Source organism: Anabrus simplex, chromosome 5 (assembly GCF_040414725.1).
Source record: "Anabrus simplex isolate iqAnaSimp1 chromosome 5, ASM4041472v1, whole genome shotgun sequence".
NCBI lineage: Eukaryota > Metazoa > Arthropoda > Insecta > Orthoptera > Tettigoniidae > Anabrus > Anabrus simplex.
In genome coordinates, this window is record NC_090269.1 from 42,534,244 (window position 1) to 42,605,281 (window position 71,038).

The following is a 71,038-nucleotide window of genomic DNA, read 5'->3' on the forward strand; positions in this document are numbered from 1 at the left end:
CTTCTTTCTTCCATAAGCCCCATTAATATTGATAGCTCCCCATCGAATTCCATTTTGTTCGCCAAGTTGTTTCCAAGGAGTCCCTCGCCTGTCAAATGGGAGTGGGACTCCATTACTCCCATAGGTCCGAGGCTTGCTTAAATTGTTCTGAGCTCGGTAAATTCATGAAGCAGGATGCTGCCCTACTTGCACATAGTCCAAGTGAGGATCTCTCCTCTAACGGGTTATGGACCACCGGTGAATTGTGTAGTCCTAGCCGCCTGAGCACAAGGAGGGCCACGACTCAGAATATGTCCGAGATGCCCACTCCCATTCCATAGCAACTGGTATCCCGACTCTCAGGACCACTTACTAGGCCACTCAGCCGTTGCCCATGGTTCACGAACTAGGACGTGACTGCAGTAACCCACAAACGTGAACCATGATCGTAAACTATCCGTCAAAATCGTAATAAATAACTCTATAAATATTCACTTCAAACAGGTAATACTAATCCTAAAATTAAACATTAAAAGAAGCACCTGAGCAGAGCTGGTTAATACAGCTGGCCTAGTAAGGAGGTAGAGTATATGCAACATAAACAACCTGTGCGAATAAAGTTTGGTGAATGAAGTCAGAACGGTCGATCCGGCAACACTGGCAACACACAACGCTGCACCTGCGTAGCAGCAGGTTTTGATCACCTGCTCCCAACGTTGTTCAGTTGAGCATCGTGCATGTGACGTGTAAGACCTGTTTGACACAGTGCGTGTTTAGTGCGTTGGTTCTCAGTTGCGAACAGGAACATGAACTACCAAAAGATCAATGTACAGTTCTGTTTTAAGCTTGGCAAGACACCGAAAGAATCGCATGCGATGCTGGTACGTGTTTATGGAGATCAAGCACTGTCCTTGAAGTGTGTGTACGAGTGGTTCGCCCGTTCTCCAGGAGACCGGGAAAGTGTTTCTGACAACCCCCGTAGCGGAAGACCGGCGACCGCTGTCAGTGATGGAAACCTTGAGTAAGTGAGGACATTAATCACGAACGATCGGCGATTAACTGTGCGCATGATAGCGGATGAACTGCAGATTAACCGTGAATCCGTACGGCAAATCGTTACCCAGAATTAGGGAAGAGGAAAACGTGTTCTCGTCTTGTGCTCACTTGACTGACGATCAGAAGCAGGCACGTTTAGAAGCTTCACGGGATTTTGTCGAAACGGCGGGTGCGACAACAAATTCCTTGAACTGTGTTGTCGCTGAGGATGAAACCTTGTATTTCAAGTACGACCCTGAAACGAAACGGCAAAGCATAGAATGGCGTTCTCCGAGATACCCTCGCCGGAAAAATGTCAGACCCAAAAAGTCACGCATCAAACTCGCTTTGAAAGGAAAGAGATTTGACGATATTCCTGATATCCAACGAAACGTGACGAGGCTTTTGAACACCATCCCAAAGTAAGCCTTCTTGCAAAGTTTCCAGGACATGTATCGCCGATCTCAGCAGTGCATAGTTATGGGAGGGGACTATTTCGAAGGACAGTAAGGCCACTGTGCTGCATGGTTCATCTATGTTGATAGTACAGGACTATTCGTCGAACTTTATTGTCACAGGGATGTGTCCTTTTTTTCTTTCTTTCCGTTGAGTCTTGGTGGTCATTTTTCATTCATCAGTCAAAAGAACTTTCGTTGCTGATTATGTAATTGCGAAGCGAATACCAGCTTGCGTGTGTACACGTTGGTTGTCATACGGGACACTTCTAAACATGGTTGTCGGGGAGTGGGAGAGACTGAAATTTATTTTTGAAAGACTTGTGTACAATCCTCAGTCAGACGAAAAACCATTCGTTAGTCAGAAAGGTTACGGTATTTAATAATCGACGTAGCCTCTAATTTACATTTTTATCAGCTGTTTTCAATATGTATAAGCTTGCTAACATATTACTTAGCATCCTCCAAATGAAGTCTGTTTAATTCTGCTTCTCGGTAAGAAGCACCACACGGCAATTGATACCAGTGTTTCTAGGTAAAATGAATGAAGAAACCTTTAAAACATACTTTCATCGAACTGAGAAGAAAACCAAAATTGAACTAAAAATATTTGAGTTTAAAAAATATTTTTTTATACGTATCAAGTGCTTTTATTTTGAGATATCGGACTTGGTCACCGCAGAAAGTGATATAAAATGTCAAGATATGCAGAAGCTGCGCTTTATTTGCTGAAGAAGTAACTCTCAGTTTCATGAATTTTAAAAATCCTTCTAAATGCTCTAGATAATAATCTCCTGCCCCACGGTATTTACACACACATACACAGGTTCAAAAAATGAACTTCAATAGATATTGTTCCAATTGTACAGATATATTCTGATCCTAGCTACAAAAACACCAGTTCGGAGGAAATATGTCCGTCACACAATGGAAATGAACTAAAAGACGTGTTCAAAGAAGCATATGACTTATTTTATTTAATGATTACCATACAGTCTACCACCTCCTCAGCAGAAAGAAGCTTTTCTTGCTTCAAGCTGAATAAAACATTCTTAAAGAATTCAACATCCCAGGGGAGGCTGACTGTGCTGGCAGGCATATCCCTGGAGAATTCAACGGCTTCAAGAATATAATTCTCTTTTACGACGATAGAGCTGTAATTGACAAGTTCGTTGCTTCAAAGGACCGAAGAATATGTTTAACATACAAACAATAGACATCACTGTACGTAAAATTTGATTTTTACTTAAATGTGTGTTCAAACATTGTTTCCTATTTTCTGTCTAATGTTCATTGTAGTTATGTTCAAGAGCTAGCTAATATTTGACTCATTTGACTAACGCTGTGTAAGTTTCATATGATGTTTAATGATGCCCGAGTCCCGATGTACACAACTGTGCACATTAATTATCTCTGAAATTATATTTTGAACAAAAATGAAATGGCGTATTGCTTTTAGTGATGGGAGTGTCCGAGGACATGTTCGGCTCGCCAGGCGCAGGTCTTTTTATTTGACTCCTGTAGGCGACCTGCGCGTCGTGATGAGGATGAAATGATGATGAAGACGACACATACACCCAGCCCCCGTGCCAGCGAAATTAACCAATTATGGTTAACAATTCCCGACCCTGCCGGGAATCGGACCCGGGACCCCTGTGACCAAAGGCCAGCACACTAACCATTTAGCCATGAAGCCGGACACGCTACTGGTATTCTAAACCTATTCAATCGGCTTTATGTTAGCGTTCAGGATGAGGAAATCTTTCTACCGTAACTTAGCCCCACGATACAAATTGTTCATAAATAAGTCTGAGGTAAATTGCGTGGAAGACATAATCAGTCTTGGTTGTGAATTCTAGTCGACACTTCACCTGAACAATCTATATCAACCTCCTCCTCCTCCTGCCGATTGCTCTTTTTCTGACACCGCTTGCCGTACCGTGTCGAAATCCGTCTCCTTCGCTAGGTCACCTACCCGTGTGCAATATGCTGATAGGTCTGTTGATCGCTTTGAATCACCTCGTTCCTCTGATCGCGAAGCCGGTGCCGTTCTAAATCAGAATGTATCTCGTCGTAACATGGCGAATTCGGTCAAGTGTTGGAATTGTAGGAACGATGGACATGTTTTTAGACATTGTAACTCAGTGGCGGCTCGCGACAAAAATTTTAGGGGGTTCACAACAACATTTTTGTTCATGTCTCAAATCAGCAAAAAAGTAACATAGGTACATAAATCATTTCACTAACAGATCCTTGTACGGTTCCTTCTTCACAAATAATTTGGTAGAACCCCTGTAACCGAGGATAAATTTTGTACGAAACTAATTTGTTAGTGTAGAACAAAAGTAAAATTCACAATAACTTTACTACACTGCGAATATTGAAGGATGCGAGCACTATTCTTGGTTTTTAAACAGCACGAAGTTCACCTGGGTGTTATTGTAGAACCAAACTAAACCCCATGGCCTACCAAGCGACTGCTGCTCAGCCCGGCGGTCTGCAGATTACGAGGTGTCGTGTGGTTAGCACGACGAATCCTCTCGGCCGTTATTCTTGGCTTTTTTGACCGCCATCTCACCGTCAGATAGCTTCTCAATTGTAATCACGTAGGCTGAGTGGACGTCGAACCAGCCCTCAGATCCAGGTTAAAATCACTGATCTGGCCGGGAATCGAACCCGGGGCCTCCGGGTAAGAGGCAGGCACGCTACCCCTACACCGCGGGCCGGCTGTATTAGTGTAGAACAATAGTAAATTTCATAATAGCTTTACTGCACTGCGAACACTGAAGGATACGAGCACTATTCCTGGTTTTTAAACAGCACGAAGTTCACCTGGATATGACGAGAAGCATAGAAGGAATGTGTACCGCATTTACCGGCAATTTTTTAAAAATAAATATTTCCGAATTGACCCCAATAGTCTCCACATTATCTCGGTTAGTAAGGGTTCTACTGTATCACATGGACATTATTCTCATTTTGCAAATTATAGCCACTACTCTAAAGAATTTATAGCATGCAGTACAACCAACAACACTAGATCATGCTTATTTAAATGATAGAATTTAGATTAGCAACTCACGTAAATGATGATTATTTGTACAGGAAAGCAGTCCTTCTGTCCTTCAATCGCACAAATTTCTCAATCACTTTACGATTGAAGTCACTGATGTTGTTGACAAATCTCTTCTCAATAGCAAGCATAGCCAGCGCTGACAGTCGTTCTCCAGTCATGGTGTTCCTCAGAAACGTTTTAATTCGTTTCAAAGCAGAAAAACACATATCGGGCTCCGCTGTCGTCATTGGGGTTGTGACAACAATTCGGAGTAACTCGCATACTTGTGGAAATGTGTCCCTATCTAGTTCATTGTCAAGCAGAAACTGCAACATGGAGATGGCCCCATCAGCTTTCTGAAAGTCATTTCTCATATACAATACTTCTAGTTCAGTCTTCAGCTGTGTCTTATTTAGGCAGGGATACATATGCGCCACTGTATTTAGTTCTCTTTCTGGAAAAGAGTCTGAATAGGCCCAAACGCACGCACATCAACCAGACTAGAAGCCAGTAAGTGAGAACGGAATGAAAATCGTTCTTTCATGTGAACAGTTATTACATCACATACTTCTTTAGCAGCTACTGAACGATCTGAGTTTTTTCGCCTCTTTTGAGCGAGTTGATCATTGGAGTATATATCAGCGTCCAAGTCCGTGGTGCAGTCCCTGACTCTCTCAACATGCCTTCGGAATTCTGAAATATTTTCTTTCAATTTAACTGCATCGATATTTCTAAGCTGTAGTAATTTGAAAATAATGTCTGCATGTGGCATCAAACGGTGAAAGAATTGTAGCCAAAACATAAATTCCGTATCTCTCAGACTGTACAGAAGCCCGGAGCTCTCCCGCCTCGAAACATCGTCAATATGAGATGAATTTCGAATTTCTTCGAGATATTCTATTAAATGGTCCGTGTTCTCATATACGATTTGGAGTAAACGAGCTGAGAAATTCCATCTGGTGGTTATAGTCTTCGGAAGCCTCTTCTCTACCAGCGAATCCAAAACTTTCGTTCTCTGCGCTGATCGAGAAAAGAATGCTGGAAAGGCCTTTAAGTTGGAAAAACAGATCCTACACGAACTATTTATAGATGCCGCTTTCCGTAAAATTAAATTGAACTGATGAGCATAACAATGGATGTAATACGCTTGAGGGTAAATCTCCCTTATTCTGGCCCGCACCCCGTTTCTATCCCCACTTAATACTGCCGCTCCGTCGTAGCATTGTCCAATAACCTTCTGTCTGTGACTCCCCACTTGGCGTTCTGTATGAACAATTCCAAAAATAGACTTCGCGTCTTGAGCTTTCGGGTTGACAAAACCCCAGTACCCTTCAACCGGAACCCCTCCAACTTCATATCTATAAACAATTACCATTTGTTGCAATGTAGAAACATCTGTCGTTTCATTAGCCATAACTGCCAAATATTGAGCGGCATGAATCTCATTAGATACACTGACAGACAGAGCAAATGCAACACCAAGAAGGAGTGGTTCGAAAGGGATGAAAGTTGGGGAAAAAACAGAGACGGCACGGACGAATAATTGATGTTTATTTCAAACCGATATGCAGGTTACACAATGCGCACGGCATCGACTCAGTAGGATGTAGGACCACCGCGAGCGGCGATGCACGCAGAAACGCGTCGAGGTACAGAGTCAATAAGAGTGCGGATGGTGTCCTGAGGGATGGTTCTCCATTCTCTGTCAACCATTTGCCACAGTTGGTCGTCCGTACGAGGCTGGGGCAGAGTTTGCAAACGGCGTCCAATGAGATCCCACACGTGTTCGATTGGTGAGAGATCCGGAGAGTACGCTGGCCACGGAAGCGTCTGTACACCTCGTAGAGCCTGTTGGGAGATGCGATCAATGTGTGGGCGGGCATTTTCCTGCTGAAACAGAGCATTGGGCAGCCCCTGAAGGTACGGGAGTGCCACCGGCCGCAGCACATGCTGCACGTAGCGGTGGGCATTTAACGTGCCTTGAATACGCACTAGAGGTGACGTGGAATCATACGCAATAGCGCCCCAAACCATGATGCCGCGTTGTCTAGCGGTAGGGCGCTCCACAGTTACTGCCCGATTTGACCTTTCTCCACGCCGACGCCACACTCGTCTGCGGTGACTATCACTGACAGAACAGAAGCGTGACTCATCGGAGAACACGACGTTCCGCCATTCCCTCATCCAAGTCGCTCTAGCCCGGCACCATGCCAGGCGTGCACGTCTATGCTGTGGAGTCAATGGTAGTCTTCTGAGCGGACGCCGGGAGTGCAGGCCTCCTTCAACCAATCGACGGGAAATTGTTCTGGTCGATATTGGAACAGCCAGGGTGTCTTGCACATGCTGAAGAATGGCGGTTGACGTGGCGTGCGGGGCTGCCACCGCTTGGCGGCGGATGCGCCGATCCTCGCGTGCTGACGTCACTCGGGCTGCGCCTGGACCCCTCGCACGTGCCACATGTCCCTGCGCCAACCATCTTCGCCACAGGCGCTGCACCGTGGACACATCCCTATGGGTATCGGCTGCGATTTGACGAAGCGACCAACCTGTCCTTCTCAGCCCGATCACCATACCCCTCGTAAAGTCGTCTGTCTGCTGGAAATGCCTCCGTTAACGGCGGCCTGGCATTCTTAGCTATACACGTGTCCTGTGGCACATGACAACACGTTCTACAATGACTGTCGGCTGAGAAATCACGGTACGAAGTGGGCCATTCGCCAACGCCGTGTCCCATTTATCGTTCGCTACGTGTGCAGCACAGCGGCGCATTTCACATCATGAGCATACCTCAGTGACGTCAGTCTACCCTGCAATTGGCATAAAGTTCTGACCACTCCTTCTTGGTGTTGCATTTGCTCTGTCAGTCAGTGTATTTCATCTCTGCACACGCTCAACATGCAATCAAGAAGTTCATTTTGAATAGTGTGAGAAGTACCTTTAAAAACGGTAGCACTTTCTAAATGCTCTTTCATTGCATTGTCAATAGAGCTTACAAAGTTTACTAGTCCCCTGAAAATCCCAGGATTATCAGAATTTTCGCTTTCGTCGTGGCCACGCAGTGACAGTTCGAAAGCTCCACAAAACTTAACACAGTCGATTAATCTAGATAGTATATACCTATTTGCATCGACTTGCTCATTATGTTTCTTAATCGATTCACGGTAAGCGGAAATCCAGTTGCGTGGTGATATTGACACGGCCTAGCATAGAGAATTCAATACCGGAACTCGCGTTTTTGTGTGCATGAGAATTTTAATGTTTATTTATTTTTCCACTCAAATGAGCAAGGTCTGTGCACCCAGCTGAATTCCATACACTTCTTTTTTTGCTGAACAATAAACAGGGCAAACAAAAAAGCGCATTCCTAGATCTATGTCCACAGAGCCACTTGCGCGTTTCGTACACTTCTCTCTTAAATTTACGCCTATATACTCGCGTTTGTCAGTTTTTGTAAATTTTTCCATAATCAAATCCGGTCTGTCCGGTCCAAGCCTTTTAATTTCTAACTTATCCTGATAGGTTAATATTTCATTGGTTAAAATTACCTGAACCGAATTCATTTCCTCTTACACAAAGAATACCACGGTCACAAACCGTACAAACACAGAAGCAAAACACAACACTTAAATTAGCTTCACTTGAAAAGATTTTCCAGTCACAAGGTAAAGCAAACTTCTTCCCGCGATTACACACACCTGTTCACAACGAGCTAGAAAATGTCTAGGGTATTAGCAAAATCTGCCGGTAATGTAATGCAATGGTAGCTACTGGGAGGCTGTGGCTAACCGTAATGGGGGAGGTGGCGGACCCTTGTGGTCAACTGCAATACTGCCACTGGGTTGAGGGTGGCTCTAGACGACAAGGCGCGTACCTTGCCGGGAATATCAGTGCAGAAAACCATGACGTCATCTGCTTTGCGAATGCGTATAGTCTTCAGCACCCAATAGCGCATTATCCAGTGTGCTCGCTGCACTTTCAGTCAAAACGAACAACTGTCGGTGTAACGGAGCTTCGATATAAGTCGAATGCTTTCGATCGATTGTTGAAATCAGGTCGAAAAAAAGGAAAGTTTTAAATTATCCATGAATGCGGAAATATGTATTAAAACTGGGTGTTCATGTGCTCCTGTGAACCCACCGCCACTGTTGTAACTGTCAACCGGCGGCCCCGGGTTCGATTCCTGGTGTAATGATTAATATCCCAGAGGCCTGGGTGTTTGTGTCGTCCTTAATGTTCCTTTCGTCACATTCAACACTCTACACTTCCGCAACTACACTTATACGCAGTTCCCTATCATATGGTGAAAGTAGTGGCAAAAGATCCTCAGAGGTCGACGCCACGAACAAATATTGTTTAAAAAAGAAACAGGCAAACAGACTTTGCACCAAATTAACGGCCCGACGTTGGTGCCCAAAAACTCTTTAAATTTGTGGACTTCCTTCAGCCTCACACTGCGCCAAAGATCTTTCTGGTTCACGCTCGGTATACGCCCTACTAGACGCTGGATCGTTTAGTTCCTTTGTAAATCAGTCTTTTGTCGAGGGAATGATCTTAAAGCACCTTCGATATTATGACTGCTCCGAAACTTACATGTCCGCCGATGGTCATCGCGTACATCCTATAAAGCCTTGACTTCGTCTGGGGAGCCGTGATGTGTGAAAGCTGTCACTTTCACCTCAGGATTCCAAATGGTCCTTAAGAAAGAAATACTTTGGATCGCATTTTTATTCCTACTGTCTGGTAATAAATAAGAATAATTATATCTCAGTTCATGATACCTCTGTTGCGACGATGTACGATTCTATAAGATTCAGATTAATGTCAAGCGATTTCATTGTGACTGGAGTATCTCTACAAACCATGTATGTATTTGACTTCGTGTATTATCCATTTATTTGTTCTATGCCCATAATCAAACCTTTTCTATCCATGTTTATGTTAATATACCTCATTAATTTAAATTGACCTCAGCTCTTCGTTATTGTCTCTCTGCTTTGGGGACATGCCTTTCACTCTTTGTTCTCTAGTCTAAGAGACCCGGATTCAGCTCCTGGCAGTTTTTAGCCAGTTCCGACCCATCCAGAATAGGTAGGTGGTAGACTGGTATGTTTATTATCTGGCAATACCTTGGGAGTCGCTGTAACATGAAATGCTATTCCTTCCGGCGTAACCTCAATTTGTTGTTTTTACCAAAGATGTGCTTTCTGCAAGTTTTTGGAAGAGTTCCCATGTCCTTCTGGTTGAATGCGTTAAGTCGATATTCTCTAACACTTCAATCCATCATTCCCTCCGTGTAGCATCCATATTAGACAGCAGTTCATCGGCAATATCTGGATCTCCACTCTGTACGTATTCATTATAGAGTGAATCACCCTGAGCATTCCATTTGGCCTTTGGGCATAGGCCTATTCTTCTTAGACACCATTTTATCTGCAACTACAAAACGTTTGTAACTGCTATGCTTAGGATAAATTCATCGTATTCATTTGTTCGGGTCAGCGGAGAACTTAGCACAATTTTCTTTCTTGAAGTTCTATCGAACATGTGGTAAAAAATGAAAATCCACAGCCTGTTTCCAGTAATTTGATCAGGTTAGGAATGGAATGAATGAAGCCACATCTAGCAGTGAAGATATGAAATGTGCCGGCTGCCGAAGCCTGTCGGACTCCTCTGGGGTAATGATTAATGAAATGAAATTGGAGAGTTTTGCTGGAATTAAAGGTGACAGGGAAAACTGGAGTACCCGGAGAAAAAACTGTCTGCCTCCACTTTGTCCAACACAAATCTCACATGGAGTGACCCTGATTTGAACTATGGTATACAGCAGTGAGTGGCCGGTGCCCTGCCGTCTCAGCCACGGGGGCAGCATGTGATATTGACCGTAAAATAGCAACTTTGATATCAATTCCAATATTATGGGTCGATGATGACTATTACTTTTCGATTATTATATAAGGCATATCCACTCTCATTGCTGGTAACAACAGACAAACCAGGATTAGAGCCTTGGTTCCATGCAACTGACTGAAAAACACCCCGATCTTTAGAGTAAAAAATCAGATTAAGATAGTTTAATTCAGTCCATTCCACATTTGTTGTTACTTGAGTACTTCCATAGTACACGATGGTGTTGAAGTCGTCTAATTAAACTGCAGTATGTTGAGCAATTGGAAGAACAGTCCTGGGCCATGGTACGATTGTAGATTTGTAAATAGTAAAAACAGCAACATCTGAAAAATCGTATTGCTACACAGTAGCCTCATTCGTTGTTTGCATTTTCGGTATTGCTACTATATCAATGTTGTTTTCCAGTAGAACTTTCAACAAATAATCACATTGCCCTCTGCTGATGCTTTCTATGTTAAACTGGAAGGCATTGAATGAAGGTCAAATGTTTCTTGTAGGACAGATCTGAAAAGAGCTATTTACTTGATACTGTGTTGTCATTGCTTGGAGTGCTTTCAGAAGATAAGTCCAGCTGCCAGAATTTGTTTCTGTCTTGGTAGCACCCATGGGTCACGTGTAGGGTACTTAAACCTACTGATGTGAAGTAACAATATACTCCTTAAGATGAACATCTTTGTAGTTAGGACAATTTCTGAAATGATGATGGGATTAATAGATATATTTATTTGGTGTAGTTTAGGTACGGCTATTGACTGTTGGTAATACACTCCAGCGTGTGGCAGTTTTAAGTGATTTGATACCAGTAACCGATTCTTGAATAAGTTGATACAAAATTGACTTACTTCACACATATTGACTTATATTAAGAGAGAAAGGTAAATAATCACTTAAAACCCAAGAACTCCCTGGATTTCTACAAATGTTATTTTAGGTTGACAAAAAGTTTTTAATAAGTTTTACACAATATTTTTGGTTCAACATATTCTACAAATTGCTTTGTGTTGCACTGACACAGCTACGTCTTATGGCGACAATAGGAGGGAAAGGTTTAGGTGCGGGAAGGAAGAGATTGCAGCCTTATTTAAGGTACGGGCCTGGCATTTGCCTTGTGTAAAAATGTAAAGGAACAGAAAAGCAATATTCAGGTCAGTGAATAGCCGGGTTCAAACTCACTGACAGCTACATGACTCAAACCACGCAGCTACACACTCAGTACATATTCTAGTGTATCACCATTATAATGAATAAAAGAACACTACCATTACCAAGAAAACTCCAGCCTAAATTACCTACAGCCAGGGACCTATTTAAAATACACCCACTAAACCCCTCATCAATTTCAGAAAGAGTTATAACTACAAAATTTCTCAGTTCATTCAAATATATTTTTAACATTATTTTCACAAACAAAACTTAAGTCAAGTATTCTGCAGATTTTTGTAATAGACCAAAGAGCATAAAATTACAACCTAACTATTCAATTCATTTTTACAACATAACAAATATGTATTCACATATTCCATTAAAAGCAATTTTTCAATTAAATAATAATATTCTAAATAAATAAAGCAAAGTTTGTAAAGTAGAACAAATAATATTTTTATTTACTGAAATATGTTTTGCAACAATATCATTTACTAATTAAACAATTTACCAATGGGCTCGCTTGCTTCAGGTGTTATGGCAGAAATTTACTTAGATGATCTTGAGTAACCGATTCTTGAATAAGTTGATACAAAATTGACTTACTTCACACATATTGACTTATATTAAGAGAGAAAGGTAAATAATCCCTTAAAACCCAAAATAATTTATAAACATAAAGACATTACCTGCAGGACAAGATATATTGATATTTTTCACTATAATAGATCCACTAATGGTGGCAATTTATTTCAACACTTAAACTCTTTAGACCGTCTGAATATTAAATTCATTTTGGAATGTGAGATTAAAAGACCCCTTGATTATTTAGATCTAAATATTACCAACAACAACAACCATTTTACAAATATTATTTTCAGGAAACCAACTCTAATTTCAAATACAATAAGATAGGACTCTCAACACCCAAGTGTCCATAAAAAAAGGCTGCTTTTATAGTTTAATTCACAGAGATTTAAAAATACCTTTATCCACTTGCAATTACAAAAAGAATAAATGAATAACCTTTACAACATTGCCTTTAACAATCGCTACAGCAGAATTTTTTTCAAAATATACTAAATAAATAAATAAATCATTCGCTAAATTAGTCAATGATTCAAAAGAAAACAAGTAATATTTTATAATTACTTCCAACAATAATGCAATTTTCCAAGTTACAAATATTTAAAAAAACAAAATTTTAACATAGTTTTCAAAAGAAATATTCTAAAATATTTTTCAACATGCACACTATTAACAATAACATACATTCAAAATGTATATATTTATAAACTCAAAGGCACATATTGTAACTCCAGCTGGATAGGCCAAAAAAGAAGGAATTTTCACATTCTTAATCAAGAGTATATAAACAAGAAAATACAACAGATTTTCAGTCATGAAAAAACATATGATTGGTTCGAATCCTGGTTGCACTTCCATCAATTAAGATTTAGTAATTCATCAAAGCATAAAGTGGTAATTTACTGAATATATACAAAACATTAATATATTTCAAATCAAAGAAATAACCCCAGTAGTAATTTCAATGAACTTCCCGAACGAACCAGTATCCTGTTTGAAGAACTAGTGAACATACTTAATAAACAAATAACTACTAAGTGTTATAATATTCAACAGAGCACCACTCCTACTTCATTCCTTCCTCACATGACACTTCCCCTCAATTAACAGTCGGTCAACCTTCTAACACCCAGACGGACTGCGCATTTTCATTGCATGGGAGTAGATGGTTAACAAGGAGCAACACCATCACCGTAGCCTTTTTGATAATATTTATCTTTTCATTTACACAATTTATTTCTTGTTAGACATCTTTCTGGAGTCACAAAAATTATTTTAACGACTATGTTCCATTAACAGATCAAGTTACACCAAGTAGTGCTTAGATAACAGATTTTTGAATAGTGATTGAACTGGAATTAGTTCACATCTGCTGCAGCCTCCGTGGCAGCGCGCCGGCTTCTCACTGCTGGGTTCCGTGGTTCAAATCCCGGTCACTCCATGTGAGATTTGTGCTGGATAAAGTAGAGGTGGGACAGGTTCTTTCTTCGAGTACTCCGGTTTTCCCTGTCATCATTGATTCCAGCAACACTCTCCAATATCATTTCATCTGTCGGGGCCGATAAGCTAGATGTTAGGCCCCTTAAAACAAGCATTATGATCATTTCATCTGTCAGTCATTAATCATTACCCCAGAGGAGTGCAACAGGCTTTGGCAGCCGACAGAATTCCTATCCACTCCGCTACATGGGGCTTCATTCATCCCATTCCTGACCTGGTCAATGACTAGAAAACAGGCTGTGGATTTTCGTTTTTAAATTTACACATGCTATTTTTTTATATCAAGAGAGAGGCCGATAATCCATTAACACCTAAGATTTACCTGGATGTCAACAAAGGTTATTTTAAATTGAAAATTAATTTTTAATGAGATTTAGACAACAATTTTTTGTACAACACATTCCAGTCTAACAGTGTTATAATGAATAAAAGCAAAGAAACATTACAAAAAAAAAGAAAAGATTTTAAATACTACAATAGGTTTAAATGCACAAGTCAGCCATATATTTTTAAGAGTGAAATAGTTAAGTTTAGGATGGATTTCCTAGAATTTATATTATACAAAATGACACCTTTAGAATGTATTTTACATTTATATAAATTTTCCAAATTTTATATGAATTTTGTGTATTTGTAGCTGAGGAAGGTCGCAAACAATTAAACGGGTTCTGTAAATAAATTGGAAAGTACTGAACGCTGCAAAAAATATATATAATTGCATTAAAGGAATACATTAGTTTGTATTAGATATTGTATAAACCCTGTGTTACAGTTTGAAAATAAAACATAAATGGCCATTCCTGAACTATTCCTTTCATAAAGTAAAGAATATTAGAGCTTCTACTGGAAGAACAGTTTAGGTCACAATTACTGATTTGTTATTCAATGGCGCATATTTTGCCAAATTTCAAGAATATTGGCTACGAAAATGGCATTGTCCTCCTCTGACACATACTTCAACAATTTTTAAATTAATCATGAGGTACTAGTAGATGGAATGGAACGCGTGTGTTTCATTGTGTGCAATTGAAGATCACGACGACGCTTGAAAGTCTTATCACAGTCGTTACAATAAAGGAGATCCTGTCCAGTGTGATCCTTCATATGTATCACTAGATTGCAACGATGTTGAAAGCATTTACCACACTCCGGGCAAGAAAATATGACATCTCTAGTGTGTGTTATCATATGTTCATCGAGATGAGCCCGGCGCCTAAAAGCCTTCCGACACACAGAACAAACATAAGGTCTGTAAAACGTATGCTTGTCCATTTGATGTCGGCTCAAATATGAAGAACGAGAAAATGACATATCACATTTTTTACACTGGAATGGACGTACCCCACTATGCACGACTTCGTGATTTTTCAGAATATCACGACGTTTGAAATCTTTCTTGCACACGTTACATACAAACGGCCTATCTTCCCCGTGTGTTGCCTTATGTATTTTCAAGGTATCTCGTCGAGAAAATGTTTTGTGACATATTGGACATCGGTTCTTTTTACCTGCATTACGGCGTCTAGAGTTAGAAACCTTGTTATTTAAGGGTTCACCTGCTTCAGGAAATACTCCACCATGCCTAGAAAAGAACATATTATTAATTATTATGATAGAAAGGCAATATGATTTAGCTGTAATAAATCACCAAATAGTGGTGTTTCAAAATATAAAAACTGGTGGTTTTATACAAACAGTTTAGTATTTTCAGAATACATCAAACATATAATTAATATATAGATCTTCTTCTACTGCTTTTACCACATCTGTGGGGTCCCACGTGCGAACAGTGTCACACAAGTGGATTTGGCCCTGCTTTATGGCCGGATATCCATCCTGACGCAAACTCTATATCGAGGGATGGTAATTATACCCCTTTCAGACCATGTATGCACAATTGTGCGGGTTCGTATTTTGTTTATCTCCGACCTTACTTGATGTTTTCTTGGCACTAGACCAAACTGCAGTGCTTGTACGGGACACATAGCATGTACTGCAGTTGTTTTTATTTAGCGCTTGACCACCAGGGGCCAGGAAGAAGAGTTTGAAAATACAGTTCATCGGGAAGATGGCGTGAAGCAGTAATGCCAAAAATAAGTATTTATTTATTTATTTATTTATTTATTGCATTCATATTAATCAAGAAGCTCTACTGAATATCAGAATATAATCAATGAAGTGTGTAAATTATTTAGCGAACGTAAATTGTGAACTTACAACATCGTACATGATACCATGAGGTTTTGAATGTTGATACGCACAAGTATGCGGGCTAGGTTTCCCTGCAGGCAATGCATGCAAGAGTGCTGGGTGCTGCCACCAAAAGACTGTGAAGGCAGAACTCGTACTCTACATGAGAAATGTAATGTATAAGATTTTATTTGTTTAAAATACATTGTTCCACACTGTAAAATAGAGCATTTGATCATGTACATGTGTATATTCACATGTACTGAGCTGAATTCTCTTATTTTTTTGTAAGTAGTGAATCAAGTCCTGATATGCACAATTGTGTGGGTTCTGTTTTTTAGCTGAAAGTTCTCATTTTGTTAAATAAACTGTAAAAACGTGTATCTGAGAGCATTTTAGTAAGTTTTTGATGTACAAACAAAAATTCACACCGCCAGTTCTTTTCAGGTCTGAAAGGGTTATACATAACCAGAAAGAGAGAGAGAGGGTTCCACTGCATTTATGAGCTGCTCCTTAGCAGCGAACATCAGAATTAAGTGGGCAGAAAACCAAACTGGTGCCAACTAAGGATTTCTGCATTACTGTACTACTGTACATATTGCTGTCGTTTATCATTCCCACTTTTTAAATATATATTGGATATCTCCTATGAATTATTAAAGTGTATACATTTTACTGGAACCCTATGTATATAGCAATGTAACAATAAGATATGGTCAAACATTCAGGGCACAATCCTCACATGCTGACAAATACTTATATAATAATTGCAAACCCTTTTAAAATCAAAGTTCAACACATTAGTTCTGTGAGGATTGACCATAAGAAAACTGGAAGTGAAAAATCAGTTGGTATGTTTTACGGATGCAATAACATTTTGTACCACTGATTCCCTATCTCTTCCACAAATAATATCACACATGTCATCTGCAAAGGATTTATTATTTATAAAGGATACAATGAAACTTATTGTATATAATATGGTGACCATGACAGGACTGGGTTCTACGGCCAAGAATTAGCGATATTTCTGAAAGTCTTGGATTGGAGCAAAAGTTAGAACATGTAACAACATTCTTAACAAGCTCAATGGTACAAGTTCGGATGCTACTGTCCTCTGAACAACAGGTCTTGACTTATTATACCCAATTCCAGAATATTGCAGTCCTGTATGAATCAACAATGCACACTCAGGAAAAGTTGATGCCAGCTGAATAATATTACGAGGGCAGTATGTGGCACTGTCAAACCTATGCTACATAAATGGTTGCCAGTAGTAACAAACATCCATCTTCCTCACCTTTGAAGCCTAATTGCATTGAAGAAGGAATGGTCCAAATGCACTGGGAGACCAAAATCTCATCATCCCTCATGGCAACTAGATAATTGGTTGAGTCTCAATGCAACATGAATGAAGTCTGGAAAAAATGGTGGGCTAAATAAAACCCTGACCAGCCAGGGTTGACCTCTGACCCTTGTAGAAAACATGCCAGCTCCAACTCATCAAGAAGGATTTCTTTAATGAACAGAGACCAGACCAGCCTAAGAAGATGTTACTTCTTGCTCCAGAAGTAGGGAAAAATTTCCAGCCCACAGTGCGACTGTGCTGATGCATTGCAGACAGTCCACCATGTTCTGGTGGCATGCACGCTTGAAAACTTCCAGGGAGAATAAAAGAGCTTCATGCAACAAGTAAAGGGGCAGTGAACTGGCTAAATTCTCTGGATATTACTTGGAATTTAATAGCCATTGATATTTATATCTCACTGATGTTTATTTGTATTTAGAGTATACAGTTTTATTATTCATTTTCCATTACTCATCACCATCATCATTTCCCCCTATCTAGCTCCTGCCGGGTCGGGGTACTTGTGGTACTTCTCCACTTGCCTCTTTCTTTCCACCATTCCTCTTCCACGTGGTACTTCTCCATTTGCCTCTTTCTTTCCACCATTCCTCTTCCACGATCTTGTCCCAGTCTAAATTTTGTCTTCTTCACTGATTCAATCAACCTTGTTCTACACCTTCCTCCTGCTCTCTTACCCTTGCACTTTGAATCCAGCATCTGTCTTGGAATTCTGTTCTCCTCCATTCTCTTTACATGTCCAAACCACCTTAGTTCATTCTTTTCAACTCTCTCATTTAGTTTTCCTATCCCAACTTCCTTTCTAACATCTTCATTTCTCACTCTGTCTTTTCTGCCATACTTCTTAGGAATTTCATCTCACTGGCTTGAATTCTACTTTCTTGCCTGCTAGTCAAAGTCCAAAGTCTCAGCTGCATAAGTCAGTATGGGTACATAGTATATTTTGTACATTATCTTTTTACTTTTCTTTGGTACTTCTTTGCACCAAACAAGTTTTCTCACACTTTGGTAGAATGCATTACCTTGCCATACCATCCTGCTAATCACCATGTCTACCCTAGCGTTTTGCATTGATTCACTTCCTAGGTACTTAAAGCTGTCCACAATTTCAAGACTCTGACTTCTAATTTTCACAGTGCCCTTTCCTTCCTCTTGACATCACCATAGTCTTCCTTTTCTCTGTACTGATTTTAATGTCATACTTCTCAATTTTCTTTGCTGTTCTTTCCCCAGATCACATCATCATTTGCAAATAGCAGTACCTTCATCTCTTTATCTCCAGAGGCTTCCTTTGTTTCCTTTACAATTTCGTCCATGACCATAATAAACAAAAGAGGTGACAACACACTCCCCTGTCTTAGTCCAGTCTTATTCCTAAACCATTCGTCTTTCCAACTGGGGTCAGTACTCTGCTATCATAGTTGTTGTACATTGCTTGCACCATTTCAACATCTCTCTTCCGAGTCTCTTTTTAACCATGGTTTCCCAAACCTTCTCTCTGGGGACGCTATCATATGCCTTTTCTATATCTATGAAAAGTCATGACTAGATCCTTTCCATATTCCCAGTTCTTTTCCATCAGCTGTTTCATGCTAAAGATTGGGTCCACAGTAGATCTTCCACTCCTGAAGCGGTATTGATCCTCTTGTAACTCCCCTTCAATCTTTCTTCTCATTCTCCCTTCTAATATCCTTTCCAGTATTTTAACTACCTGCAATATACATGTGATTCTTCTATAGTTACCACAAACTTTCTTGTCTGCTTTCTTAAACTCTGGTATAACTATCCTTTTTTGCAGTCTTCTGGTACACATCTGTGTTTCCACATACACTTTAGTAGTTGGTACAACCATTGCATACCAACAGGTCCAGCAGCCTTTATCATTTCCATACTGATTTCATCCATCCCTGTTACTTTTCCCATCTTCTTCTTTTGTACTGCTAACGCCACCTTCAGCATTGTTATATCATCCTCTATGGTCGAGACCTAGCACTGTATTGCTTCTATCTCCCCTGTACAGTTGTTCACATTCAATAGCTTATCAAAATACTCCTTCCATTTTCTCCTTGTCTTTTCTAGGTGTGTTAACAATTCCCCATTTTCCTTTTTCACTAGTTTTGTGGTAACACTTTCTGTCCTCTGACTTCTTGTAAGTCAATACATCATCCTTTTACTGCCACTTACATCCACTTCCACTTTTTGTGTAAATTCTTCCCAACTCTTCTCCTTTTCTTCTCCTACCACCTTCCTACATCTCCGTTTGCTGTTGAGATACTTCCTTTTCTTTCTTTCTTCTGTTTGATCTCGGTTCCATTCTCGCCAGGCTGTCTTCGTTTCTTTCACCACTTTCCTCAGTTCCTCGTTGCACCACGGTGTCTCCTTTTCTTTCATTCTTGTAGAGGGCCTGTCACAAGCACTCTTTGCTGCACTAACAAATGCCTTATTAAAATTGGACCACTCCTCTTCTACATTTTTCACTTCTGTAACTGAGACTTGTTGCTTCCATCTCTCCTGAAAATCTTCCTGTACATTTTTGCCTTTCAATTTCCATACTTTTATTTGGCTTTCTCTTATCTCTTTTAGTTTTCCCATTTTTCCCAACTGTAATTTTGCCACCACAACTCTATGGTCCCCATCAAATGCTTCTCTTGGTGAAGCTGACACATTCATCAACTTCCTGCAATTTGTCCTTTCCAACAATGAGTAACAATTACTGATTTTGTTCTGTCACCCCACCCATATCTTGTAATTTTCCTGCTGTTTTTCTTTCAAAACCATGTATTTCCCACTATAACTCCATTCCCTTCACAGAAGTCCACTAGTTTCTCTCCTTCACAATTCTTTTCCCCTTTTCCATATGGTCCAATGACGTCTTCCTTTCCTTGTCTCTCGTTTCCAACCTGTGCATTCTGATCTTCCAAAATAACCACTTCCACACCTGAAATTTCTCTTTCTACTTTCTCTAAGAATCCTCCAATATCTTCTTCCCTGTTTTCCATCTGTGGTGCATACACTTGTATGAAGTCCATCACTTCATTCTTCATCTTCAGTCTAATCTTCGTTATTCTGTCACTCACACATTCTACCACTACAACATACTCCTCCAATTGCTTCAAAATGATTAGTTCAACTCCATTTATTGCCTCCTGGCCACCACTCCAGTATAATGTGTATCCTTTCCTCAAATTCTTCCTTCCATTACCTTTCCATTTCACTTCACTCAGCTGCATCATTTCCACCTTCTCCTTCTCCATGAAATCTACTACTTCCTCCGCCTTTCCTGTCAGGATCATCTTAATGTTGGTTACTAGTTGCCCATTTCTTACACTTCCCCCAGTACCCTGAGAACTGTACGTCGCTTTAAGCAGGGGATGCCCTAACATTCTCCGAGGTTGATTCACAAGTACCATATCATATATGATGGGGTCGCCAATCCTAAAGGCATTTTATACCTACTGCCAGGTCTAGGCCTCTCTACTGGAGTACAGATACCTTCTGTAGCTGCAAACGCTACAAATATCCCTCTTCCGCCACCACTGCCGTACCGAAGTCCACCTTCTCCGCGACCGATGCCATTGGGGTCTTCATCCATACCCTGGGCTTGGGCCCTCCATATTTGTGACCCCTGGAGAGAGGGTGTCCCAGTATTTTAAAGCTCCCAGAAACTGAGCTGCCTGTTGGTCCATGGGTTGTATTGGGTATTTCAACCAGCCCTACTGAATTTTAGGGTCCCCTATCTACCACCTGAAGGCCTGTTAACCCCCATTCCTGTACACTCCATATGAGGACAGTCCTTCCATCTTACACAAGTTTTGTTTAGATCCCATAGGTGTTATTGTGGACATTAGAGGAACATTTTTGCTATCAGTTTGAAGGAGAAGGAAAGGGAATTTCTTCGTATTTTAAGGTAAGTTTCTGAGAGAAATGTGCAAATCTTTCAACATAATAGAGAATTTTTTCGGCGTTACCAGCAATTCATTTCTGCTTGGCCTGTCATTAATCACCATTTAAACAGAGAGATCCCTGTAACAGATAGTACACATCTTGTTGTTACAGAAACTGAAGGACAGTTTCTACATGGACAATTGCATTTCTAGTATGAGAAATGAAAGTGAGCATATTATTCATTGAGGAAGCTACTAATGCAATGAAACTGGGAATGTTTAATCTGCACAGGTGGAAGTTTACCATCACAGGTTTTTCAGAAGGCTAATCATTATGATCCACTGAGATTTAATTGTCCAGTGTTTTTAACCCCAAAATTCTTCTACATTCAACTAGGACGGATAAAACAGACTGGGATGAAGAACTAGGTGATGAAATCCAAGCAAACTCTTTAAATGGATGAAGGATTTATCTTATATATCACAAATAGTATTGTACAGATTTGTAGGAATAGAAGTTACGATGGTCTGTTTGCGTTTATTTTGTGATGACAGCATACTTGCGTGTGTAGCAGCTCTTTTTCTCAAATGTGAATCTAAAAGTAGTATTTTAGTACAGTTATTAGAAGCAAAGTTTAGAGTTGCCCCATTAAAGCAATAAACTGTTCCGCAGCAAACAATATTAGCTGTTCTTATTGGTGCTAGATTACACCTGACTGAGCTTAAAGCTCTTAAAATTAAAGGTGTTCGGTCCTGTTTGCAGATAGATTCCATTACCGTATTATCATGAATCAAAACGGAAGACCAATGGTCTGGGTTTCATGTCAGTGTTTTTCAGGCTTGTAGTCCGTGGTCCAGGAACATGCGATGATCCCGACGTTTCACCGAAGACTGCATTCGGCATTATCAAGGGTTCTGACTGACTTTGATAGCAGCGAATCTCACAATGGAATGAAGTGCTGTTGCAATTACACCTCATTATATTGTGCAGGCTATGGTGCGCTGCTTAACTATTGGTCATCCATGCTGGAGGGGCGGTCGCTGATTGGCTGTTCTTCAGTCAATGCTTGAAGCATTAAGGAGCCTGATGTAAATTGACCTGCCTTGGCTGAGACAGGCAACTGATCACCCATTGCTTTTCCTGGTCTGCCGCGGCCAATGTGTTTCCAGGATTTACGGCTTTGAGGACTGGAGACCAGGCTTTGTTTACCCATTCAGATTCCTCCTTACGGTTGAAGCTGTTGGTGTACTTCAGGGTTTCAATGGCTTCCTTCCATAGCCAGGCATGATAAGATGCCGTAGTTGACAGTACTTTGGTGTCACTGTACTGTATGTCATGCCCTGCTAGCAGCGAGTGTTCAGCAAGTGACGATCTTTCAGCTTGTCCCAGCCGGCTACGTCTGTTATGCTCCTTCAGTCTTGTGGTGATGCTGCGTTTTGTAGTGCCTATGTATACCTGGCCACAGCCTGGCTACAAAGGGAAGCCACTGAAATCCTAAAGCACAGCAACAGCTTCAACTATAAGGAAGAAGCTGAACGGGTAAATAAAGCCTGGTTTTCAGTCCTGAAAGCCTTAAATCCTGGAGGACACAATGGCCATGGCAGACCAGAAAAAGCGACGGGTAATCAGTTGCCTGTCTCCGCCAAGGCTCCTTAATGCTTCAATCACTGGCCGTAGAACAGCCAATCACCGACTGCCCCTCCTGCACGGCGGACCAATAGGCAAATAGCACACTGTAGCCTACACTAAATACAGTAAAACCTCATTAATTTGAAGTCGTTGGGACTCAAAAATCGGACTTCGAATTAACGTGATTTCGAATTAACCGCCAATTCGCAATTCAGAAGTGCCAACACTTGCCACGTTACTAAATATTCTAAGGCCCGTTACTGCATGCAGTTTACCTTGATTCACAGTTTATACCTTTCAAATGCCATGAAAAAAGAACTATTTCCAAAATCTATCCAAGAAGGTGCATTTACAGTATTCAAATAACACACTCGGATATCTCACTGGTAAACATAACCTCACGCAACAAAAGAAAGAAAAAGAAAAAAGCACGATTCAAAGACGAGGAGAAATCTATGCTGGCTCCCATGTGCAAGTGCTTTATTAATTGGATTACTATACTGTATGCATTTTAGATGCCTTGTATTTACACAGAAAGTACCCGATGCCCTTAAAATCGAACTTTCCTATGACTCAATCCGTGTATGATTTTCCGCCATGGTACTTCTCTCGTACTTCAGAAATATAAACACATGCCGCGTCACAAAGTATTCTAAGACCCATTAATACATGCAACCACCTCGATTCACAGTTTCCTTCCAAATGCCATGGAAAAAACTATTTCCGAAATGTATCCAACAAGGTGCATTTACAATGTTCGAATAATACACTTGGATAAATCACTGACAAACATCACAACGAAGAAAAAAAAATTGCACAATTCAAAGACGAGAATAAATTATGCCGGTTCCCCTGTGCAAATGCATTATCTTTTTGGATTTCTGTACTGTTTGCATTTTTATTATAGATGCTTTGTACTGGCATGGAAAGTGCCCCACGCTCTTGAAACATTGTGGCTTATCGAACTTTCCTATGACGAGGGGATAAAGTATCTCGCACCCATGTGCCTTGCAACGCACTACTATGACCCCCATCCTTCACCCTTGTACAATTTCCCGGCTGGCATTTTCTCCTTTAAAACCATAAGATTGTTTAGGCTCGCATTAAAATAAAGCAACGCAGTTTTACCGACAATGACAATATTGTGCGGTGCCTACGAATTTATTATATGAGCCACATTTTTCGTCAACTGTCGGCATCGCCAGTGTTCGCGCATTCTGTTTACCCGCACACTGCCTGTTGCGTGATATTACGGCGTTCCTTAAAAGGTTGAATACAAAAGAATTCCGATTTCATTCAACTTAGCAATCATGAAGCGCACTGTAGACCCACCGAAGTGAGTGTAAGTGCGGAATGCTAACACTCCACGTTCCGGAACGCGCATTCTATTATGAAGTGGAGCAGATAAATTTTGAGTTGAAATTACTCTGTAACATACTTAAAATGTAAAGGCAGTTTCGAATTAAAAGTCTGAATTTCGGTAATGGGGCCGACATTGTACTTCGAATTACGAATTATCCGTATTTCGAATTAAACAACTGAAATAACATGCAAAACTGTATCTCATGTTTCCGGGAACGAGAGCTTCTTCGAATTAGGCGGGATTTTGAATTAACCGATTTCGAATTATCGAGGTTCTACTGTAATGAGGAGGAATTGCAACACCACTTCATTCCACTGTGAGCTCCGCTGCTATCGAAGTCAGTCGGAACCCTTGATAATGCCGAATGTAGTCTTTGGTGAAATGTCAGGATCATGGTCTACTAGCCCGTAAACCACTTACATGATTTTTAATGCTGGCCGTGAAAGACTCAACTGCTAAATGGTCTGTGTTTATTAATAATAGGGTAAAGGAATTAAGAAATCTGACATGTTGAAAATTGGCACTTATGTATTAAGCATTCAAACCCAGCTGATCATCCATCATATGGTTGTACGGCTAAAGAGCTATTAGAGTCTGCGTGGTAGGAGGGACCTGCTCTGTTGGAGAGACCCCAGTGCACTTCAACCACTACCAATGTTACTGCAGATGAAGTAGAAATAGGTGTGAAAAGAAAGAAAGAAAGAAAGAAAGAAAGAAAGAAAGGAACAGCTGTGGCTTTGTTGTCATGCCTGAAGGAACCTCAAGTTAATAGTTCTTTAATGTGCCAGTAAATCTACCTTGAGCACCTTCAAATACCACTAACTGAGCCCCAAGTTGGGGTCAGAAGACCAGCGCTCTACCATCTGAGATACTCAGCCCAACAGGCATCCTTCAAACAAGGTAGCAGGGGGAGGTGTCTGCTGATGAACTTATTTCTGGTGAACAATTAATCATAAAACATGTTCAAAAAGATTCATTTTATGAAGATATGGATAATAAATTGAATACCATATTTGAATTGAAAGATGAGAAAGGCTTTTATGTTTATGCACTAAAAAGTGAAAGACAGGATGTGAAATATTTTAGATACCCCATGGTACTACCAGTGGTTCATTCTATTGTTAAATCTCTTATTATACATGGACATGAGAAGAAACATATTGGTATTCAGAGTGTAAAGGAAACCCTAAAGGAGATATTCAAGAATGAGCACCTCTGGCAGCTTGATATTTATCTTTCTTCTAGGAAGTGCCATGAGTTGATAGTAGAAGAATTAGTATTGATGGATGATGACAGAGGAAAATGTCAACAATGGACTTTGGCACGGGTTGAGGAATTATTTCATAGCCGTGACAGTAAAGTTAGATTATTGAAATAAAAGACAGACTCTAGAACATTACTGTACCCAGTGCAATGAGCCTTTTGATTTGAAATAGTTATTGTTCCCCAAACTCAACTGATTAGCTAGAAATTCAGAGGAAGGATGTAGACTGAAATATGAATAAAGATGTATGTTTATCACAGAAACCTATGTGCTCTAGATTCGCCAAGGAAATAAAAGAACCTAAGAAGCTTTATTTGTAAATATCTCAATAAAAGAATTGTAATTAATTAGAGTATTTTGTAAAAGAGGAAAGAAAATAAAGAAGAGATAGTGTAATTTACTAAATGTCTCACTATTATTTTATTGAAAAATTATTATATTTTTAAATGATTATACAATAACTTAAGATGGGAGTATGTTACAACTTAAAAAATAATGTCCTGAGCATAGGAGGCTTTGAATCCTACTCTCATAGTCTTTCTTTCTTTTCTGTTTTGTTTCTTGTCTTTTGTGTACAGTAGAACCTCGATAATTCGAAATCGGTTCATTCAAAATCCCGCCTAATTCAAAGAAGCTCTCGTTCCCGGAAACATGAGATACAGTTTTGCATATTATTTCAATTGTTTAATTCGAAATACGGATAATTCGTAATTCGAAGTACAATGTCGGCCCCATTACCGAAATTCAGACTTTTAATTCGAAAGGAACTGCCTTAACATTTTAAAACAATAGTATGTTACAGAGTAATTTCAACTCAAAATTTATCCGCTCCGCGTCATAATAGAACGCGCGTTCCGGAACGTGGAGGGGTAGCTTTCCGCACTTACACTCACTTCGGTGGGTCTATAGTGCACTTCATAATTGCTAAGTTGAATGAAATCGGAATTCTTTTGTATTTAACCTTTTAAGGAATGCTGTAATATCACGCAACAGGCAGTGTGCGGGAAAACAGAATCCGTGAACACTGGCGATGCCGACAGTTGACGAAAAAACGTGGGTCATATAATAAATTCATAGGCACCGAACAATATTGTCGTTGCCGGTGAAACTGCATTGCTTTATTTTAATGCAAGCCCAAACGGTCCTATAGTTTTAAAGGAGAAATTGCCAGCCGGGAAATCGTACAAGTGTGAGGGATGGGGGTCATAGTAGTGCATTGCAATGCACATGGAAGCCAGATACTTTATCCCCTCGTCATAGGAAAGTTTGATAAGCCACAATGTTTCAAGAGCGTGGGGCACTTTCCATGCCAGTACAAAGCATCTATAATAAAAATGCAAACAGTAAAGAAATCCAAAAAATAATGCATTTGCACAAGGCAACCGGCATAATATATCCTCGTCTTTGAATTGTGCGATTTTTTTTTTCCTTTCGTTGCGTGAGGTTATGTTTGTCAGTGCATTATTTGAACATTGTAAATGGACCTTGTTGGATACATTTCGGAAATAGTATTTCCCATGGCATTTGAAAGGTTTAAACTGTGAATTGAGGTGATTCCCTGTATTAATGGGTCTTAGAATACTTTGTGACGCGGCAAGTGTTTACATTTCTGAAGTACGAGAGAAGTGCCATGGCGGAAAATCGTACAAGGATAGAGTGATAGGAAAGTTCGATTTTAAGGGCATCGGGTACTTTCTGTGTAAATACAAGGCATCTAAAATGCATACAGTATAGTAATCCAATTAGTAAAGCACTTGCACATGGGAGCAAGCATAGATTTCTCCTCGTCTTTGAATCGTGCTTTTCTTTCTTTCTTTTATTGCGTGAGGTTATGTTTGCCAGTGAGATATCCGAGTGCATTATTTGAATACTGTAAATGCACCTTCTTGGATACATTTTGGAAATAGTTCTTTTTTCATGGCATTTGAAAGGTATAAACTGTGAATCAAGGTTAACTGCATGCAGTAACGGGCCTTAGAATATTTTGTAGCGCAGTAACGGTTGGTACTTCCGAATTGCGAATTGGCGGTTAATTCGAAATCACGTTAATTCGAAGTCCGATTTTTTAGTCCCAACGACTTTGAATTAACGAGGTTTTACTGTATATTGTTTTCATATCTTTGAGATCCATTCACCACAAGAGATGCGTGTCATTATCCTCATCTTAAAAATAAAGTTTTTTTGTAAGAAGTTCACTTGATTTATAAATCTATCGCTCATTTCATGAACTCAAAACAATGCATAAGGTATCTGAGGATCTGTAATTGTGCAGCCAGCTGTTGTGAGTGCATTAATTGCAGAGCGTCAATGTCAGGCTAACAACTAATGTAAAAGATGAACTCACTATGATTGTTGTGATACACACAAAGCATAGTGGTTTTGAAAATGCACATTTTTTTTACATTACCAAATAATATGTGTACAATTTCAGAAAGATTTTGGGGCCATCTGGCAGGAATGTGTCTCATGCAGTATGGCACAAAAAACATTTAGAGTGTCTGGACAGCATGAGAACACCAGTTCATACAGCAAGTGCAGAACATTACTGATGAGAACCCCAGGACATAGGTGAGGACCATTGCCAGAACTCTATGGGAGTTTGAGAGCATAATTCAGCATTAGCTTACATTACAGTTTAAAATTGTAAAATATATTTATATATAAATTGTCACTGGATTTTATCAGCAACTCAAGTTCATGCATTTTATTTCTCATACACTGTTTATGAGAATTTCAGCCATTGTTCTTATTATAAGACTACTGTAAAAGTGCTACCATCTATAGTTACATGCTAACTGCTTAGCAAATTGAGATTATAGACAAGTGATATTCCAAACTTACTTAGAGATGTGATTTGGTAGTGAACTTCCTTTGTCGGTGTTGGAATCACTTTCATTATTCTGTAACATAAGAATAAAATATTCCTCATTATTTCATTAGCAGATATACCCCAAAGAAGACACTGAGTTTGAGGTCTAGTATTCTGTGTGCATTATCATTATCAAGTTTCAACAAATCAAAAACATGGTAAATATTTTAGCAAATTATGGAGATTCAACACATTGCTGATATATGAATAGATTCTCTGCCTTTTCTCTAAAAGAAAAATACATAAGAAACAATAATTTATAATTAAAGATGAATCACACATCAGTAGTTAAATACCTGAGCAGTAAGTACCATGTAAACACCACAGACTTGATATATATTTCCTCAATACTACTCAACAGTAGAATTTTTATTGTACAAAGGCACACAGGTTCCAGCTTCTCAGTTGGTCTCACGAGACTCAGTGAACCCCATTCCAGCACTCAGTCTAGTATTAAAATCCCTGGAATGGCCATGAATTGAACCCAGGATCTTTGGATAAAAGGCATACTACTACTACTACTACTACTACTACTACTACTACTACTACTACTACAGGACTAGTACTACACCGGTGGCCAAAATTCTGAAAACCTTTTGTATTTGCACTGAGTTCTCACTTCATATGTGTTTCTGAGCAGGTGAACAAAATATAAAACCCCATTATTGACTAAAAAGGTAATTGTGATCGATAAATAATTAATCTGTACTGACATCCTTGGTATTTACAAATAATTACCACAGAAAAAGAGGGAAATGTTTGTTGGTGAATTTTGGTATCCACTAACATGCATGTTGTCACTGGTTCATTCATGTAATGTACACTTGCCTAATAGTTGAAACTGTTGGATGCTCATATTCTTGTATATATATTTAGTACATTGTTGACTTTTGGTAGCAATTCCAGCAGTGTTGAGAATTTCTTTTGTTATTCTGTGTTAGGCTGCCTTCACACACAACACTTCTCAACCACAAAACGGTGGTTCTTGAGTAGTTCAGCTGTGGCTACAATCGACCACTCTCAACCATAATTACTGTAAGTGGTTCTTTGTGGTTGGTTGAAGTTCGCATCGGCCACAATCTTTCCAACCGTTTTACACCCGTAGAAAGTACTGAAATGGATTTCGAAGAGGGAGCATTGCTATGGCTTTTGTTACGTCAACAAGGATGAAATAGAATTTACTGGATTCATCCTATTATAGAAAAGAGGAGCAAACGTCAGTTTCACTAACTGTATCATTGTTTGAGAATGTACGATGACAATATTTTTAATTATTTACAATGACCAAAGATACATTCGATTACATGTTATTCCAATTAAAAGACAATTTACAACGGCAGAACACACCTATGAGGGAAAGTCTCGCAATCACAATCACAGATGTGCGCCTAGCTACAGCGCTGTTACTGGCATGTGGTTGGCGTGTCGCATGTGTGAACAGCGTTTGATCACTGTCAGCAACATTTTTGTGGGTAACATCATCCACAGACTGTGACAGTGGTTGAACTTGACTGCAGCGTGTGGTACGTGTGAAGTGAAAGCAATACTGTGTTTCCATAAGAGCTAGAGGCTGCCCACAGCCAACCACTGTGGTGTGGTTGTGGTGTGGTTGCAAAGTGGTATGTGTGAAGGCAGCCTTAATCTTCCATCCAGGTTAACATTCATCAGTTAATTTTAGTTTAAAATATCTCAAAATTGTCTGATTGCAGTGGCTTCTTTTCCTGCAAACTTCATCAATTTATTCATTATCCCTCTTGCTTGTGCATGCAGTTTCCTGGATTTTTTAAACTTTTGAGGTCATAGGTGGCACTGTCTTAAATATAACTAATATCGCAGTCACTAAATCTATTTACTGAACCTACGCTAAATGACTGCACTTCTCATGCTTCATTGTTTGTCCAGGTTAGCTATACATACGTGCATTTAACATTGTTATGTAAATATTAAATACAGCCTACCTATTTTTCTTTCAGCTACAAATTAACAATTTATTAATATTATCAGGCAAGCAGGGTGAACTAATTTCACTTCTTCATTTCCTCGGGAAACTAACTGCTTCAACAAAGCTACAATTACCAGGCACAATGAAAGTTGTTTGCTTGTGAACAATCGCTGGTTCATTCTGGGATAGAGTTCTACTGTGAGATGAGAACAATGACTGAGACCAGCAAACTGATCACTCAGAGATGTACTGAAACAGAAAAGCGGAGGAGATTTGCTATTCCATGCATTCGCAGAATCTCTCTGTCTCTTTCTTTCCTCAGCTGTCTCTCCCGCACAATAATCGTCATGAGTTGCGCAGTTACCTTGACCCATCTCTACTCAATATTGATCAAAAAGCCGCAGACAAACATGTACAATACCAGTGTAAACTTGAGTTCCAGATTTATATCAGAAATTTTATACAAAATGTACATGTATTTGTGGAATATGCAACCTCCTCAGCAAGACTGAAGAGAATTCTCTGTATGAAGAACTATACCCATATTACAGAACAGCTCCCATACCAATGAACTGATCATCTCAGAAGTGGTCTTCTTCTATTCAAAGACAATGAAATGTTAACCAAGCTTACTTTACCTTCTGATGGATGGATTTCCAATGACAATGACAAATGCTCTCATTTGATATTCACTATGGAAACTGGTGAATAGAAGATTTTGATTGTAACTCAACTCTGTGATGTACATCAGGATGCAAGAGATCTCTTGAAGAGTAGAAATTATGTCCGGATGCAATTATGAACACAGCAGACTGTATTTATAATAGAAGGCGCTGCAAGAAATGAATTCGTTTTGCAATTATAGTACTGAATAGGTGGAAATTTTACACTATTTAGAGACTAGAATATGTTTCAAAATATTGGAAAGACCTTGATTCAAGATAAAGCTGACACCTTGTTCCTGTATAAATTTACACCAGTAAAGAACAGCATATACTGTATATCCCCAAATATTCCATGCCATCAAACAATCTGTGCACCCTAATTTTAGGAGACAAATTTAAAAAAAAAGGAATATTGGCTTTAATTTGTGTTTTATTCACAATATTCCTGCATAATGATGTACTCCGAAACTGATAAAATACAAATTAGTTTTAAGAAAAGTATTACCGTATAATCTTCATATTCTGTGGCATCCAGGACTCCACCAACAAAAGAAAAGAAGCGTATTACAATTTTTATCAGTTTTATAGTGTTGGAGCCTCCGTGGCTCAGGCGGCAGCATGACGGCCTCTCATTGCTGGGTTCTGTGGTTCAAATCCTGGTCACCCCATATGAGATTTGTGCTGGACAAGTGGACACAGGACAGGTTTTTCTCCAGGAATTCTGCTCTTCCCTGTCATTCATTCCAGCAACACACTCCAATATTATTTCATTTCATTGCATCCGGGAGATAGTGCGCTTGAACCCCACTGTTGGCAGCCCCGAAGATGGTTTTCCGTGGTTTCTCATTTTCACACCAGGAAAATGCTGCGGCTGTACCTTAATCAAGGCCATGGTCGTTTTCTTCCCACTCCTAGTCCTTTCTATCCCATCGTCCCCACAAGACCTATCTATGTTAGATGAGACGCAAAGCAAATTCTTAATTTCATTTCATCTCATCTCTCAAGCACTAATCATTGCATCTGTCAGTAATTAATCACTGCCCCAGAGAAGAGAAACAGGCTTCGCCAACCGGTACAATCCCTATCCTCACCTCTCGGTGACGGCTTCATTCAGTCCATCCCCGACCCGGTCAAACGTCTGGAAACATTAAAATCAACAACTGCATGCTTTCTTACCTCTTTTCACCATCACTTTCATTGTTATCACTAGCAGAAGAATCATATTTTGACATCGCCATCTTCTCATAGGGTGTCATCCACAGTTCTGTCAAGTGAATTTGCGATATACATTTTCTCAAAAGAATTTTTTCCACCAGTGGTAGCAGAATGAAGTTCCATGCACATTTTACCCACTTACAAATCAGAGTCACACCTAGCAGCTTGAGTTTCTTTTGCTAGTGGCTTTACGTCGCACCAACACAGATAGGTCTTATGGCAATGACGGGGTAGGAAAGGGCTAGAAGTTGGAAGGAAGCGGCCATGGCCTTAATTAGGGTACAGCCCCAGCATTTGCCTGGTGTGAAAATGGGAAACCACGGAAATCCATCTTCAGGGCTGCCGACAGTGGGATTCAAACCCACTATCTCCCGGATGCAAGCTCACAGCTGCGCGCCCCTAACAGCACGGCTTGATTTTTCCACTCTGGGTGAACTCTTGTTTTTCATGAGCCATCTATTATGTATATTGCTGTTTCAGTGCTGCTTTGAATGGTAAGTTTATACTCACATCTAGTGGTTGGAGGCCAGATGGTTAGACATCCAGGGATAATCAACAAATAATTTTTCCCTTGCTGCAACTTGTGTCGCAGTTCTTGAGTTGTGTATCTGTAGAAGCTGTCCAGGACAAATATGTTACATAAATTAAGCAGTATGAGTGAGCGACGCTGCCAAACATGTATCCCCCAGTCAACTATAAAGTCACTGTCCATCCAGCCTTTCAGATTCGCTCTCACCTATACGCCTTTCACTGATACATTCAGAATGTGTTTTCTTTTAAATATCATATAAGGTGGGAGCTTTCATCCATCACCAGTTATACACAACATGACCGTACGTATACTTTTACTTTTCACTGCCGTCAGTTCTCATTATATTGGAGTCCCCAGTCCTCTTGACAGTGTTGTTGAGTGGCATTTCAAAATATACTGATGTTTGATCTGTGTTACCAGTTTGTAGTAAAATATATGAATGTTCTCGGTGCCAGTTTGTTAAGTAGCAATGAAAAATCTCTACCTACTCTTCAAACGTGGAAGCTGTTGAACGACGCTAGTTTCTCTGGAAGACTAATCTACTGTAATTTTAAAATCTTGTTAGCCAGCCCCGGCCAACTCTGAACCACATGATGCCCAGGTCCTTAGCTATAGCTAAGTTGACACATTTCACTAGTAACTGCATATCCATAATGTCTCTTATCATCTACATAATCACACAGCCTCTTTCCAAAATTTGAATGATTCACTTTTTGGCAGCTAAATGTCCAGTGATTACTATTTGTTTCTTGGAGTCCCTACTTGTTTTTTTTTTTTCTAGTCACAAATACAACTTTCTCTGACATCGTACACCATACAGACTGAGGCCAGACAACACTATAGTATAACGGCATCAATTGTTTGAGGCGAAGTGGAACAACTTTATTTCAAATTATGCATGCACATGGGCGCCCACAGGATTTTTCCAGCGGGGGGGGGCATATTAACACTTTTCCAGATCAACTTTCCTGCTATAAAGAAGGTATATTATTCTGTTTCATTACCCACCTAGATGATGATGATGATGATGATAATGATATGCAACCCCCCCCCCCAAATTTGTTGCATTTCTTACTTGCTTCGTTAAATGCAGCGCTTTACTGTTCTGAAACTGTTGGCTGCTTTATGGCCAGAATGGATGGATATTTAGCCTTTAGTTCGGAGATTTTGACCACAAAAGTTTGTTTTTCCTCTTCTGTGATTCATTATCAAAAGGTTCAGTTCTTAAATTTGTTAAAAATAATAATTAAATGATCATGTCATATTTCCAAAAATTAGAAACAAAGCAGTTCATTAAAATCCTAATGTTAACACAGTTGGTCGGACGGTGCTTGGCTGCGAAGCGAGGGAGCATTGTTTCAAATCCAGTATTAGAAGCTGTGTCCTCAGCATCTACCATTATTCTTTGAAATTGGGTAATTGCATCTGACCGTTGCTTTTTAAAAAGGTCCAGAAGCTACAAGATATCTTCTCTAACTCTGAAGAGCTCTAGTCCGTCTGCTTGAAGGGAGTTTGTAACGGGTTCTAAAATGCCACTGTACTTTGCCATTACATGCATTGCAACAATAACAGCCAAGTTTGATGCTGAACAGTGAAGGTTATGTGCACGTTGTTGAGTCTTGGAATTGAAACTTCGGCAGTTAGAAATATTTTTGGGAGCCTTCATGATACTGGAAAAGTTTTCTGAAAAGAGCTTGATGGTTTTGTACTTTGAGTACCATCTTGTTTCACAGGAAAGAGGTAAGCTGCAGATCTGCTTCCTTCAGAATGGACTTTCACACAAAAAAGTGAATTCTTTCCTTGATGGTACCTGCCACATTATTCAAAACAGAAAGGTCAATGAGGCTGCTTATTACCAGGTTAAGTTCATGACTAGCACAATGACAGAAAATAGCCTTTTGGTACCTATCATGTATTAATTTTGCAACTCCATCTTCACGTCCTGCCATAGTAGCACAATCGCCGTATCCTTGACCACATAGTTTGGTTAAATCCAGACCAGAGCTTGTTAAAAAATTCAAAACTGAATTTGAGACCAATTTGGAAATCATTCCTTCCAAAGGCTCAAACCCAAGGAATTCTTCACATATTTTCAAATTATCAATAGATGTATTCTTAATGAACCAAATTCGAATAGACAGCTGCTTGATTCCAGATACGTCAGCAATAACAGAGAAGGCACTGCATGAATTTGCTTCCGTAAACAGTATGTATGTATGTATGTATGTATGTATGTATGTATGTAGGGTCCTCAACAGGTTCACCATTAGCTGTCATAGATGGCCTAGGTGTCACTGAAGAGGCGTACTAGGGAAATGAGGAGTGAGGTAGTTTCCCGCTGCTTTCCCCACCGAACCAGAAGTTGCTATTGCACATCAGTCTGCCAAGCCCACTGAAATGCCTGCACCAACCGACCCTATGAACAACATTTTCACACCATTCATAGCAGGGACTGGCTGCATCAGGAATGGTATTACTAAAATGATCAGTAGACTTCAGTGAATATTTTGGACAGGTTTCTCCTAATGGAATGTTCTCTCTTCTGTGAGAGTATATTTTAATGCATTATGGATAATAATGGAAAATATGGCATTCATTTGATGTATATAATAGAAGCTTGTGCATTGTAGAGTTTGGAAATTTTGGCAGAAAGTGGGATTTTGAAATGGAAAAATTGGTGTATTTAAATATTTTTGGTAGTTTAAAATGTAGCTCTCAAATTACATTTCTGAAGGAATGACACCTACCAGACAAAACACTATTGTAACATGAGAAAAAAACATTCCCAATCTACATTTGCACATGGGATCCATATCACTTTTAGCATGGACTGTGCAAAATCAGCATTGTTTATGGTCATTCTCTGCAACACAAAAATAATGTCCAATTCTTCATCACAACTAAGCTTGTTTTTCACTACTCTCCGAAGTTTGGTGTAGCCTGTTATTACCACAATATCACTTGGATTTGAATAGAACTGCAGATGTTTTATAGTTCTTACAAGATTTACATGAACAGTCATCTCTGCAAAATCTGCAGGATCAAACTCTTGCAGCTTGGTAGAATTCACGAGCAGGATCACCACTTCTTAAAGTTTTTTTTTTTTCAATTAATCCATCACTACTGATCTACATTTAGGGCAGTCGCCCAGGTGGCAGATTTGCTATCTGTTGTTTTCCTAGCCTTTTCTTAAATGATTGCAAAGAAATTAGAAATTCATTGAACATCACCCTTGTTAAGTTATTCCAATCCCTATTTCCCCTTCTTATAAATGAATATTTGCCCCAATCTGTCCTCTTGAATTCCAGCTTTATCTTCATATTGTGAACTTTCCTACTTTTAAAGACACTACTCAAACTAATTTGTCTACTGATGTCATTCAACGCCATTCTCCACTGACAGCTTGGAACATACCACTTATAATACCAATATAATTGGTCCGTTATTGGACGTTATAAATTATATTGGTATTATAAATTTACTCATTCGGAACAAATATTTCAGGTTCCCTATGGGAATCAACTTCCTTATCACATACCACTGTCCGGCTCCGTAGTATCACAGTTAGTGTTATTAGCTACTTTCCTTGGGGGCCTGGGTTCGATTCCCGGTATTGCCAGGAATTTAAGAACGGCAGGAGGGCTGGTATGTGGTTAACATGGCACATGCAGTTCACCTCCATTGGGGGTGTGTCCGAAAAGAGCTGCACCACCTCGGGATGAGGACACGAGTTAACTTTATCGCATACCACTTAGTCGAGCAGCTCGTCTCCTTTCTCCTAAGTCTTCCCAGTCCAAACTTTGAAATATTTTTGTAATGCTACTCTTTTGTCAGAAATTGCCCAGAACAAATCAACCTGGTTTTCTTTGGATTTTTTCCACTTCTTGAATCAAGTAATCCTGGTGAGGGTCCCATACACTGGAACCATACTCTAGTTGGGGTCTTACCAGAGACTTATATACTCTCTCTTTTACACCCTTACTACAACCTCTAAATATCCTCAACCATGTGCAGAGATCTGTACCCTTTATGTACTATCATATTTATGTGATTACCCCAATAAATATCTTTCCTTATATTAACACCTAGGTACTTACAATGATCCCCACAAGGAACTTTCATCCCATCAATGCAGTCATTAAAACTGAGAGGACTTTTCCTATTTGCAAAACTCACAACCTGACTTTTAACCCCGTTTATAATCATACATCATTGCCTACTGTCCATCTCACAACATTATCAAGGTCATTTTGCAGTTGTTCACAATCTTTTAACTTATTTATTACTCTGTACAGAATATCATCATCTGCAAAAAGCCTTATATCTAATTCCACTTCTTTACTCATATCATTTATATATAAGAGAAAACATAAAGGACCAATAATACTGCCTAGATGAACACCCCTCTTAATTAATACAGGGTCAGATAAAGCTTCGCCTACTCCAATTCTCTGAGTACTATTTTCTAGAAAGCCACCCATTCAGTCACTCTCTTGTCTAGTCCAATTGCACTCACTTCTGTTTAGTAGTCCCCCATGATCTACCCTATCAAATGCCTCAGCTCCCCCATCTTTGGCAACTATGCTGCCCAAGTAAGTGAAGCTATCCATATCCTCGATAAATTCACTACTGAAGATAAAACGGATCAAGACTCCGGCGATAGTGTGCTCTGGAGATACCATTGCGAGCCTCCTATGGAGGATATACAGTGACGGTGCACTAGGGGAAGCATGTGCCTCCACTTATATAAATGCCTGCCTTTGGCCTATAAAAAAAATAAGGTTAAAGGTTAAATTATGGTTTCCTTCCAGAAACCGTATTTTTTGATATCCTCAAGGTGCTTATTTTGTCGATGCGCTAGCGATTCGGACAAATGCCTGCCTGTTCTTATTGGAGCCTCAAGTTGACTTACTCTTTAATTCTGTTGAGCAGAATCCTGGTGAAGACTTTGCTGGGGATTGAGAGAAGCCTAATTCCAATTGTTACGATTCGACATATTCCCCTTTTTTAGCAACTTCACCAACAACCCACATCTCAAGTCTGTTGGCATTTCACCAGTAACCCATACCTTCTCGCAAAGACACCGCAATATATTGGCGGTGGTGTCCATATCAATCTTCATGACTTCTGATGGAATGTTGTCATCTCCTGGTGCCTTAACAATATGCAACTCTCTCAATGCCTTCTTGATTTCCTCTACTGTTGGAATGCAGGTTTTAATCCTTGGGTCAGACTGAATCTCTTCTTCTTCCCCCACAATTGACTGGTCTTCCATGGAGCAGTTTAGAACTGCAGAAAAATACTCCTGCCATCGCTTCAGTTGATCCTCAGGGTTAGTTAAAAGGGTTCCATCTTTGTTCCGACTAGATGGTTTTTCTGCATCTGCTTCCTTGCCAGAACTCTGGTGATGGTGAAGAGTTCTTTGAGATTTCCCTTCTTGGCTACCTTTTCTGCCTGTCGAGACAAGTCATCTGTCCTGTTCTTTTGATCCCTTCTCATACTTCTATTTACTTCCCCATCCTTTGCAGCATATTTTGATTGCAGTTCTGCCTTTCTTGCGTTCCTTGCCTCTTTACCTCTCTCTAATGATTTCCCATGTCTGTTCAGTCATCCAATCTTCTTTCCTTCTATCCTTAAAACTCAGGATATTTCCATTTACTTCCGTAAAGACAGATTTAATCTTCACCCATTTTTCCTCAACAGATTTATCCTCCACCTCAGTGAGTGCTTGAAATCTATTTACTTCTATCCTGAAGACTTCCTTCACCTTTCTGTCATCCTTTAGCTTTCCAACATCATACCACTTCCTTGTCTGTTCTGTCCTCCTTTTCTGTGCCTGGATTTTGATTCTAAAGGTAACCACATAAACTACTGAAGTCTGCACCTCTATTACTCCTCACATCCAATAGTAAACCGCTTCCACCTTCGTCCAATTGCCACATGATCTATCTGATTCTCTGTCGTATGAACCAGAGATATCCCGGTCACTTTATGGCAATCTTTATGTGGAAATACCATACCACTAACAACCAAAGTCCACAAAGAGCTGTCCATTCTCATTTCCATTCTCCTAGGCCATCCCTTCCCATGATGTGCTCAAGTCCTTCACTATCCTGGCCCACTTTTGCATTCAAATCTTCTCCAACTATAATTATATCCTTCCTCTTCTGTTTCTTAATCGTGTTATTTAGCTGTCTCAGTGGGTGCATAGCACACTATCATCACAACATTCTAATAGCGGTCTTGAAACATGCCACAATTATCCTTGCCGACAGTGGATACCACTCCATAAGGCTCCTCTTAGCCTCCTTGTCCATCAATATACCCACACCTTCACAACTCACTCTATCGCCTTCAGGTCTTCCAGAATATATAAATGTAGCTCCATCATTGAGGTTAATTCTCCAAACTTGCTCCATCTTACCTCACTTAATTCTAAGATATTCAGGCCATAACTCTTCATACATGCCACTGCCTGTCGTAGTCTTCCACTTTCTCACATGGAGTTCTCACATTCCTTAATCCAATTTTTGTTACCTTTTCCAAGACAAAAGTTGTCACCTTTGAATCAGTCCAGTTTCTCTTTGTTAATGTTTCTGTAATGGCTTAATTTAAGGTTGTGCGAGTTATTAGCCAACAGCACCCAAGCCAGCTAAAGCCTCCAAGCATGCTGTTTTCTGTTGGGGTTGTCTCCCTTAGCCTTTGAAGATCCTCTTCACTACAAGGCAGTGGTTTTCCTCTTCATTTAACCTCAATGGAGAGAGTTGCCTCCTCTGTCAACTTTGTCGTACCAAAGGTCTCCTTCTCCACCTCAGTTGCCATTAAGGATGTCACCAGAGCCCCGTTAGCCATTACTTTTCAGGGTTCCTGTAAGCCCTTTACAGCTACAGTAGCAGTCCCGGGGCACATAGGGTCCCCACCGTACTTCACACTTACAGGCTATCCCCTACTTCATACCACTGCCCATCCCCCACGAAGTAATAAAGGAGCGTATATTAAAAATATTAAACTTGAAAACAGAGGATATTATGATTGACAATTCATAATAACTTACCATGTGAAAATGTGTTTAGTATTAAGACATATTACCACAAGTGTTTTTCATATTGTAACACCACACTTTAATGTATATTTTCCTCAGAATACACCATCTATTTTAGGTAGTATTTGTTTTCAATAATTTTATGGAATGTCTTTGAACAATGTGACTCTGAACGAGTTGAGGATGACCCTATAAGTGTCGAAACATGCACTACTCCATAATGTAAAGTGTTTATCCCAATGATGTTTCGAAAGGTGAATGAAATAAATTCTTCTTTTAGAAGCATACGATTTGAAAATCAATATGGAAACATCATGAGATTTACTATGTGTAATTCAAGTCATAACTTGTTAATTTTTTACCACTACATGCATCGAGATTCACGACAAATAACCAATTAGCATTTGCTCCAACATTATTCCTAGGTGCTTGTACAATCCACTGTCTTGAGATTCAAGCCACTGATCCTTTACATCACTGATTTCATTGTGATATAGAGTAATGGTGCAAGCTACAGGCCTGAAATTTGCGACAATATGATCCTCTTCCCAAGTTCTACTACTTGTATTAATTTGGTGCATCAGTTATCTTCCAACCTGTACGTTTAACAGATATTTGGAGCTTCACTCTGTGTCACTAACAATGGTTTAAGCAAGACTTTTATCAAGGAATCACCATGAACAGCATTCTGATAAGAGACAGAGGTTAGTAATCTTCTCCTACCCCCTGGTCCAGGTTGCAGAATCTACCTGACAAGGATAGAAACAGAACCAAGAAATTCTAGTCGTCAGAGCCTAGGAATTTATCCATCAGTTAGGGAAAGTTTGGATATGAAAACAAAATTCATATACAGTACAATTAAGCAACAATCTTTAAGTAATTAGACAAGAAGTTTAGTTTCTACACAATACTGTAAAATAACCTGAAATTGAAAACACAGTAACAGTGAGTGTCAACAAAATCTACAGTCCAAATAAATCAATAACAATACTTAATAAGCAACAAAAAATAGCCATTAAATATCAGATTTACAAAATAAGTCTATAATAATATTAGAAAAAGTGTGAGAAAAGGAATAAAAATGAAGTTTACCATAGGATCATCATCATCAGGACACAGAAGTTCAACTTTTGGAGTAAGAATGTAAATTGCATCTAGGTCTTGATACGAGTCCGAATCCTGCTCAGCAAAGGCATCAGGCTCTCGATTATCATCATCACCATCATCATCAACATGAGCATCATCATAATGTAAGCCCTGAAAACAAAGACTTGATACAGCAACAACTATCATCACATAATCCTTCATGTGATGTGATCTAGAAATTACTGTGTTTTCCAATCACACACATTCAACTAAAGTATGCCCTTTCAATTTGTACATCTATCTCCAGTTAGTAATCATGCTTACTGTGTAGTATGTTTTCTGATAATAGCTAGTTAGATACTATAACTGATCAAACTCTGTCTTATCTGGCTTTGACAATCTGATAATGACGTTATAAATGACAGTATTATAAGCATTCCTTAAGCTGCCAATCTAGGAGATGAATGGCAGGAAAGTGTCAACTATACAGTCATTTGGTGAATTAATTTCAGTGGGCTAGACAAGACATGTAATAGCATTACCTAGCTCACCGAGTAATGCAAAGGGAAACAAGCTCATTCTGAACACATTCGTTATTGGTCCTATAGATTCTTGTGTCACCAAGGAGTTGAACTTACAATTATATAAAATCTGCTGGAGCTCTACAATTATTATTGTTGTTTGAGTCATAAGTCCTTAGACTGGTTTGATGCATCTCTCCATGCCACCCTATCCTGTGCTAACCTTTTCATATCTATGTAAGTGCTGCATCATACATCTCCTCTAATATACCCATCATATTCATACCTTGGCCTACCCCTACAGTTCTTACTGTCTACACTTCCCTCAAAAACCAACTGCACAAGTCCTGGGTGTCTTAAGATGTGCCCTATCATCCCATCCCTTCTTCTCATCAAATTTAGCCAAATCGATCTCCTTACATCAATTTGATTCAGTATCTCTTCATTCGTGATTCGATCTATCCATCTCGCCTTCAGCATTCTTCTATAACACCACATTTCAAAAGCTTCTTTCTTTCTGAGCTAGTTATCGTCCATGTTTCACTTCCATACAATGCCACACTCCAGAAGAAAGTCTTCGAAAACATCTAATTCCCATATCAATGTTCGAAGTGAGCAAATTTATTTTCTTAGGAAAGGCCCTCCTCGCTTGTGCTAGTCTGCATTTTATGTCCTTACTTATGCCATCATTAGTTATTTTACTACCCAAGTAACAAAACTCATCTCCTTCCTTTAAGACTTCATTTTCTAATCTAATGTTTTCTGCATCACCTGACTTCATTCGACTGCACTCCATTACTTTCGTTTTGGACTTTTCATCTAGTACTCCTTACCCAAGAATCTGTCCATACCATTCAGCAATTTCTCCAGATCTTCTGCAGCCTTGGATAAAATAACAATATTATCAGCAAATCTCAGGGTTTTGATTTCCTCTCCTTGGATCGTGATTCCCTTCCCACATTTGGCTTTGATTTCTTTTACTGCCTGTTCTATTTATACACTAAAAAGGAGGGGCAAAAAACTGCAACCCTGCCTCACTATTTTCTGGATTGCTGCTTCTTTCTCAAAGCCCTTGATTATTATCACTGCAGACTGATTTTTATACAGATTGTAGACAATTCCTCATTCTCTGTATACGATCTCGATCACCTTCAGAATCTCAAATAGCTTGGTCCAATCAAGATTATCAATTGCCTTTTCTAGATCTACAAACACCATGTACGTGGGCTTGTCTTTCTTTATTCGATCCGTTAAGATCAGACGTAAAGTCAGGATTGCTTCACGTGTCTCTACATACCCTTATTTTATCTGCCATCATAAACTATTATATTTTTACTTATAATATTCCCTTCTCCTGAAGCCAAACTGATCTTCTTCCAACTCAATGTCAACTTGTCTTTCCATTCTTCTGTAAATAATACGTGTTAAAATTTTGCAGGCATAAGATACTAAACTAATAGTGCGATAGTTTTCACACTTGTCAGCACCAGCTTTCTTCGGAATAGGTATAACGACATTCTGCCAAAAATCGGATGGCACTTCTCCTGTCTCATACATCTTACACACTAAATGGAATAACCTCGCCATGCTGGTTTTTCCCAACGCAGTCAGTAATTCAGAGGGAATGTTATCAATTCCAGCTGCCTTGTTCCTATTTAGGTCTCTTAAAACTCTGTCAAATTCTGACCCAAAACTGGGTCTCCCATTTCATCAGCATCAACAGCCTCTTGTTCCAGAGCCATATCATCTACGTCATTACCTTGATACAACTGTTGGATACATTCCTGCCATCTTTCTGCCTTGTCTTTTTTCTCTCGAAGTGGTTTCCCATCTGAGCTCTTAATATTCATACACCTAAATGTTCTTTCTCCAAAGGTTTCCTTGATTTTCCTGTATGCAACATCTACCTTTCCTATGACCATACAACCTTCAACATCCTTGCACTTCTCCTTTAGCCATTCTTCCTTAGCTGTCCTGCAATTTCTATCCATTTCATTCTTTAATTGCCTTATTCTTTTCTGCCCTCTTCATATTCTGCATTCTTGTACTTTCATGGTTCATCAATCAGGTCCACTAAATCCTGAGTTATCCACTGATTCTAGGTTGATCTTTCTTCCTAGCATTTCTTCAGCAGCCCTAAAGACCTCATTCTTCACGACTGTCCATTCTTCCTCTATTGTGTTTCCTTCAGCCTTTTCACTTAGTCCTTTGCAACATGTTCCTTGAAACAGTTCCTTACACTATTTTCTTTCAACCTGTCTAGAGCCCATCTTCTTGCATTCCTTTCTTTCTTTCTTTCTTCAATTTCTTCAACTTCAGATGGCATTTCATGGCTAACAAGTTGTGGTCAGTGTCCACGTCTGCTCCTGGGAAAGTTTTGCAATCCAACACCTGGTTTCTGAATCTCTGCCTTCTCATAATGAAGTCTATTTGATACCCTCCAGTGTCTCCAGGTCTCATCCATGTACACAGACATCATTTGTGGTGTTTGAACCAAGTATTACCAAGGACTAAATTATGATCGGTGCAGAATTGAACAAGCCAACTTCCTCTTTCATTCCTTTGTCCCAATCCGAATTCTCCTACTGTATTATTTTCTCTTCCTTGGGCTACCACTGCATTCCAGTCTCCCATCACAATTAAATTCTCGTCACCTTTTAGGTATTGTATTAAATCTTCTATCTCTTCATATATTCTTTGGATTTCTTCATCATCTGCTGTTGGCATTGCGCCGTTCCTGCGTCCAGAGCGGGTTGCGAAGAAATCCAGACTAGCTCATTACCAATTAATTTCCAATTTCTATTTCATTCTGTAGTTGTGGATTCGCAGAGATTATTAGACAGTTGTATTCGACGGCTGATTTCTTTTCAATAAAGTCGATGGACGTCTCCACCGCGCTGATCAATCAATCTCACATAGTATAATTTGCATAACAAGGTTCTGTAGTAAAGGAATAAGCTTACTGATAATTGCATATTTGAGCGAAGGAATATCATCTGGAAGGATTAAATCAGTTTTTGAATCACATTTAGCAGACAACTTATGAATATGGAAAGGAATTTTCAAAACTAATGCAGGTCCTGTAATTTTGTTGCTCATGATTTGAGGTGTACCTTCTACGTCTTTATTTTCAGGAGTTGCTGAGACCCTGTATGTATTTTATGTAGTGGATTTTTTATTGTTTACATTTGCATTATAGGGTTTGAAATGACACTGATATGCTTATATTTATATATGTCCATTGTTGATGTCTTGGAATGGCCACCGCCATTTGTTAAAATTTTTATTGGGAAAATTTTCTTGCAAAATAAGTTTTATTTTCATTATTTTTATATATAATTATACATCGTCTTGATGTGACATTGACACAAAGGAATCTATTTTCTTTTGAGGAAAATAAAGGATACTTAATGTGCTAATTCATGCGAGAGAGAGAATAAATTACGAGCCACAAAATATTACGAATAACGTTTAAAATAACATACATATTTTTCTGGTATTTTGATAACTGATACGATGATATAATTGATGCAGGAAATTACCAGTTTCCTTTTAATAAGATTTTTTAATGAGGAATCAATCAATCAATACTGATCTGCATTTAGGGCAGTCGCCCAGGTGGCAGATTCCCTATCTGTTGCTTTCCTAGCCTTTTCCTAAATGATTTCAAAGAAATTGGAAATTTATTGAACATCTCCCTTGGTAAGTTATTCCAATCCCTAACTCCCCTTCCTATAAATGAATATTTGCCCCAGTTTGTCCTCTTGAATTCCAACTTTATCTTCATAATGTATGTATTCAATCGGTCTGATGTTTCATAGTCTAAGAAGTGTAGTCAAATGTTGCTGTAGGCCAACTGTACTGTTAAATCTTTTAGTTGAAAAATAAAACCATAGCCCACCCACGTATTCTTATCTTTTGAAATGCAATAAATGAGAGAAGCATCTTGCTTAATATCTCTACACCTGTGTTATCATTCAGTATTTGGTATGGACCTAGCCTACATTAATACTATTTAAAAAAAAAAAAGAGATTTCATGGTATCTAATGCTTATTCAGATAGGGACAACTTTGTCAGGATGCTTAGACATCAGTCGTACTTAACCATGATAGAAACCTACTCCTTCTAGGATTAGATTAGATTAGAGTGTCAGCTCAAGAAGAAAAGAAGAGAAAATTCCACCACACCCAATTATTTATTGACAAGCTTTACATTTGGAATTAGAAACTAGGATCCCATTTGCAGGTAGCATTTTCATTTCCACTGAGTAGTCGAGGGTTTTATTAATGCATGTGTATGGCCGGATTAAAAATAATGTCTCTATGTACGGTTAAAGTATATTATAATCAAATTACATAAGCAAATATGAATCTCAACTAATACTCACCTGATAATCCTGTGAAAAACCATGAATATTATAAAAAAAGTAAAAAATGGGATTTAAATGTTGGTTTAGTCAAAGTTAGGCAAAGAGCTTAAGGATGTAGAGCATGCTGGGAGAAATACTTTAAGGTAAGGTCTAAATGTTAATTCTCAAATATCTTCATTAATATTGGTTCTACTGATAAATGCTAGGTATGATCATAAGTATAAAGATTGGAACTTTCCACCTAATCAATACTATAATATATTATAAGGTATTTCAAACATTTTTACATTGCAGTTTGGTTTCAACCCTATGAGTGGGTCATCTTCAGCTGCTGAAGAACCTTGATCTTATTAAACATAACATATAGTATTAAAACACTACTTGTACTATTTTAAATGACTAATTCTAAATTACACTGATGCGTTGTAGATAGATAGATAATGCTTTTATTGGTGGCGAAGTTAGGGCTCAAGGCCCTCTCTTACACTTAACCACTAGATGAGTATACATAACTTATAATTTCGAATACAAATAAAACAAATAATACTAATAGCAATAATAATAATAATAATAATAATAATAATAATAATAATAATAATAATAATAATAATAATAATAATACCGGCTGGTACACCTCTACGCCGCACATTTGAATTTTCCACCTGAAAGTACTCCTCTACAGGAGAAACTGTGAACTTAAAACTGGATCTACTTAAACTTTGCTCTGAAGATGTCACTGTGCTAATTTCATCGTGTTTTTGTTTACTATTTATCAAGAAGTTTGGACATTGTCTCATAGATGTCTCTACAAAAAAACTATGATCATGCACCCTGGTGCGAAGTGAAGGAACTTTCTTGAAGATATTTTTTACTCATAAGTTTTCTGATTACTAAATTTCGTTCTTTCATTTGTGGGTTGGCAATATTAATCTTTTCTTTCTGCCAGTTTTGAAGTTAGCCAATCAATCATTTCTGTAATTAATTTTTGACCAATCGTGTCTTTCTTCTTCTTCGATTTGGTATGTAACTGTGTACTCTAGCCAATAAACGCCTGGGGGTATGTCTTAATTATTCATGAAAGGTCTCGAACCTTCCCCGAGGGTATAAACTCTGCTGATTTTCTTGTCTCTCGGCCACATCATCAACAGTTAGCTTAGTGTATGGACGTGTAGCAGGAGGCGGGAAGCGCCTCTTTCTCCAGACAGCAGTTCTTCAGTAAGGTAATAACCGCTTAACATCTTTATTTCTTGCTAGCTCAGCAGTTTAACCTGCGGGGAAGGTCCAAAACCTTTACCATGTAACCTATCTCTTAAACATGTAAAATTTTGTAAGAACTTCACATATCTTTAACTGTAAATCGGGGATAGAGAGTGCTTTATCCTCTCGAGCTCCCCTTCTTTTTTGATCTGAGGTGACTACGTTTTCGTAACTGTTTTTCTACTCTTCCTTAATGTGTTAAATATATTCTGTATACGAGTCACCTCCATAGCTTGGGAATAGCCCCTGTTTCATCGGCCTAGTGCCTCTTAGGTTTTAAGAAGTTTCATGTAGGAGTGCAAATTCACGCCTCCATTCATTTTGCATTTTGGGCCATTAATTTATCCTGTTATTTTTCTACTAAGGCCCAGTAGGTTGGGTACAAGATACCCCTGTTTCTTTGCAAGTGTGCCTTGAGGGGCAGTTAATGGTAAAGTTTGTTGTGGCCTTTGATAGGCTCAGAAAATTGAGAGCGGGTCAGCTCTTTTATCTGTGGTAAAAGCGCCTCAGAGAGGCTTGATGTTCGAAGGTGGGAGCATGTGCTCCATGTTATTAGGGGTTTTTCTGCCTTTTGGTAAATATGTGGTTGTGAGCGGAGAGCTCAGAAATTGTAAACTTGGGGCTTGAAGCCCACCTTGTTAAATTGTCTCTAATCTTGGCTTTTCCTGGTCTTGTACCTGAGTGTCGGTTACTTGTTGACTTGTTCTTACTTGTTAAGTTTTCAAATTCTATGTGAAAATTGTTAAGCTTTGCTATTTTCAAAAATATAACCTTTAATGAAATTTTAATTCATATCTCAGCCTTGCAGTTAGACCCATTCACCCCCACACCTTCTTTCACCTCTGCTGTTCCACAGATACCTCAGAATAATAATAATAATAATAATAATAATAATAATAATAATAATAATAATAATGAAAGAATCCTTAATTTTAAAGTACACAAAATAACATACACTTAAATTATGTAACTGCAGTAATCCATTCATTCATGTCATTCATTCCTTCATTCAGTCAACAATTATCCAGCAAGTCAACGGGATCTACCCAGCAAATGCTCCCGGCAAGCAACTTTAAACTTGCGATGAGAAGGATTTTCTCTAATGTTTGCAGGTAGCGAATTCCATGACCTAGACACAGAGATTATGAATGAGCGGTTGTACACAGCAGTGTGGTTTACGGGTATGGCAAGAAAGGAGCCAGATCTTGTATTGTGATCATGACAGGACGAGAGGTAAGAAAAAGCGATTTTCAAGGTAAGATGAAAAGAAACGAAGTGATACACTATTAAAATTTAGCTCTCGCAGTTTCTGCAGTAGTAACTGAGGATTAACAGTGTCGAAGACACTACTGAGATCTAATAATGTCAGTATAGTCACGTCCCATTGGTCCATTCCACGTCTGATATCATCTGTCACTCATAGTAAAGCTGTCGCAGTGCTATGTCCTTTCCTGAAGCCGGATTGAAAGGGATTAAGGAGAGAATGCTTGGTAAGGTATTCAGTAATTTGTGTATGAACTAGACGTTCAAGCACCTTGGATAAGGGTGGTAGAATGGATACTGGACGATAATCTGAAGGAGAATCTAACTTGGAGCTCTTTGGGATGGGTCTAATTAGTGCATCTTTCCAAACGTCTGGGAAAACTCCGTTTGTCAGGCAGTAGTTAAATATATGAGTTAGTATTGGCAGAACAGCTCCTAATATATCCTTAATAAGCGATATAGGAATGTCATCATTACCTGTGGCATTAGACGTTATAGCATATATCACACGTTTAACTTCATTCGAGCTGACATTTCTAAAAGAGAATTTCTCATACACAGACTGCTCTTGTAACAAGGGTAGTGAATTTTCTGGGAAGGAGGTAGAGGCTATTCTTGGCAGTGCGAAATGATCATTTAAAACCTCTAGCGATATGCTTGGTACATGTTGCTCTACGGCTTTACCTATACCTAACGTGCGTAATTTACTCCATTTTTGTCTCGGGCTGTTATTGTTCATAGTTCCTGAAAGTATTTATATTTAGCATTCCTAATTAACTGTTTGGTTCTGTTTCTCAGAATTTTGTATCGCTGGAAATCATGTGTGTCATGCGTCTGTCTGTATTGCCTGTAGAGTTTGTCACGACTGGCCATAGCAGACCTTACCTCGGCCGTTAACCACGCGGAAGAATGGCGGGTATTTCTTACCAGTTTCTTCGGTGCGTGCTTGTCAAATATTTCCAGTACCAGTAAACTGAATTTGTTTACTTTAGAGTTAATGTTCTGAAAATTACGTATACTATCCCAAGGCAGGTTATATGCACCTTAGCGTAGTTTATTCCGGTCCATATGTCGTAAGTCCCGTATTGTAATGTAGCGTGGTTCATACTTAGGTATTCATGTAGAATAACACACGTACAATAGGTCATGTGAAGAGATGCCAGGAGCAGGGATCTGTCCATGCTTGATTACTTTATTTGTCACAAGAAGATCAATTAAGGTATGACTTGTGCGGTGAGAGTAATGAACATGATTAGTAGCGTAGAGGGGTAAAATTGTCATGTTTGTAGCGAGAAATAAATTCAGTAGATTGTTCGCGTCACTAGTCTGCTTCAAAAGGTCAGTGTTAAAGTTGCCCATGATTATAATGTCATCATATGCCGAGATAAGATTTGCTAATGTCTCTTCAAAATCATCAGTATGTCTTATTTTAGGCGGCTTGTACACAATCCCTATTTATATCTTTTTACGGCAGTCTAATTCTACAAACATAAATTCCGGTCGCAGTGTAAGTCGTGGGTCAGAAGTAGAAATTATCTTACATTTTAGGTCATTTCTGTAATAAAGTAAAAGTCCACCGCCTATTTTGTCAATGCGGTCATGGCGTAATATTGAGTATCTGTCAAGGTTATCTGTCGATGACGGCATGTCTTTACGAATCCAGCTTTCACTGATTCCAATAATATGTATATTGTTCACTTCAAAAATAGCCTGAACCTCTTCCAGATGAGCTAATAATGACTGGCCATTTAGGTGACAACAATGTAACGATCCCGGGTGGCTACTGAGCTGCCCTTGCAACACAAGTCCTATTGAAGGTGGGAGGGACGAAAGGGAAGGGGAGGGTGAGGGCTGTGGAGAGGAATGCAGGACAATAGTATTATCATTGTACTGGTCAACAATCATATGAAAATAAGCAGTATGAAAAACAAAAATTAAGTACGATGTAAAATAAGCTTACCCCAGCAACCTGGTAAGCAGATCCACTGACTTTCACAAGCACACGCTTACACACACACAAATATAAATTAATTACCGGTACTACACACACAATTTCTTTCTCTTAATTTCACGAGTTCATCCTACTCCCTGCAATGTTTTTTAACTGTGCCATTGTGGATATTTGAGATTTAGTTCCATCTTCTCTTAATACACATATGCGTCCATCTTGAGTCCAGCATTTCTGCAGTCCCCATAAATCCCTTGCCTGATTAAGGATATGTTTTCTCGCACTTGCGAAGGACTCAGTTAGCATGAGCCCACTGCCCTTCAAAGCTCGCTTCGCACGCCACACTCGATCACGATCATGGTATTGTAAGAACTTTATAATGACAGGCCGATTTCCCTGTGAGACCACTTCAGCAGATGTTCTGTTTCAGCGGCCTAGCCTGTGGCAGTGATCCACATCAAGAACTGAAAGTTCTGCCGAAAGTTTATTTTTCAGTGTGTCCAGCATTTTAATGTAGACGTTCTCAGATGGCTGTTCCGGGACACCATGCAATAAAAGGCAGTTCCGGTGACTGTACTGCTCGGCCTCGTCCAATGCGTCGTCTTGTTTCTGGAGCCGATCTTCAAGAGCCTTCAACTCCCCTTTAAGCTTGGAGATGTCTTCGCTGGCCTGTTTCTTGAATTCTTAGAACTTAGCACCAAGCGCTTGGAGCACGTTCAGTAGGTTGGCGGCACTGACTGCTGAGTCTAGGCGAGCTTGAAAGTCTTTCATGCTATCTTCAAAAGCCGATATCTTCTTAGCTACTTCCTTTACAGACATGATGATTACTTTTTAAAGAAGAAGACACTTAAATATATAACTTTTTAAACATGGATTAGCACTTTCAGCTGATTAACTTGCAATTCAAACAGGGTATAGCAAGAGCAACTTTACTCTACCGTTTCACTCGACGCCATCTTAAATGCAGTATTAGAATATGCTTGGAAGAGAAATTTAAAAGTCTAGAACAATTTTTCAGACTTTTAAATTTCTCTGCTGGCCCCGTGGTGTAGGGGTAGCGTGCCTGCCTCTTACCCGGAGGCCCCAGGTTCAATTCCCAGCCAGGTCAGGGATATTTACCTGGACCTGAGGGCTGGTTCGAGGTCCGCTCAACCTACGTGATTAGAATTGAGGAGCTATCTGACGGTGAGATAGCGGCCCCTGTCTAGAAAGCCAAGAATAACGGCTGAGAGGATTCGTTGTTCTGATCACATGACACCTCGTAATCTGCAGGCCTTCGTGCTGAGCAGCGGTCGCTTGGTAGGCCAAGGCCCTACAAGGGCTGTAGTGCCATGTTTTTTTTTTTTTTAATTTCTCTTCCAACCGGTACTGCATTGTAAAAATGTTTTAAGTACCTTATAATAAATTATAGTATTGATTAGGTGGAGAGTTCTATTCTTTATACTTGTGATCACTGGAATTATCAATACAGAAAATGAAGTTAATAGGTTATGAAATGCTAGGTAACAGTGGCAAGCATTTGCACAGTTTCAATTTAGAGGTTCACAGACAGCACCACCATGTGAATTGAAGCATATGATGACATTCTTAGATGATACATCTCTGAAAGACAGTACATTTCAATATAGATTTTAACTATGTTATAAAAATTGTAACATTTGTTCTTTTTAAATAATATAATTTTGTCGTTCAACTTCTGTAAGAAAAGCATTTTAAAGACTTCACTCAGCATAAAATACTAGTAAAGAAGAGAAGAGGTTATTTCTAGAACTTCATTCTTTCTTTCTACTTTTACTTCTCAAATTAAAGAAAATGATCTTTAATATTTTTATTTCTAAACCCTCCTGTAGCACTGGCCAGTTATGAAATCAGTGAACTTGATAAATATTGTAAATATACTGGTAGTCCACATTTATATCATATATATTACTTAAAAACTCTTCAAATTAAACTCATGAATCATCCAATACAAAATTATTAAGGTCTGCAATTAAACACGCACATCTACACTGCATTATTTTTTTTACACGTTGTAAATATAGTGTAGCATTTTATTTGGTAGTACGTTTTCTCACTTTTGACATCCAAATTTTTCAGTCCTTCAAAAACGTACTAACAAGGCTGTATATTCCTCAACTAGTATAGAAAGTTCACCGGACAAAAAATGAGTCACCCCTGAAGAATGCAAGCATCATTTAATACCATGTAACTCCACCTCTGGACTTTACAGCCACCTGGATTCGGTTAGGTTGTGCAGGTAAATCACATCCAGGTTAACTCATTGTATAATGTAACTATTTAAAATAGTTTATTTGAATCTGCCTTGATCAATACACTCATTAAATGAAAGAAAAACTATTTATTAAACCAAACATGTTTCGGGAAATCTCAACCATTCCCTTCCTCAGTGGTCAGATCAAAGAACAAAACATTATCACACAATCTTTTGTTTTACAATTTAAAGAAGTATTGTCCTAATACATCATATCAAAGAGTAAAAAGAAATATTATAAAAATGATCAATACATAAAATTTTGGTTGAACTGAATGAGAATACTATATACATTTAGGATCTTCAAGTTTTTCTTCTTTTCTTCTTTTTGCTCCTTAAATGATCATATGCTAGTCTGTACAGTGGGTTATCTTCTGCATTTCTCATTTAAATTTGATTCAAATTTATTTTTTTGTGTAAGGTAAATTTCTAAATTTTCCAAAACATTCATTAATTTTCCCTTTTTGGCCGAATGTAATAATTTCATGTCATTGGAAATGTCTGTAAATTTATGATTCATTTCAATCATATGTTCTCCCATTGCCAAATATCTTTTATGTTTAACTGCATTAACATGTTCTTTGTATCTTATAGCCAAACTTCTACCAGACTGTCCTATGTATCCTTGTTTACATGTTTGGCAAGTTAATTTGTAAATTCCTGATTTATTAAATATACATTTATTCTCTCTCTTTTCTGAATTGAAAATTATCTTATTAGTATTATTATCCGTTTTATATGTGACATTGATGTTATGTTCTTTTTCCTGAAAATTTTAGCCAGTTGATAAGAATGCTTATTTTGAAAAGTTAGAACTGCAAATTTCTTTTTCTCTTTTCGCTCTTTAATTAAAGTTGTTTTTGGTTCATTTTTCACTTTATTTATCATTCTATTAATAAATATATTGGAATATCCATTGCTATGGGTGATTTGATGGATTATATTTATCTCTCTATTATGATTCTTCTTAGACATAGGCATGTTCATAGCTCTATTAATTAAACTGTAAAATGTTGCCATTTTATGTTGACCAGGATGATTGGAGTCATTTCTTATAATAGTATCTGTTTGAGTAGCTTTTCTGAAAATTTGAAAATCAAAAATGACCAGAATTTCTAGTAACTGTTAAATCTAAATACTTTAAAGTCCTATCATTTTCAGATTCCATCGTAAAATGCAATTTTTTATCCAAAGTATTTAAATACTCTAATATATTGTTTATCCAAAGTATTTTGATTCTTCGTCACCATTTATATGGAGTTCATGCCATTTAACATGGTTAATTGTAACCTATCATTTTTTTAAACATTAATCTTTTTTATCTTCCCTCAAAATTGTTATTGTGTATTATTCTGTGTCTTATGGCAAATCTAGGGTGTCCTGGATCAGACTAAATAAATAAATAAATAAATAAATAAATAAATAAATAAATAAATAAATAAATACCATCAGGTTTAACCTTTTGTTCATCGATAATACCAAATATATCATCAACGTATCTCAACCATGTAATCAATCCATCTATTTTATCCACTATTTTATTATATTCATTGTAATCCATGAATATGTTAGATAAAATACCTGAAGCCGGCGAACCCATTGCTAGGCCTTTAGACTGGTTAACTCATTCGCTGATGACCTGATCATGCTATTGCACCAAATTGCGGGGATGCTGATGGTGTTTTACCCACTGTTCCAACATGTCCCACGAATTTTCAATGGGGTTCAAGTCAAGTGATTTTGCAGGACAATCGAGGTGTAATAGGGTGAGGGAGTGTTCATGAAACCAGTCACATATGCGTCCAGCCCAATGAACTTTGCAGTTGTCATCTTGAAAAATCGGGGTATCAATTGTATATACATCGTGCACATGTTGACTGAAAGGCAACACCTGATCATCCAGAATGTTAAAATAAACATGCTGGTTCATGTTAACGGTCATGTCAGTGAGCGGGCCCAATCCATGATACGAAAAAACACCCCAAAACATCACAGACCCACCTTCAGCATGAACCTAACATTGCACACATCCGGGATGAAATGCTTCATTTGGCCTTTGGTGAACTTGACGACATGCATCATTGGAATGCAGGCAAAAACGTGATTCCTCAGGCCACATCACGTTCCGCCAGTCAGTTACTGTCCACTTTCAATTATTTCTAGCCCACTGAAGATGCACAGCTTTATGTGCCTGTGTGAGCAATAGCCTCTAGCGAGGTGACTGACTCCAAATGTCCACTGCATGCAATTGCTGTTGCAATGATCTCTTGCCAACAGGTTGGAATGAACCTTCAGTCACTGACTGCTGCAATTTTTCTCAGGTTTGGAAGCAGTTTTGATTCATAAGCCATGAAACGCGTCTCCAGTCCCTCTCAGATCTTTTTCCAACCACAATTCGGACATCGTGTTTCGTGGTGGCGTGTAGTACACCACTGCTTGCAGATACACTGAACAGTCCGCTGCGAAAAACCAACAAATCCAGCAACTTCACGCCTCCGTATGGCCATGGGCACAGCCAAACAAAACTGTCCCATTTTACCACTCGGTCACATCCTTATATCTACCCATATTTATTTATTTATTTATTTATTTATTGGTTATAGAATGTCCCAGTGAGCTGTTTGAAACATTCATGTCTCACTGATCGCTACTGCCTTATGCTCACATAGAGGCAGTCTGTGTCTAGTTGAGCACGTGACTCGTTTGCTGCACCATCTGTACAGGCTTAACAATCCATCTGTGTGTAGGCAGTAGGGTGACTAATTTTTTATCTGGTGAGCTTATAATTAATATGCACCGAACTCCAGCATCGTAATATAGAGATACTTACTTCAGATGAAGGCTCTTCAGATCCATCCACAAATTCTAGCTCGACCTTGGTGACATGATTTTGCTCCATACTAGTAAAAAATAATATAGGTCATAAAATTTAATGCACAATTTTTAGATACTGGTATTAGTAACATAGTTTTAAAAAAGAGGCCACAGTCATTGTTACAGAAAGAATGGATGATTTTTTCAAGGTAAAAAATATGCACCTTACCTATATATAACAAGAGTTTTGTCTGTACTTTGGTCAGAAGTTTAAAAACTTGGTATTTGTTTGCCACTAATGTCCAGAATAAGAAGGAAAAGCAATTTTTAAATGTCCATAATGTATGTACGTGTATCAAAAGTATACAGCTCAATCAAATTTAATGAAAATCAGTATTTAAGGCCAGGAGAGAAGATATTACAATCTAAACAATAAATAATTTTATTCATGCTGGGTCAAATACTTCTAAGGGAAGGTCAAAATATTAATTCTTAAATATCAACATTAATACTGGTTCTAGTGATAAATGCTAGGTAACAATGGTGAGCAATGTGGGTAGTCTAGGTATTCGGCACCTACCTAGTAAAGGAATAAATTGAACTTAATTAAATTTGTATGTAAAGTAATATTACTTACTAAATTCCTCAAACATATTTTTATCAGTTTCAATGGATGTTGATATTTTAATGTGTTTTGTTTTGGCTAGTGCTATATGCTGATTTCGCATGGGTGTTTTCAACAGCGTGGTCTGCAGAATAGGCAGCTGGTGTCGTCATCCATACAGTCCCTCCTGCTCGTCTATGAAGCTGTGAGTTGTGCTGCTTCCTCTTTGGTACTGTGTGTGGTGCATATGGGCCCCGAAACAAGCATAGTGTTCTCCTTCATAGCCAGTACATTACATAGGCTGGCGTATGCACTGTGATTTATGTATGTACCAGCTTGCCATGAAATACTGGAAGTGCTTTTGGTGGCAAAGTGACTGTGATATGCACAACGTTTTTATAAACAGCTGTTTGCAAACTGGTATATTTTCAAATCGATCACTTTTCAAGCATGGCATGAAATATTTAGGCATTACCTTATTTCTGCAATAATCACTATTTCCGCTTCTTGATCTGTTATGTTGTGGGGTAGAAACTGTAACATGTCTTAATATGAAATTGTGTTGAGATTGTCTGTCTGGATTGGCATAACATTTCTGAAGCATGCGCCTTACATCCTGGTAGTGCGACTTCATTGCATCGAAAAGCTTCCACGAATTTGTGTTGACACTGTAGGATGCTGATTAGTTTATTAATAATATCACCCATTCAATACATCAAAATTTTTAACATAAGAATGTCAGACATGTTTTGCCTTTCACAGAAGGCATCATCAGTCACTGTTGTACCTACTCAAGGTTAAATCAGGTACCTGTTTTATATTTAAATTATATATAATTTCGAAGAATTAATATTAACATATTTTCAGTAGGAGCAAGGCATATAACAGTGTCCATCAGCAGAGGTCCGACATTTGATATGTTAGGAAATGTAATTACAAAGATTTATATTAACATATTTACATGGGAGCAGTCACAGAAAAAAGAATACAAATGTCCGGCACCAATGCGTATAACTATATTTCTGCCATTGGCTGATGATCACCAGTTGTGACAAGGTAAGTACACAGTGTCTAGCAGCAGTGGTCTGACTTCCGAATTCAAATATTACATTATTTGGAATGCTAGGAAAAACATTCCAGCACTTTGAGAGATACCAAATAAGGCCCCATTCAGGAGCATAGTCGTGAACTGAAAAAGCTATCTGGCTGAAGTCCCAGGTTCGAGAATTTAGCTCTCAATAAGCAAATGGTGAATTTAACTGGTGTAAAAGGAAACTTGATTGGAGTATCTTAAATTGTTCAGGCTTAATTTAGTTGTAGTTAATAAGAAAGGTCAAATAAGTACATAGGCGGATTGTGAATGACAACAAAGGCAGCCGTTATTTGTTGATAATAGTTGTATCTTGAGAACTTGTTGTGGGGTTTAGAATCACTCGCCTAAATGTGAGTTTTATGTATTACATTTTTTAGAAATGAAAATGAAAACCTACAACCTGTTTTCCAGTTATTGACCAGGTCAGGAATGGAATGAATGAAGCCCCCCATCTTGCGGTGAGGATAGGAATAGTACCGGCTGCCGAAGCCTGTCGCACTCCTCTGGGGCAATGATTAATGACTGACAGATGAAATGAAATGATAATGGAGAGTGTTGCTGGAATGAAAGATGACAGGGAAAACTGGAGTACCCTGAGAAAATCCTGTCCCGCCTCCTCTTTGTCCAGCACAAATCTCACATGGAGTGACCAGAATTTGAACCACAAAACCCAGTGGTGAGAGGCCAACGTGCTGCCACTTGAGCCATGGAGGCCACATTTTTTAGAATGCTATGTAAAATATTCAAGCGTGAGAAAGATTGTTATAGGACAAAACGAGTTTTGCACCAGTTTGCTTAAGATGGAGAAAACGGAATATGAAACAATATAGGCAATGGACGAAATGAGTTCTGGAACAGAACCAATAATTTGAAGCCTATTTTCAATGGGATTAAACAGACTTTGCAATGAATATTTCACACCAAAGTGTGCTGCTGTGAATGAAGAATCAATTTACAGACTTAACTCACTTTCAAAAAAAAAAATGGACAAAATGAGTTTTGCAATTGGTCGCCTCAATTATTGAATAAAGAATGGATAATATTGTTATCATTGATATCATTTTAGTTGTTTTCATTTAGTTTTTAATGGTACTTAACTGTCATTATTATAATACATATACACATCTATTTCAAACTGAACTATGAATTTAAATAACAAAACCAACAGTTTAGCTGGTGATGTAACATAAAGAAATGAGATACATCTTCTGTAAACACAAAAGGATCAGGCGAGCATAGGCCTAGGTTTATTCTTGCTTACAGGGGAGGGAGGATCTAAAGCACTACAAATATGCTTAGGTAATACCTGAACGGTCCCTAAGTAGCAAGAGAACATGAACAGCCTACCCTGTTGCAGAAGGCACTGCTCACCATTAGTAGGAAACAAGAGTTGCATAACATACCTTTTTTGCAGTACAAATTGATCCTACAATGAATAATGACAGAAATGAAGATCTTTTATATTTATTTCTTGCGTCTTTGTGTTGTTAATATTAATTTACCCAAGAATCCATTGCAGAAGAGGAAGATTAGTAAATTTTGATCTTCAATGTCCCATATATTTTTATTGTAGTAGAAAGGTTGCTTGCCTTTGCTGGTGAGAAGTAGTGTTTACAGTGCACTATGTCTTCTGGTATGGGCTATATCAAATTTGTTACTTTCATTGACCTGTCTCAGTATCATCCTTGGCTTTGACAATATGAAAGTGACAGAGGTATGAGTGATGCTAGTAATACCATTCCTTATGCAACCAGTCCCTGTTATGAATGGTGTGAAAATATCGCTCATAGGGTCGGTTGGTGCATGCATTTCAGTGGGCTTGGCAGACAGATATGTAATAGCAACTGCTGGCTCGGTGAGAAAGCAACGGGAAACTACCTCACTCCTCATTTCCCTAGTACGCCTCTTCAGTGACGCCTAGGCTATTTATGACAGCTGTTGGCAGAGCTGCAGAGGATCAAACCAGCCTTCGGGCTGAATACCCTACATACATACAGAAAGGTTGCTGTCTCGATACTTTATGGTATTGACTGTCCCCGAACGGGCGAAAGTTTTGCCATGTTGCCAGTATGTTAGTAAAAAATAAATGTTGGGAAAAAATCATCAATCATTAACATTTAGCGCATTTAGTGCAGTCGCGCAGTTGGAAGATTGTATGTCAATCGTTTACATAGTATTTTCTTAAATAAGTTCAAAGATCAAAATTTATTCAACATTTCCCTTAATAAATGTTTCGCATCCGGGAGATAGTAGGTTCGAATCCCACTATCGGCAGCCCTGAAGATGGTTTTCCGTGGTTTCCCATTTTCACACCAGGCAAATGCTGGGGCTGTACCTTAATTAAGGCCACGGCCACTTCCTTCCAACTCCTAGGCCTTTCCTATCCCATCGTCGCCATAAGACATATCTGTGTCGGTGCGACGTAAAGCCCCTAGCAAAAATAAATAAATAAATAAATAAATGTTTCCAGACCCTAAATGAATATAAATGAATATGTGATCCGATCTGTCCTCTTGTCTTCAGCAGAATTACGCTCTAAACACTTCGTGTATGAACAGTGTGTGATATCCATAATTAATTAAGAAACATTGCAAAAAGTAAATATATATATATATATATATATATTTTTTTTTTTTTTTTTTCAATTTGACTCGCATTATGCATTGGGTCTCTCACGTTGTCGTATCACCTACTTCGATACAGAACTTCAATCAACTTTTCAGCACACCGCGGGTTTAAAAATGGACTAGTCCCTTGGTTGACAAAGTCTCATAAATAACACCATCCGCTGGTCCTACTAGTAATCCTACTAAGTATACATCCTACTTTAAACCATAAATCTCCGTAGAATCCCTCAGATTCTAGCCAGATAGAAATTATGGAAGTAAAGAATTGTATCGAAGAGATCAAAGGGAAGTGCTTACAACACGTATTTGGTTACAACTACCATCAAACATATTTATAAAAGCGAGCTCATAAAAAGAAAGTAGAAATTTTCACCTGTTGCACTTCAGCTCAAAGACGGGAGCATTCAAATATTCTTCACGAACTTCATTTCACTACGCGAACCATACTGTATGGAAATGGCCTACAGGAATAACCTGTAAACCTGATTTTTTGATTAGTGAAGTGACGAACCATGGATATAATTTTTGAAAAGGTACAATATTTGAATGATCAAAAACAGTACGTTGTAATTCAAGTAACTTAGGGTAGTATAACACGGAGTAAGTTACTTCAGCAAAACATATACGTAACGCCTACTTCGAGCACGACAGGCTGAAATGTAATTCTTCACCGTTCATTAAGTGGGAACAGTCCTTTACAGGATTATGTACCGTAGTAAAATTCATAAAATGTATTATTTATTTCTATACAGCAATGTATTGGGAGGGACAGTAATATCTGCATTCATATCCATTTATTGTAAGAAAAACCATCGATTTCCAAAACAACAGTAGCATTCATCAAATTTAGCATGAAAGCACTAGATTTGTCTACAAATAATAATTATTATACAAATAATAATAATAATTATTATGTAATTATTAATTAATTAATTATCGATTATTTAATTATAATTCTTTAATCAGTTTACCGCGCAGGTTTGGTTTCTCCCACGGACTCAGCGAGGGATCCCACCTCTACCACCTCAAGGGCAGTTTCCTGGAGCGGAGATACAACTGGAAAGGAGGACCAGTACCTCGCCCAGGCGGCCTCACCTGCTATGTTGTACAGGGTCCTTGTTGAGGATAGGCAAGGAAGCGGCCGTGGCCTTAAGAAGTGGGAAAGCATGAAAAACCACTTCGAGGATGGCTGAGGTGGGAATCGAACCCCCTCTATTCAGTGGATCTTCGAGGCTGAGTGGACACCGTTCCAATCCGCATAACAAAACTTTTGAAATTTCGTGGCAGAGTCGGGAATCGAACCCCGGCCTCCGGGAATGGCAGCTAATCACACCAACCAATACACCCCAGAGGCGGACTACAAGAAATAATACCAACCCAAATAGTTATCACAGTGGAAATATCCATAAAAGTACTTACCTGAGTTAGGAGATGAGCGATCGTACATAATATAGCTTCTTCACTTTTCATGGGCTGTTGAGGTTGAAGCAAACACACTCAGTGTCCCTTTTTTTTTTTTTTTTTTTTTTTTTTTTTAAGTGGTATCGGGCTGAGTAGGCTAGCTCCGACCGTAGAGCGCTGGCCTTCTGAGCCCAACTTGGCAGGTTCGATAGTAGCCCAGTTCGGTGGAACTGCATTTGAAGGTGCTCAAATACGTCAGCCTCGTGTCGTTAGATTCACTTGCAGTAAAAGAATTACTGCGGGACAAAATTCCGGCACCCTGATCGAAAAGTATTTAGTGAGACAATATACTTTTTTTAGTGCATTTGAAGGCAACTGAAAATTGTGGCAGCTCTCACAATATCACCTTAATCCTGCCCTCATCGTCATCAGTGGGTGTTCTTTCTGTTGCTAATTTTTGTTTTACCCAGCGGCAGTCGCCCTCCCCCCTCCCCCCACACACACAAATACCCTTTGTGGAGAAAACATTACGTTTTTATTCCATTTTAACAGCCTGAAAGTAGCAATTATAGGAATTACATTTTTAAAGAGTTGCACAAACTCCGCTGTCTTATCCATTCCTTTAATTATTAATAACTAGTATGTACGCTACCCGCGACTTCGCCGTGTTTATTCATTCAAACGTTAGATGTTTTAAAACCATTTATTTAAAAAAAGTAAAAAAAAAACATTATAGGACTGTTTATTGATGATGATGATGATGATGATGATGATGCTTGTTGTTTAAAGGGGCCTAACATCTAGGTCATCGGCCCCTAATGGCACGAAATGTAATGACAAATTAAAAGTTCGAAATCATCCATTGACTAAAATAAAAATGCCATGAAGAATGAAGGGAGGGATATGGATTTAAAACAATCAGTGGATCCGACCCAAAAACTAACATAAAAATAGTATTTTTGACCAAGGGACCACTTCTAATTCACAATCCTGAATCGAGGAGGCTTATTGGCTAAAGGGGCCCAAAATCCAGGTCAACGGCCCCTCATAATAGTACTTATCGCTAGTAAAGTAGAACCACGGTATTTGAAATGTTGGGGTACTAATTAAAAGTAGCGTAGACTCACGGTATTCCACACATGATGGCACAACTCACAAGTATTGTACGTCGCACAGGTAACGCAGACCTATGGTGTTTCTCACATAACCGCGCCACTCGTAGGCGACGCAAACCGATGGTGTTCCTCACCTACGTGTACGAATCACGGACGCCGGTATTCCCGTGGTGTTCCTCATATAGTGAGTACTAATCACAGGCAACGCAGAGCAACGGTGTCGCTCATATAGTGGTACTAATCACAGGCAGCGCCCAGACCCGTGGTGTTTCTCACAATGATACTAATCACGGGTACTAGAAACCCACAGTGAACCACTCTCTGCTACTACTAACCACAAACCTCTGGTGTACCTAATATATTGGTACTACCTGCAAGTAAAGACGAGCCTTGGTGTTCACCGCGAGATGGTACTAATCAAAAGTCGTTTTATGCTAATAATACAATCATCCCTTGGTCGCCCCTTTTAGTCGCCTCTCACGACAGGCAGGGGATACCGTGGATGTATTTTTCATTTGCATCCCCCACCCACAGGGGATAGACAGAGAGAAAAAGAAAAGAAGGGAGCTGTCACTTTGAAAAATGAAGTAACGGACGAAGAAAGGCAAGGGCCACGAAGGGCGTGAAAATGAAAGACTCCCCAGACCTCGAATCCTCTAATACAGCCGGGGTCGGAAAAGAACAAGAGTTGACCAAGGGAGGTCGACCAGGATAGACGAAAGTGAGGACCCTGGCACAAGTAAGTGCAAGCAATGCCAGGACTCAGCTAAGGGCCCCGTGGTCGCCAAACCACACTCCCAAGTTGAGAGCCCCTTGGGCCCCTTTTAGTCGACTCTTATGACAGGCAGGGCACACGTGGGTTATTCTTCATCTGCGTCCCCCATCCACAGGGGGTGGACTATTTACTAACGCACATCGTTCTTACATAAACTACATGAGTACCGGTAACAGTTGTTTGTTGATGACGGTGATAGCTTCACTTCTTGAACAAGAATAGCTCCTTGACACAGCCCTACGTGATCGGTGAAATGCTGTGCGTACATACAGATAGGCTATGTTAAAATTTTCATATCTCTGCGTGCCGTAGATTTGGCTGGGCATCCCACACATACAGACAAACACTTCCAGATACGGATAACACGGACTGAACATAGTTCTTCGTGTCGGGGACAGAAAATGGTTTCGTATACCATGGAATTAAAATGGCATCTTGACTGACATATGCATTATTATTATTATTATTATTATTATTATTATTATTATTATTATTATTATTATTATTATTATTATTATTATTATTATTATTATTATTATTATTATTATTATTATTATCTTCTATATAATAACCGTCTTCTTTAGGAACCGTGAACTTGAAACTAGACCTACTTAATCCTTTACTCAGAAGATGTCACTACAGAAATCTGATGAAATTTTGTTATTTGAAGTTTCCTGAACTGACTGTATTTCTACTTGTTTTGTTAACCCAAATCAAATATAGTAGAGACAATACGCGACACTGAGCGAGATATCGAGGGACAGCTATTGGAACTCACTCTAGCGGGTAGACCTGAACAGTACTGATTCTCTCATAAGAGCACGTGTATTTTTGTGTGAAGTTTTTGGTGTTATTTATGCGTTTTCAGTGAGATGGCATAATTAAATAGTAGCGTGTGTCATTCCTTGATATCTCCTCTCAACATGATGGAAAAGGTATGTGCTGTGTTTGGCTGCAGTAATTACGAAGTAGAGAAAAATGCGCGGTCGTTCTTCAGGTTCCCTCGTGACAAGAACATGTAACTAATATTGTGTTTGCATATATATTCTTCCAGTGACAGAGATTTTTATAGTACTTCATAATCTTCTGACCTACCCGACCCATATTTTAACTGGCATAAAATGTAATACGCATATTTTATTGTATAGTGCAGCAGTTAACCTTCAATACCAATGTGTTGTTGTAGGTGTGATCTGTGGGTTTTGAAATGTCACAGAAGTGATTTTGATAAGATGTACAAGAAAGAAGGGACGTTACGCTTGTATAAGAATTATAAGATCTGTTCAGATCGTGGGTTCGAGCCCCACTGTCGGCAGCCCTGAAGATGGTTTTCCGTGGTTTCCCATTTTCACACCAGGCAAATGCTGGAGCTGTACCTTAATTAAGGCCACGGCCGCTTCCTTCCAACTCCTAGGCCTTTCCTGTCCCATCGTCGCCATAAGACCTATCTGTGTCGGTGCGACGTAAAAGCAACTAGCAAAAAAAAGCATTTCCAAGCCAGCGACTTTAAAAATCCTCGAATATACAGCCAAGGGTATATTACATTTTTACTCTAATTGTACATAAATATTCCTCAAACCATCACTATCGACAACATTTTCATACTTTTCTTTCTTTAATCCCTCTTCTCAGACTAAAGAAGGAATTTTATAGATTTTCTTTCTGTTAGTAGGCTTCATGTTAAGAAGCAGTAGAGACAATACGCGACACTTACGGATTTCGCCTTGCTAAAATGGGAGACAATTCGACGGTGGTGCTCCTAGTGACTTGACCTGAACAAATCGCGCTAAATTCAAATATCAATGGAAATGTATATACGGAAATGGATAAATAAATTACGTCTAGAAAGAAAGTGTCATTGAGATATTAACTTCGAAGTTGCTAAAGCAATTCTGGATAAATGAATGAAGAATTATTTAAAAGGTTATTATTCAAAGACTGAAATTAGACACATAAACAAGATATGAAATGGGCTGCTGTGAAATGGCTTGATCTTTAATTTATGCATTAGTTTTTTTGCTTTAGCATTCCTGCCTGAACTTTTACGGTTGAATTTGCCTTTTTTTCTCATTTAAAAAATATTTTACCATCACATCAAGACACTTTTCAATAAAAATATCGGCTCATTACTTGCACACATGATGCAATGAATTAACATTTAAAAGCTGGACAATTTTCCTCTTAACATGAAGCCTACTAACAGAAAGAAAATCTATAAAATTCCTTCTTTAGTCTGAGAAGAGGGATTAAAGAAAGAAAAGTATGAAAATGTTGTCGATAGTGATGGTTTGAGGAATATTTATGTACAATTAGAGTAAAAATGTAATATACCCTTGGCTGTATATTCGAGGCTGTCGCTGGCTTGGAAATGATCTGAACAGATCTTATAATTCTTATACAAGCGTAACGTCCCTTCTTTCTTGTACATCTTATCAAAATCACTTCTGTGACATTTCAAAACCCACAGATCACACCTACAACAACACATTGGTATTGAAGGTTAACTGCTGCACTATACAATAAAATATGCGTATTACATTTTATGCCAGTTAAAATATGGGTCGGGTAGGTCAGAAGATTATGAAGTACTATAAAAATCTCTGTCACTGGAAGAATATATATGCAAACACAATATTAGTTACATGTTCTTGTCACGAGGGAACCTGAAGAACGACCGCGCATTTTTCTCTACTTCGTAATTACTGCAGCCAAACACAGCACATACCTTTTCCATCATGTTGAGAGGAGATATCAAGGAATGACACACGCTACTATTTAATTATGTCATCTCACTGAAAACGCATAAATAACACCAAAAACTTCACACAAAAATACACGTGCTCTTATGAGAGAATCAGTACTGTTCAGGTCTACCCGCTAGAGTGAGTTCCAATAGCTGTCCCTCGATATCTCGCTCAGTGTCGCGTATTGTCTCTAGTGTATTTGGTTAACCATTCATCAAGAAGTTTGGACATTCTTCCATTGATGTCACTGCTAAAAAACTATGATCATGCACCCTGGTGCGAGTGAAAGAACCTTTATTTGAAGAAGTTTTGTATTCATAAGTTTTTTACTAATTGTTCATTTATTTTTGGGTTGGCAATATTGATCTTCTCTTTCCGCTAGTTTTGAATCCAACCAATTAAGAATTTCTGTAATTAATTTTCAACCTATCACAGCCTTCTTCTTCTATTTTGAGCGTAACTTTTAAATTCACCAATAAAATTGGGAGGGTGTGGCTGGTTTATTCGTGAAAGGTCTCGAACTTCCTCCGAAGGTTTATAAACTGCGGATTTTCTCGTCTCATGGCCAATTGATCTGAACTAGTCATCTGAACTAGCGTGTGTGTCAAGCAGGACGCGGGAGGCGCCTCTTTCATCAGGCAGCAGTACACCGACAAGGTAATGGCCACTTAACATCTTTATTTCTTGCTAGCTCTGCAGTTTAACCCGAGGGAGAGGTCCGAAACGTTAACTATCAATCAACCAATCAATCAATCAATCAATCAATCAATCAATCAATCAATCAATCAATCAATCAATCAATCAATCAATCAATCAATCAATCAATCAATCAATACTGATCTGCATTTAGGGCAGTCGCCCAGGTGGCAGATTTCCTATCTGTTGCTTTCCTAGCCTTTTCGTAAATGATTTCAAAGAAATTGGAAATTTATTGAACATCTCCCTTGGTAAGTTATTCCAATCCCTAACTCCCCTTCCTATAAATGAATATTTGCCCCAGTTTGTCCTCTTGAATTCCAACTTTATCTTCATATTGTGATCTTTCCTACTTTTATAAACGCCATTCAAACTTATTCGTCTACTAATGTCATTCCACGCCATCTCTCAGCTGACAGCTCGGAACATACCACTTAGTCGAGCAGCTCTTCTTCTTTCTCTCAATTCTTCCCAACCCAAACACTGCAACATTTTTGTAACGCTACTCTTTTGTCGGAAATCACCCAGAACAAATCGAGCTGCTTTTCTTTGGATTTTTTCCAGTTCTTGAATCAGGCAATCCTGGTGAGGGTCCCATACACTGGAACCATACTCTAGTTGGGGTCTTACCAGAGACTTATATGCACTCTCCTTTACATCCTTACTACAACCCCTAAACACCCTCATGACCATGTGCAGAGATCTGTACCCTTTATTTACAATCCCATTTATGTGATTACCCCAATGAAGATCTTTCCTTATATTAACACCTAGATACTTACAATGATTCCCAAAAGGAACTTTCACCCCATCAACGCAGTAATTAAAACTGAGAGGACTTTTCCTATTTGTGAAACTCACAACCTGACTTTTAACCTCGTTTATCAACATACCATTGCCTGCTGTCCATCTCACAACATTTTCGAGGTCACGTTGCAGTTGCTCACAATCTTGTAACTTATTTATCACTCTATAGAGAATAACATCATCCGCAAAAAGCCTTACCTCCGATTCCACTTATACATATAAATGATATGAGTAAAGGAGTGGAATCGGAGTGGAACCTACCTTTCTGAAAATGTAACTTCGGCCGGCTTATGTAATAACTTCATAAAATCTTTAACTGTAAATCGGGGATAGAGAGTGATTTACCCTCTCGATCTCCCCTTCATATTGGTTTAGGTGACTACGTTTTGGTAACTGGTTTTCTTCCTTTCCGTAAAGTAAAGTCTTAATTTATTCTTGTACGGGTCACCTCCATAGTTTGGGAATAGCCCTTGTTTCATCGGCTTAGTGCCCTTTAGGTTTTAATAATTCAAAGCTAGGAGCGCAAGCATTCGCCTCCTTTCATTTTGTGTTCGGGCCATTTATTTAACTGTTATTTCTTTTTACACGAAGGCCCTATAGGTTGGGTACGAGATACCCCTGTTTCAATTCGTAAATTAGGCCATGGAAGGCCGAAAGGTGTAAGATATTTTTGGTGTTGCCTTGAATAGGCTTGAGAACTGAGAGCACGTTAGCTCTTTTTCAAGTGTTGTAAAAGTGCCTCTGGGAGGCCTGATATTGTATATTGGGAGCAAGTGATCCATGAATTTAGGAGATTTCTGCCCTTTGAACAAATTTGTGCTCTTTGTAAATTTGAGCTGGAAACTCAAAAATTTTAAAACTAGGGGCTTGTAGCCCAAGAGAGTTAAAGTTCTGAAATATTGGATTTTCCTAAGTCTTGTTTCTAAATTGCTATGTCATTGTTATCTCACTACTAAGTGAAAAGTTGTTAAATTTCTTGTTTTTCAAAAATATAACCTTCAGTTAAGTTTTAAATTCTTTTCTTGACATTGTTGTTAGACCCTTTCACCCCGGCACCTTCTTTCACCTCTGCGTTCCACGGGTAATCCGGGAACAATTATTATTATTATTATTATTATTATTATTATTATTATTATTATTATTATTATTATTATTATTATTATTATTATTATTATCTTATGTTCTATATCATCACCGTCTTCTTGTTCTTCTTCTTCTCCTTCTCAGCGTTTGTTTTGCAATGGAGCAGGGTCAGCTGTTTTGCAAGCCAATCTCCACTGGTTCTATTAAAGCGCATCGTTTGAAACAAAATAAACATAGCGCGCATGTCTTCTTGAAGGCGTTAAGACAGCTTTTCTTCAGGCGATCACGTTTCCTATTTCTAGATGCACATCTCCATGACATGAAGAGCTTTTTCGTGCTTGACTGTTGCTGGCCTGCATTCAGGGCCTATATGTTTCCTCTAAATAATGTACCGTAATAAAATTGTAAATAAATAAATAAATAAATAAATAAATAAATAAATAAATAAATAAATAAATAAATAAATAAATAAATATAAATAAATAAATAAATAAATAAATAAATAAATAAATAAATAAATAAATAAATAAATAAATACAGGAAGGTACACCTCAACCCCGTGCATTTAAATGAAGCGCCTTGAAGAACGCTATCTAACACATAATGTTGCAACAGCTATTTCAAGAATTTGGAATTTTTCTCCATAGATGTCTCTATTTTAAAAAAAACTGTTGTCATGCACTCTGGTGCAAAATGGAACAACTAGAAATTTAAGGAAATTTTGTGTTTATAGGTTTTCTGAACTGAATTGACTTTCTTTGTTTTTGATACTTCTAGGTTTTCAACACTTCTTACTCATCCCACCAGCTTTGGAATCTGGCCAATTAAAAATGTTGTGTATTTATTTTTCTACCAATCATAGGCTTCTTGTAACTTTTCGACTGCCCAATAAAAATGAGAGGGTGTGTCTGGTCTTAGTCCAGAGCCTTCTCGAACCTTCCTCTTGGGTATAAAAGCTGTTCTATGTCCTTTAACTGTGATTGCACTTCAGACGCTTCTTCGCAGTATTGTACGTCTCAAACATCCCCTCCCAACCAGTTTTTCCTGTCTGTTACACAATCCTACTGCTGATATGATTGATGCGATAAATAAGTTCCTTGATGATGCAAACATTGCATTATAATACAATGTGCTGTCCTAATAATAGCTTCTTCTATTATACTCCTCGTTCCATTGGTGTTATATTGTATGCGCGTTGATTCATCTACAATCCTATATTACAGTGCTATAGATGTGTGAATGCATCAGTTAATAAGTGTTCTATAGATTGGTGTTTTGAGGTCTTGCGAGTGTTCGTAATACAATTAGGGATTTTGGACTGGGAAAAATTATGAAAGGAGCCCACAACCATCGAGAAGAAGAAGAAGAGGAGGAGGAAGAAGAAGAAGAAGAAGAAGATGAAGAATAGGTGTTGTGTAGGTTGTTGTTTTGCCGTATCGCGAGTGTATTCACTATAAGTCAGGATTTAGTACCTATCAGTCTCTGCTTGCTATCGGATCAAGGAGGCGGTGTCTGTGCAGTAGGCAATGTTCTTCGTGTTGAGTGTTTGATATAGTGTTGTGAGTCGTGACACATAACTCGTGGGTATTTCTTTCATCTCCACGCAGTGTAAAGAGTCATAATGGAAACTGATAGTAGAGGTGAGGAAGTACCAGCCCTCCTTTAGACGTCGATCATTTAGAAAAAGTATGTATGAACGCTGATTCACTCATTATGTATCCTCCAGGGGCTCCTCAGCAAGTGCAACCACCTAATTTGAACGACGGTGTTCGTCTACCGCCTCACACTCCAGTAGAACCGCAATATTATCCACAAGCCCAATACGGCACGTTTATTGTCTTTGTAGAATCCAATGGTACCAAAAACATCGGACAGTTGCATCCTTTGGCCTTGGGCCGTATTTTCTACGATAATGATATTTATGTTAAAGGCATCGCACGAAAAGGTAGTAATCGCTTGCAGGTGTAATTTCAATCTGCTGTACAAGCCAATGCTTTTTTACGACATTCTCTCTTCTCCACTATTGATGTGAAACTATATATTCCCATCTCTAATATCTTCAGAGTAGGTATCATTCGAGGCGTAGATAAGGATTTATCCGACGATGTCATCCTTAAACACATAAAATCTAAGGCCCCTGTCAAATGACCCAATGGCTCAAGAGTAAGGTAATTCAGCAGAGGGGTGTGGAGTATGTTTCTACATGGTCAATTAAGGTAGTATTCCGGTCACAACATTTCCAACAGCATGCATCTTTATACCAGGTTCATTTAGAAGTTAAACCGTTCATGTTTGCTCCGATCGTCTGTTCCAAATGTCAAAGATACGGACACACTAACAAAAACTGTCAAGCTAAGGTGCCTCGATGCGGTCATTGCTCTCTCCAACATATCACAGCCGAGTGTTCAAAAACTACTAGAAAATGCATACATTGTCAAAAGGCAAATTCCACCGCTCATTAGATTGCCCAGCGCATAAACAACAGACATTAATCAAGAAACTTATGAAAACTGAAAATTATTTCATTTTCAGAAGCTCCTTCAAGACTTCAACCTCCAGTATTTAATCTCGATCAAAATGCACATCTTTCCCCCCTCTTACTACCGAAGGGTTTATTAAAATTGGAATAGAGATGTACTTTTCCCGAATTAAAAAGAGCTAATTTGTTATGTTGGTTAATGTAATATTATTATCAAGGATAACAAATTTGTAATGAAATATAAGTTGGTTTTAAGATATCTGGTTCTCCCACCTTTGAAAGCCCGCATAAGCGTAAATTTACGCAAGTTGTTTTGCAAGCTCCAAGGCCAATTCCCCCTCCTGCATACAATCGGGTGGACTATCTTAATCTAGTCCGGCCTCCAATCACACCAGTTTTCTTTCCCACATATTCTACATCTCCTATTTTACCCCTTCTTTCTACATCTAGATCACAAGA

At 38.7% G+C, this 71,038-nt stretch overlaps 1 protein-coding gene across 1 annotated transcript; it reads right to left on the minus strand.

The window, feature by feature from the left end:
• Positions 1-12,733: 12,733 nt before the first annotated feature.
• LOC136874303 (gastrula zinc finger protein XlCGF7.1) lies at positions 12,734-60,539 on the minus strand. Its single transcript, XM_067147945.2, has 5 exons — positions 60,451-60,539; positions 55,172-55,241; positions 40,717-40,881; positions 28,201-28,259; positions 12,734-15,244 (listed from the first exon to the last, which is right to left on the minus strand). Exons 2-5 carry the CDS (start codon positions 55,238-55,240, stop codon positions 14,638-14,640), a joined length of 900 nt encoding a protein of 299 aa, XP_067004046.2. The 5' UTR covers position 55,241; positions 60,451-60,539; the 3' UTR covers positions 12,734-14,637.
• Between the last annotated feature and the right edge of the window lie 10,499 nt (positions 60,540-71,038).

Bases quoted from the DNA above. Each gene is read 5' to 3' on its own strand.
- LOC136874303 (XM_067147945.2), bottom strand. From the start codon at position 55,240: ATGGAGCAAAATCATGTCACCAAGGTCGAGCTAGAATTTGTGGATGGA. The intron at 28,260-40,716 runs GTAAACTTCATT...CTTATGTTACAG, and splicing joins CTGATGATGATGATCCTATG to AATAATGAAAGTGATTCCAA. The intron at 15,245-28,200 runs GTAAGTTTGGAA...GTTCTTTTCTAG, and splicing joins CTACCAAATCACATCTCTAA to GCATGGTGGAGTATTTCCTG.